The sequence below is a fragment of the Rutidosis leptorrhynchoides genome, chromosome 11 (genome assembly GCF_046630445.1).
Source record: "Rutidosis leptorrhynchoides isolate AG116_Rl617_1_P2 chromosome 11, CSIRO_AGI_Rlap_v1, whole genome shotgun sequence".
In the NCBI taxonomy this organism is placed as follows: Eukaryota; Viridiplantae; Streptophyta; class Magnoliopsida; order Asterales; family Asteraceae; genus Rutidosis; species Rutidosis leptorrhynchoides.
The window spans coordinates 345,054,868-345,126,956 of NC_092343.1; positions in this window are offsets into that span (position 1 = coordinate 345,054,868).

The window sequence follows — 72,089 nt, forward strand, 5'->3', positions numbered from 1 at the left end:
ATTATTATTATAAAAGGGGGGTTTTTTACCGTTTAATGACCGGTTTGTCGATTTTAAAACTTTAGTCGCAGTTAAAACCTAATGTAAAATATAAAATAAATACAAGACTTTAAATTAAAGCGTAAAGTAAATAACGATAATGAAATTGCGAATAATAAAAATGCGATAAAATTAAATTGCGATAAATTAAAAAGTACGATAATTAAAAGTGCGATAAAATGAAATAACAATAAATAAAAGTGCGATAATTAGAAGTGCAATTAAATATAAAATAAAGGAAATTAAATATGATATAAAAGAATTATGCTTATTTAAACTTCCGTAATCATGATGTTTGACGTGTTGATTTTAGTTTTATGCCCTTGGGTTAATTGTCCTTTGTCCTGGATTATTCAATATGTCCGTCTGGTTTTTGTCCATAACAGTCCATCAGTCATAAATATAAATTGCAAGTGTCCTTGTCAAATTATTATTATACCCGAAGATAAATATTCCAACTAATTGGGGATTCGAATTGTAACAAGGTTTTAATACTTTGTTTAATGAATACACCAGGTTATCGACTGCGTGTAAACCAAGGTTTTACTACTTTGTTAACAATTACACCAATTACCCTTGAATGTAATTTCACCCCTGTTTTAATTATTCTAGTGGCTATTAATCCATTCCCGTGTCCGGTTAAATGAACGATTATTCGTACATATAAATACCCCGCCCATCGTGTCCGATCGAGTTTATATGGTAATTTATAGGGACGCCCAATTGTAAATCTTTATATTAACATTAACAAACTTTCATTTAGTTAAACAAATATAAAGCCCATTAATAGCCCATAGTCTAGTTTCCACAAGTGTCGTTCTTTTGTCCAAACCCCAATTATGGTACAAAGCTCAATTACCCAATTTTAGTAATTAGCCCAACATCATGATTACTTCGTTTTAAACAAGCATAATAATAACTTAGCTACGAGACATTAATATAAAAAGGTTGAACATAACTTACAATGATTAAAAATAGCGTAGCGTTACACGGACAGAATTTCGACTTACACCCTTACAACATTCGCTAACATACCCTTATTATTAGACTTATAATTAAAATTAAAATATAAATTATAAATATAAATATATTACGTATATATTGAGAGAGATTGAGAAAATAATGTGTAAAATTCGATCAGAATTCGGTTGGCTTTATAGCCAGAAATGATTTTTGGGGCTCCGCGACTCGCGGCAAAAAGCCCTTAAAACTCCGCGAGTCGCGGAGAGGTATTTTCAATTTACTCCCTTGGAGTTTCTGGCTGCCGACAGTTTTAAATATATATATATAATATATATATAATTAATATAATTAATTATATATTATATTATATTTATATATATAGTTAACTTGTAATTTTTAGTCCGTTGCGTCGAGCGTTAAGAGTTGACTCTAGTCCCGGTTCCGGATTTTCGAACGTCCTTGCGTACAATTTAATATCTTGTACTTTGCGTTTTGAATCTTGTACTCTTGTGATTTCGAGACGTTTCTTATCAATAATTGGAACCTTTTTGATTGTCTTTTGTTCTTTTGAGCTTTTTGGTCGTTTGCGTCTTCAAATCGTCGAATCTGTCTTTTGTCTTCACCTTTTATTATTTAAACGAATATCACTTGTAAATAGAACAATTGCAACTAAAAGCTTGTCTTTCTTGAGGAATAATGCTATGAAATATATGTTCGTTTTTAGCATTATCAAATATTCCCACACTTGAGCGTTGCTTGTCCTCAAGCAATATTGTCTTGAAATACTAGAATCACTTCTTTATTCTTCACACTTTGTACATCAGTGATTTCTATACGGCGGTATAAACAATGGTAGTAACGATATGGTTTACAGTCCCACATGACTATAAAAATTTAGATCCATTAAGGAAATTGGATCTTTATGAAAACATTTGATCTTTTGAAAATTAAATCTAGTTTTTACCCTAGATAAGTTTTCCGGAATAACCCTTTACCGGTGTTTGCAAAATTTTTTTTTTTTTTTTTTTTGTGGGTTTGGTGGGTTTCAGATTTGAAAATTTTAGCTCAAAACTTGCGGTTTTGTGTCACCCACTTGCTAACCTTGTATTTGGAAAGCAACACGTCCAGTTTACTTGTTCCGTATATTACCTTTCGGCAAACTACCGTCCGGTTGTAAAGGAAAGCGTTGAACAAGCAACTGTTAAGGCAATGTCCCGTGACATGCTTTTGATTATGGTTTATAACGTGTCGGACGCAATTACTATCCTTGGTAGGAGCAATAGTAAAGCTCACCCTTATAATTTGTCGGTCTGGCACAAAGTCCTGTCTTTGACCATGCTATGCAACCACCGTTCTTACGGTTGACACCTGATTTGGTTCAGGTGACCTAATGAATTCCAGGTGAATTCCTAGGATTTTACGTTCAATGGTAATGAACGCATTGAAAATAGGGTTTTCAGAAAACAAATCGGTTTATAATTTTGATCAAAATATTTTCTCGTTCAAGCTCGAGTTTAGATATCATTGAATTCCATGAGTTTGTAATTCTCAATCTTTAAGGTCAATCTCTAGGATTGAGTAATATCAGTCTTAAAAGCTGATTTTTAATCTTTAAGGAGATTATCCTTTCTGGGGATCTGATTTATTAGTCTTATCCAGCTAATTTGCACGGTGCCTCCCCATTGTACGAGATAAATCCTTCTCATGGTTAGGATAAATCTGACCACTTGACGACCCTGTTTAATGCTGAGGTCCGTGGATTTCCTGCTGATTTTAGTGATGACTTTTCTAGATTTTTCGTCAACCTACAGCTGGTCTGAACGACAACTTCATGACCTAAATCAAGAAGCGCGTGTCTTTTTCGGAAGACTTTACTTCCTTTTAATGATGGAATTGATTCATCGTGTAGATCCATCTCTTCTTTTCTTTCATTGGGTAAAACAGTTTAGTTTAGTTCAAAGCAAAAGTATTTTCAGTTATTTGTTACAAATATATGTGGCATATGTTTAAAATAACTTGGTAAATTTTCCCACACTTGGCTTTTTATTTTTCTTTTTATCGTCCTCTATTCCATTTTAAATGAATTTTGACGTTTTAGTTTGTTTCTCAATTTATGTCCTTTCCGAGGTAACAATAATTTCGGTGTTAAAACCTAGTTTTATCGTTCATAAATATGTATAAACATGATTTGAATTCATTTAATTAAAAATTTTGAAAAATTTTACTAGAATTGGGTAGTCAGTATATAAGACTAGGGCTGTTCTTTTTTATCAGAGAGCACTAGATTCTAATACAACTACTGCTTTACTAGTATTTTTAATGGTAACCAAGTGTTTAAAGTAAAAGTTTTAAAATCCGAAAGAATTTAACCCCTTCCCACACTTAAGATCTTGCAATGCCCTCATTTGCAAGAAATCAGTAACAATTTAAATTATTGAGGGTGATTTGTGTGAAAATGATTAAATTTTTACCAAAGTTTCCAAATATATTGGCGTTTGTTTGCTGAATGATAAATGGTGCACGTCATTTGTTCATTCCGTCTTGTTGTTATTTCACATATATTTTGCATCATTGTCGTCAAAATTACTTGCTTTTGCTGAACTTAATGCCAGTCTTTGAAAATGCGTTGTTTTACCCTGTTGTGTACATAAGATAAACCGCAAACATATATACATATTTTTGAAGTTTGGTATATTACCCCACATTCAAAAATTATTAAAATCTAAGAATAAAAGTTAGATAAATATAAAAATGATTACAATATTAACAAAAAATATTAAACATATCAATAATTACAAATTACAAAATAAAAAAAAATAATAAGTAAACTAAGGATGATATTGGTACCAATAGGGGTTCCACGCATAACCATAAGTGCTATAGAATGCTTCGGCAGGGTCATACGTAGGATATGGTGGCTGCATCTCTATCGACCAAGGAGGGAAGACGGGCTTCGGTGTAGGAATATAGTTTCTACCTATATGTTGGCAATGCGCTATGATCTGGTTCTGATGAACTTGCCAATCTTCAAATGCTCTCTGTCTAGCATTTTCGTATTCCTGAGAAGCTATAAACCTATGCATTTCTTGCCCCCCTCCTACATTACCTTGTTCCTGGTTTCTCTCTACCTGTGGATGTCTACCATTGTATCGTACTGCGGCGTTATTTCGCCGCTTCAACACTTTCGCACCATGGTATACATTTAAACCTATAGTGTCGCGGGGTTCTGGCTCTTCTACTAATAATCCCCCCCGACTTATATCCACACCGAGATATTCACCAATCAAAGTAATAAAAATACCACCTCCTATTATGCTATGTGGACGCATCCCTCGAACCATAGCTGATAAATAATAACCCACACAATATGGTATACTTACAGCGCTGTGTGGGTCTCGAATACACATATGGTAAAACAAATCTTGTTCATTTACCTTTTCTTTGTTTTTACCCCTTTGTGTAATCGAATTAGCTAAAAATCTATGTATTACTCTTAATTCGGCTCTATCTATATCCAAATAAGAGTAGTTTCCCCCTTTAAAACGGTGATGGCTTGTCATTTGACTCCACACACCGTGTGTATCAAAATTCTCATCTATTTTCCTACCGTTTAGTATCAATCCTCTACAATCGGCAGACGCTAATTCCTCAGGCGTATATATACGTAAAGCCTGAGCCATGTCCAGTAAAGACATGTGGCGCATCGAACCGCCTAACAAAAATCTAACAAAAGAACGATCGGTTAAACTAGTTACCCGATCATTCAACTCTATACTACATAACAACTCTTCACACCATACTTTATATACAGGTCTGCGTATGGTGAATAAACTTATCCAGTCATTAAAATAAGAATTACCATACCTCTGTACCAGTAATTCCCTAATTGGCCCGGCCAATTCTACAGCTTCCAAGGGTCCCCATTCTATTACCCTTGGTACCTCAACAACCTTTGAGTGAAGAGTATGCAAACCCCGTTGATATTTTGGATAATCTATCCAAAGTCTGTCAAATCGCAGGTTCGGGTGCAACTGTTCCAAGTGCATATCTGAAAAGGTCATGACTGGATGAGGTACATCCTGCTTGTAGTAGTTATCTACCTCCTGTTGTTCCAAGTTCTCAGCAGGAGCATGACGGGCTTGGGATGAAGATTCACCCCTTTCATTCTGCAAAACACATCAAACACAAATTTTGTGCATCCAAATATGCATTAGTGTCAGCAAAATCATCAATCAAAATAATTACAATGACATTATCAATTTATATCAAACTTAAGCTTATTTTCACATTTTTATCAAATCTACACTTTTTCAAATAAGCATATACGAAAATTTTCGCCAAGTTCATAAGCATTCAACTCAAATAACATGTCAAAATAATCATTACTAGCAAATAAACAAGTCTCAAATGGCATTATCTTTCAAAAATCAAGTTCATGAATTTTGGACTTGAAAAAGTCCACTTTAATTCTCAAAATCATGTTTAGGCTCAAAGTTTGGATCATTTAACTACCTAGACATGTTACACTACTCATTTTAGCAACAATTCATGACAAAAATCGGCCATAACCTGTTTATATCAAAAAGCCCCAAATTTGCTCAAGAACACAAACCCTAGATTCTAAAGATTTTGAAGTTTTTGGCTTCAAATCATGTTAACAAGCATCAATCTAGGTTATACATGCATAATATACTAACAATTTAACACTAATTACACTAAAAATTAACAAAATTCAAATTATGAAAATATGCTCAAGAACACACTAAAATTCGGATTTAAAGGTGATTTGGGGTGTAATTGTACCTGTTTTCTTGAGTAGTTCCTAGATATCATCCTTCTCAACATGATTGTAGTGAAAAATTTGAAGATTAACGGTGAAAAATTGAGTTTTTGGGATGATTTTTGTGGGTTTTCTCGGGTTTTTTCGCAGCTATTTCGGGTGTTTATGTGTGTGTGTGAGTGATCAGTTCGTGTGCAGCTGTTTTATTTTTTTCTGTAATTTGGTCCCTCCGCGAGTCGCGGAGGTTTTCACTTAAAACTCCGCGAGTCGCGGAGTTATTTTTTTTTTTTTTTTTTTTTTTTTTTTTTTTTTTTTTTTTTTTTTTATATAATCTTTAACTTATAAAACAATTAAGAAATTAATTTTAAAATTTTGTTTCCCTTGTTATTTAGGACGAGGTCGTTTCGGATTGATGTCCTAGTCCGTTCCTCGACAAAATTTTAAAATTTGTCTTTTTGTAGCGATTGTTTTAAAAGCTAAGATTTTTGGGTTTTTTCAATGTTTTTGGCATACTTTAAATCAATAAGATTAAAAATAATGATAATAAAAGTTCTCGTCCCTCCCTCGGGTAAAGCAATTTCGGTTCAAAGACCTAGTCTTCAACTTACGACGAATTTTAAAAATCATATTTTTAACTTAATGAGATAAAGTAAATTTTTGTTTTTAAATTCACACAACTTAAATAATAAATTCAAAATTAAAAAAATTAAAAATTAAAAATTCACACCAAACTCAAAATTTAAAATGCATAAAATTAAAAATTAATATTTTAAAAATTAAAAATTCACACTAAACTTAATTTAAAAATTTATAAATTCATACCAAACTTATATTAATTTTTCAAATATTTACAATTTTAAAAATATTGTTTATATAAAGTTTACAATATTAATTTAAGGTTTAAATATTAATTTTAAAAACATGGTAAAAATAAAATTAAAAATCTTTTTGTCTTTTTATCCCTCTGTAATCAATCAAATATTATCAAAAATATGCGTCCCTCTTTTCGGTAAAGTAATTTCGGTTCCAAGACCTAATTTAACTCATGACGAATTTTTGAAATATTTTGGTTTGATTGATTAAAGATATTTATACCTTAAGAATAAACGTTAAATTTCGCAGTGATGTAATAAATTTTTGAACGATATCAATAATTTCGGTCGCCAAACCTAATTTTATTCAATACCAATTTAATACTTTTTAGCGAACAAATTAGCGTTTATTATCAAAAGGTTAAAAATAAAAATAAAAATAAAAACTTTACAGACATACCTGTGAAATAGATTTCTTAGTTATATGATCTATTATATTCATAAGATAGTCGGTTTAATTGGTTTTCCATGGCTGCATAGGCGTAACCTCGAGCATTCATTGTCTTTTCTTCTAAACATATGAACGGTCCGTCTCTGCATAAAGTAACAAATTCGGTATTTGAATAGGTTTGATTATTTGAACATTTACCTCCATGTGACCATTTTCCGCATTTGTGACATTTTTCTAGGTGTCGTGCTCTTCTTTTCGCTGCGGATTTTGATTTTCCTTTACCAAATTGTAACTTATTATCTTCGCATCTGGATCCTTTTCTAACTCCGTCCATTCTTTCTCTGATTACTGATACTAATTCACTCGGTAGTATGTCATTATTTCTTTTAGTGATCAAAGCGTGTAGCATTAGACCATGGTTTAGTTCACAGGCAGTCTTCATTACGTAAAAACCTAAAAAAAATAAAAATTCAGAATGGGGGGAGAAGACTAGTTCTTTAGGGTCTGCTAGGGAAAGACCATACGTGTTCCATTTTCGAGAACTACACGAAAACAGGTAATCTAACTCTAACAGAAATACATATTATCCTTTAAAGACTTGATTCTCCCCACAATTAGTTAGCTGTGGTGTCGAAATTGTGATTAACTTCGTTGTCGACTTCCATCGGACCATGTATGTAATGTTTAACTCTGTGACCATTAACTTTAAATTCAATCCCATTTGAATTTATTAATTCTATCGTTCCGTATGGGAAAACTCTTTTGACTATGAATGGTCCAGACCATCTTGATTTCAATTTTCCAGGAAATAGCTTGAATCGTGAATTGAAAAGAAGAACTCTGTCTCCTTCTTTGAATTCTTTTGATCTTCTGATTCTTTTATCATGCCATTTCTTCGTTCTTTCTTTATAGATTAACGAATTTTCGTATGCTTCATGTCTTAATTCTTCTAATTCGTTTAGTTGACTTAATCGTAGACGTCCGGCTTCATGTAAATCAAGATTACATGTCTTCAAAGCCCAAAATGCTTTGTGTTCAATTTCTACTGGAAGATGACATGCTTTTCCATACACAAGTCTAAAAGGTGTGGTTCCAATTGGAGTTTTGTAGGCTGTTCTAAAAGCCCAGAGTGCATCCTCCAATTTAATGGACCATTCCTTCGGATTTGATCCTACGGTTTTCTCAAGAATACGTTTTAAAGCTCGGTTAGTATTTTCAACTTGTCCACTTGTTTGTGGATGATATGCGGTGGAGATTTTATGAGTTACTCCATATCTTTTAAGAACTTTCTCAAGTTGATTATTACAGAAATGAGTACCCCGATCACTTATTAAAGCTTTCGGTGTTCCAAACCTTGCAAAAAGACGTTTTAAAAAGTTTACTACAACTCGTGCATCGTTAGTTGGGAGAGCTTGTGCTTCCGCCCATTTAGATACATAGTCAATGGCTACGAGTATATATAGATTATTATGAGATTTTGGAAATGGACCCATAAAGTCAATACCCCAAATGTCAAATACTTCACATACTTGGATGACATTTTGTGGCATTTCATCACGTTGACTTATTTTTCCGGCCCTTTGACATGCATCACAGGATTTGCAAAGAAGGTGTGCGTCTTTGTAAATTGTAGGCCAATAGAATCCAGCTTCATAAACTTTTCTTGCTGTTAGTTGAGGCCCATAATGCCCTCCTGTTGGTCCTGTGTGACAATGGTTTAAAATTTTACTAGCTTCATCTCCAAATACGCATCGGCGTATTATTCCATCGGGACAACTTTTAAACAGATGTGGATCTTCCCAGAAATAGTGTTTTATATCACTGAAGAATTTCTTTCGTCTTTGGTACGATAATCCTTTTTCAAGGAATCCACAAACTAAGTAGTTTGCATAGTCTGCAAACCATGGGATTTCTTTATAATCTATCTTCAATAGATATTCATCAGGAAAGTTGTCTTGTATGGCCGATTCATTCAGAACTTCTAATTCGGGATTTTCAAGACGAGAAAGATGATCAGCGGCGAGATTTTCTGCTCCTTTTTTATCTCGGATTTCAATATCAAACTCTTGTAAGAGTAAGATCCAACGGATTAATCTTGGTTTAGCATCTTGTTTTGAAAATAGGTATCTAAGAGCAGAATGGTCGGTATAGACCACCGTTTTTGCTAGAACGAGATATGATCGAAATTTGTCAAAAGCAAAGACAATAGCAAGGAGTTCTTTTTCAGTAGTTGTATAGTTCGTTTGTGCTCCTTGTAATGTCTTACTAGCATAATATATAGGTTGAAATCGTTTTTCAATCCTTTGTCCTAAAACGGCTCCCATTGCAAAATCACTTGCATCGCACATTAGTTCAAATGGTAGATTCCAATTTGGTGTTATCATGATCGGCGCATTAGTGAGTTTTTCTTTAAGAATATTAAAAGATTTGATACATTCATCTGAAAAGATGAATGGCGCATCCTTTTCTAGGAGTTTATTCATAGGAGTGGCAATTTTAGAAAAATCTTTTATGAAACGTCGGTAAAAACCGGCATGCCCTAGAAAACTCCTAACTCCTCTAACATTGGTGGGATGTGGAAGTTTAGCAATTACATCTACTTTAGCTCTATCCACTTCAATTCCTTCTTTTGAAATTTTATGTCCAAGAACGATGCCTTCTTTAACCATGAAATGGCATTTCTCCCAATTAAGTACTAGATTTGATTTTTCGCATCTAATTAGCATTCGTTCCAGATTAACTAGACATGATTTAAATGTATCACCGAAGACTGAAAAGTCATCCATGAATACTTCCATGCATTCTTCTATCATGTCATGAAAAATCGCCATCATACACCTTTGAAAGGTTGCAGGGGCGTTACAAAGTCCAAATGGCATTCTTTTGTAAGCAAAAGTACCATAAGGGCACGTGAATGTGGTTTTCTCTTGATCTTCGGGTGCTATTGGAATTTGAAAATATCCGGAAAATCCATCTAGGAAACAATAGTAACTATTTCCGGCTAATCTTTCCAACATTTGATCTATGAAAGGTAAGGGAAAGTGATCTTTTCTGGTGGCGTCATTTAATTTTCTATAATCAATACATACACGCCATCCTGTTACAGTCCTAGTAGGAATAAGCTCATTTTTCTCATTTGTGATAACAGTCATGCCACCCTTCTTAGGCACGCATTGAACTGGGCTTACCCATGGACTATCAGAGATTGGATATATCAAACCTGCATCTAGCAGTTTAATAATCTCTTTCTTAACTACATCTTGCATATTAGGATTTAGTCTTCGTTGGCGTTGCACATACGTTTTATGACCTTCTTCCATAAGGATTTTATGTGTGCAATACGAAGGACTTATTCCTTTAATATCATGAATCTTCCATGCAATGGCTGGTTTATGAGCTTTCAACACAGAAATGAGCTGTGATTTCTCATTTTCAGTAAGAGAAGACGATATTATTACAGGTAATTCAGATTCACCATGTAAATAAGCGTATTCCAAATGGTTTGGAAGTGGCTTTAACTCTAATTTCGGAGGTTCTTCTATTGATGATTTATATCGATATCTGTCTTCTTCTTTTAGCATTTGAATTTCTTCTGTTGTTGGTTCATATCCATTAGCTATAAGTGTAGCTAACATTTCAGCTTCATCAATTGGTTCATTACCTTCTCCTAAAGAACATTCTCCTGTTCCTTGTAATTCTGGAAATTCTTCTAATAATTCTGCATGTGCATCTATAGTTTGAATATAATAACATGTATCATCTGCAGATTGTGGTTGTTGCATTGCTCTATCAACTGAAAAGGTAACACTCTCATCCTCTATACTTAGGGTCAGTTTCTTACCGAACACGTCTATCATTGCTTTAGCCGTGTTTAAGAATGGTCTTCCTAATATGAGAGGAACTTGAGAATCTTCTTCCATGTCTAAAACAACAAAATCTACTGGAAATACTAAAGTACCAACTTTAACTAGCATGTTCTCTATTATCCCTCTAGGATATTTTATTGATCTATCGGCTAGTTGTATGCTTATTCTGGTTGGTTTCAATTCTCCAAGGTCTAGTTTAGCGTATAGTGAATACGGCATTAGATTTATACTAGCACCTAAATCAGCCAATGCTTCTATTGAACTAAGACTACCCAGAAAACATGGAATTGTGAAACTTCCTGGATCAGATAGTTTTTCTGGTATCTTATTCAACAGCACTGCTGAACAATTAGCATTCATAGTAACAGCCGAGAGTTCTTCCATTTTCTTTCTATTCGTGATTAGATCTTTCAAGAATTTAGCATATCTTGGCATTCCTGAAATCACATCAATGAAAGGAAGATTTACATTTATCTGTTTAAACATATCCAAGAATTTGGATTGCTCGGCTTCAAGTTTTTCTTTCTTCATTTTACTCGGGTAAGGAAGTGGTGGTTGATATGGTTTAACATAAGGTTTATCCTTAACTGTGTTATCTTCATTAACCTTTTCAACTACCGGTTCTTTTTCCTTATTTTGATCAGGTTGTGGTTCTTGTGGAGTAGGAATAGTTTCATCAGAAGTTACAGGTATTTCAGGTGGTTTAAGTGTTGTACCACTTCTTGTGGTAATAGCTTTAGCTGTTTCGTTCCGGGGGTTAGCATTTGTATCACTAGGTAGACTTCCCGGTTTTCTTTCACCTATTAACCTTGCTAGGTTACTTACTTCTTGTTCTAGATTTTGAATAGAAGCTTGTTGATTTCTAAATGCTTGAGCATTTTGTTCATTTGTTTGTTTTTGAGATGTGAAAAACTGCGTTTGAGTTTCAACTAGCTTCGTCATCATATCTTCTAAATTTGGCTTTTTATCATCGGTTTGTTGTGGTGGTTTGTTTTGAAAATTCGGTCTTTGCTGATTGTAAGTATTATTGGATACTTGTTGATTGCTAGGACCTTGTTGGTTGTTGTATGGAATATTTCGGTTATAGTTCTGGTTTTGATTGTAAATCGGTCTTGGCGGTTGATAATTATTCTGATAATTATTTCCAGGCCTTTGGTTTATGTATGAAATATTCTCTCTTTGTTCCATTGTTAATTCAATGCTGAGACAATCTTTTGTCAAATGTGGTCCTCCACACTGCTCACAACTAATTCGTATTGAGTGAATATCCTTAGTCATCTTTTCCATTCGTCTCTCCACAGCATCTATCTTTGCGGAAATGGAATCTAAGTCATGGCTAGAATCGGCTCTAGCTGCTTTAGATGATCTAATGATATCTTTTTCTTGGTGCCACTCATGTGAGTGGGAAGCAGTGTTATCAATAATTTTGTAAGCATCAGTTTCGGTTTTCTTCATAATCGAACCACCAGCTGCTATATCTATGTCTTTTCTTGTAGTGATGTCGCATCCTCGGTAGAATATTTGTACTATTTGACAGGTGTCTAAACCATGTTGCGGACATCCTCGTAATAACTTTCCATATCTTGTCCACGCCTCATATAGAGTTTCATTTGGCTTCTGTGTGAACGTAACAATTTCTGCTTGAAGTCTTACGGCTTTAGATGCAGGAAAAAATTGTTTAAGAAATTTATCAATTAAAACGTCCCATGTATCGATCGCCCCTTCAGGTAACGATTCCAACCAATCTTTGGCTTCTCCCTTTAAAGTCCAGGGAAATAACATGAGATATATCTGTTCATCCTCCACTTCTCGTATTTTAAATAGTGTGCAGATCCTATTAAAGGTACGTAGATGTTCATTTGGATCTTCCTTCGGCGCACCACTAAATTGGCATTGATTAGTCACCATGTGTAGAATTTGTCCTTTGATTTCATAATCTGGCGCATTAATGTCTGGATGAGTAATTGCGTGACCTTGGCCAGTGCGTTTAGCTCTCATTCGGTCTTCCATACTTAAAGGTTCCAGATTCTCCATAATTGAATTTGTTGAATCGGTATCACTAGATGCTTCAGATTTAATAGTTCGTTCCTCAACAATCTCTGTTTGAATGATTGGTGGTTCCGGAGGAAAGTTTAATGGTTCAGGATCTATGAACCGTTCCTGAATATTTTCTGGATTCTCAATTGTGAGGTTGGGTTCAAAAAATGGATTATCGGTATTTTGAACTGAAGTACTTGGTCGACTGGATGACGATTCTAAAGAAAAATCAACGGCGGTTATATTTGTTAAACGATGTCTTGATCGAGTTACAGGTGGTGAACGTACAAAAGGTGATGAACGTCTTGCTCGGTGCATTCACAGAATATCCTATTAGTTTTTAAAAGGAAAGAAAAATTATAATAAGTTATCCAATCAATAGACTTTTCTGATTTTGCCCACGTTTCGAATAGCCAAAAGATGCAGCAGAGGGGCAGGATTCGTTTGGTCTCAATATAATTGAGGACTGTTTGGCTCCAATAACCCGGTCCACGTACAAATCCAACTATTACTACGAACCAGAAAATTTTGATGTCTATCAATTTAACCACTTAAAATAAGTTTTCGTAATTTTAAGATATTTAGAGAAGAAGTAGAAAAAAAATTCTAAGTCCTAAAAACTAGAATGGCGAGAAATAAGAAAGAAATAGATTGCGCGTCGAAAAATGTCGAAAAAGAAAAATGGTTGAAAAATAAAAGGTGACGGAAAAATAAAAGAAACTTATAAAAACTTAAAAATACTTAACTAATTTAACCTTATTACTACAACTAACTTAAAATTATAATCGCAAATTGAAATTATTAATTGGAATGATAATTGATACATAGTAAAAGGTCTAAAAATATTAAAGCTTACAAGGAAAAACTAAATCCCAAATGGAAATAACTTAAAAAGAAACTAAAACTTAAAAAGACGTCGCAAAATTCTAAAGCACCTAAATCTTAATCTAAAGAAAAAGCACTTAAGGAATTCTACGGCAAAGTCTAAAAATCTAGGAGTAAAAATAACTATAGTAAAAACTAAGTTTAAAATTAATTATGAGCTAAAAAATACAAATATTACGCTACAACGATTAAAAAGGTACAAAATATAAAAATATATAAAAAGTTGTAAAAAGTACAATTTTTATAAAAATATTATTTTTATATTATTTATTTAATAAAACTACAAATAATACAATTTTAATAAAACTAATTAAACAAAATACATAAATATAAAGTAAAAAGTAAAAATAAAACTAAAATTAATAATAATAATAATAATTAAGTAATTAATAATAATAATAATAAATTAAAACCCGTGATTAGGGTTTTGTCCGTGTGTCAGAAACCCTCCGCGAGTCGCGGCAAATAAAGAGAAAAACCCCGCGAGTCGCGGGGATTCAGAATTCAGTTGACAGATTGTACTTTTTTACGCGTTTTTCTTTATTTTTTTTTTTATTTTGTTTTCTGTTTTTTTGTTTTTAATTTAAATAAACGATTTTTAATAAAATTTATATTTTTATAAATTAAAATAAAGATAAAGAAACTTATAAAACTTAAATATTTAACAAAATCCTAAAAATACTTATATTTTTGTTTTTCTTTTTATATTTTTGAATGATTAAAACGTAATTTTTACAAAAACGACTTTTAATAAAAGTAAATAAAAATCTTTTTTTTTTTTTTTTTTTTATTAGCGTTGCGCTTCCGGTTTTTAAGATAGTCCCCGGCAGCGGCGCCAAAAATACTTGATGTCAAAGCAGAGGGGTATAAAATACTATTAAATTTTAGCAGAAAATACTATTAAATACGATACAATTTTACACAAGATATTTATTTATTTATAGAATGGATATACTTAAACCTTGCTACAACACTTATAGGCAGTGTACCTAATCGTACAGTAGTGTAGTTTTTAGTAAGTCCGGTTCGTTCCACAGGGAAATCTTTAAACAAAGCTCAACGCTATATTAATTTACTTTTATAAAAATACAAATATATATATAGGTAATATTATTATTATAAAAGGGGGGTTTTTTACCGTTTAATGACCGGTTTGTCGATTTTAAAACTTTAGTCGCAGTTAAAACCTAATGTAAAATATAAAATAAATACAAGACTTTAAATTAAAGCGTAAAGTAAATAACGATAATGAAATTGCGAATAATAAAAATGCGATAAAATTAAATTGCGATAAATTAAAAAGTACGATAATTAAAAGTGCGATAAAATGAAATAACAATAAATAAAAGTGCGATAATTAGAAGTGCAATTAAATATAAAATAAAGGAAATTAAATATGATATAAAAGAATTATGCTTATTTAAACTTCCGTAATCATGATGTTTGACGTGTTGATTTTAGTTTTATGCCCTTGGGTTAATTGTCCTTTGTCCTGGATTATTCAATATGTCCGTCTGGTTTTTGTCCATAACAGTCCATCAGTCATAAATATAAATTGCAAGTGTCCTTGTCAAATTATTATTATACCCGAAGATAAATATTCCAACTAATTGGGGATTCGAATTGTAACAAGGTTTTAATACTTTGTTTAATGAATACACCAGGTTATCGACTGCGTGTAAACCAAGGTTTTACTACTTTGTTAACAATTACACCAATTACCCTTGAATGTAATTTCACCCCTGTTTTAATTATTCTAGTGGCTATTAATCCATTCCCGTGTCCGGTTAAATGAACGATTATTCGTACATATAAATACCCCGCCCATCGTGTCCGATCGAGTTTATATGGTAATTTATAGGGACGCCCAATTGTAAATCTTTATATTAACATTAACAAACTTTCATTTAGTTAAACAAATATAAAGCCCATTAATAGCCCATAGTCTAGTTTCCACAAGTGTCGTTCTTTTGTCCAAACCCCAATTATGGTACAAAGCTCAATTACCCAATTTTAGTAATTAGCCCAACATCATGATTACTTCGTTTTAAACAAGCATAATAATAACTTAGCTACGAGACATTAATATAAAAAGGTTGAACATAACTTACAATGATTAAAAATAGCGTAGCGTTACACGGACAGAATTTCGACTTACACCCTTACAACATTCGCTAACATACCCTTATTATTAGACTTATAATTAAAATTAAAATATAAATTATAAATATAAATATATTACGTATATATTGAGAGAGATTGAGAAAATAATGTGTAAAATTCGATCAGAATTCGGTTGGCTTTATAGCCAGAAATGATTTTTGGGGCTCCGCGACTCGCGGCAAAAAGCCCTTAAAACTCCGCGAGTCGCGGAGAGGTATTTTCAATTTACTCCCTTGGAGTTTCTGGCTGCCGACAGTTTTAAATATATATATATAATATATATATAATTAATATAATTAATTATATATTATATTATATTTATATATATAGTTAACTTGTAATTTTTAGTCCGTTGCGTCGAGCGTTAAGAGTTGACTCTAGTCCCGGTTCCGGATTTTCGAACGTCCTTGCGTACAATTTAATATCTTGTACTTTGCGTTTTGAATCTTGTACTCTTGTGATTTCGAGACGTTTCTTATCAATAATTGGAACCTTTTTGATTGTCTTTTGTTCTTTTGAGCTTTTTGGTCGTTTGCGTCTTCAAATCGTCGAATCTGTCTTTTGTCTTCACCTTTTATTATTTAAACGAATATCACTTGTAAATAGAACAATTGCAACTAAAAGCTTGTCTTTCTTGAGGAATAATGCTATGAAATATATGTTCGTTTTTAGCATTATCAGTATCCAATCTATCACCTAAAGAAAAGGTGAAGCTAGTTGAAATTGTGGATATTACACAGGAATCCGACCAATGGCTTAAAGAGAAAGTCACAGATATGCAAGTTGATTATGGACCAAGAGAAATTGACGATGAAGTTAATCACAATTTTGACACCACAGCTACCTAAGTGTGGGGAGATTCAAATGTTCTAAAAAGAAAATGCTATCTAGAGTTAGTTGTTCTGTTCTCGTGTAGTTCCGAGATTGGAATCCGAGTGATCTTTTCCACTAGCAGACACTAAAGAACTAGTTTTCTCCCTCCATTCTGAATTTTTGTTTTGTAGGTTTTATATAAAATTAATATGTTTTTTTTTTAAATTTAAGTTTTGTGTGAATTTTAAAAACAAAATTTACTTTAATTCATTAAGTTGAAAAAAATGATTTCTAAAATTCGTCGTGAGTTGAAGACTAGGTCATTAAGCCGAAATTACTTTACCCGAGGGCGGGGCGACAAATTTTGTTATCATTATTTTTAATTTTATTGATTTAAAGTATGCCAAAAATATTATACTTTATAAATTTTTGAAAAGTGGGGTTATAAACCAAACTTCAAATATATATATATATATATATATATATATATATATATATATATATATATATATATATATATATATATATATATATATATATATATATATATATATATATGTTTGTATTTTATCTTATGTACAAAACAGGGTAAAGCAACGCACTTTCAAAGACTGTCATTAAAGTTCAGCAAAAGGTACTAATTTTGACGACAAGACGCAAAACAACAAATATGATATAACAAATGAAGGAATGAACGATGAGGCGCCATCTATCATTCGACGAGCTTTGTAATTACAAACTCGGTATTTTTAATCACTTTTCTACGCTAATCACCCTCATGAATTTAAATTATAGTCTGATTTCATGCAAATGAGGGCATTGCATGATCTTAAGTGTGGGGAAGGGTTATAAATTCTCTCAGGTTTATACTTGGTTTATTTGCCAAATTTTGTGAAAATTTGAAAAATTTTCAATTAAATGAAGTCAAAATCATGTTTATACATATTTATGAACGGTGAAAACTAGGTGATAATACCGAAATTATCGTTACCTCGGAAAGGACATAAATTGAGAAACAACCTAAAATGCTTGAATTCATTTAAAATGGAATAAAGGAGAATAAAAAGGAAAAGAAAGAAACTAAGTGTGGGGAGAATGTACCAAGTTATTCAATTAAAAACTATCTATCACATATCTTTGTACAAGATTATTGCAGGTACTTTTGCTTTGGACGATACTAATCAGTTTTACCCGGTTTACTGTAATACATTTGAAAGAAAGATGGATCTACACGATGAATCAATTCCATCATTAAAAGGAAGTAAAGTCTTCCGAAAAAGACACGCGCTTCTTGATTTAGGTCATGAAGTTGTCGTCCAGACCAGCTGTAGGTTGACGAAAAATCTAGAAAAGTCATCACTAAAATCAGCAGGAAATCCACGGACCTCAGCATCAAACAGGGTCGCCAAGTGGTCAGATTTATCCTAACCATGAGAAGGATTTATCTCGTACAATGGGGAGGCACCGTGCAAATTAGCTTGATAAGACTAATGAATCAGATCCCCAGAAAAGGATAATCTCCTTAAAGATTAAAAATCAGCTTTTAAGACTGATAATACTCAATCCTAGAGATTGACCTTAAAGATTGAGAATTCAAACTCATGGAATTCGATGATATCTAAACTCGAGCATGAACGAGAAAATATTTTGATCAAAAATACAAACCGATTTGTTTTCTGAAAAACCATTTTCAATGCGTTCATTACCATTGAACGTAAAATCCTAAGAAATTCACCTGGAATTCATTAGGTCACCTGAACTAAATCGGGTGTCAACCGTAAGAACGGTGGTTGCATAGCATGGTCGGAGACAGGACCTTGTGCCAGACCGAAAAATTATAGGATGATCTTTACTATCGCTCCTACCAAGGATAGTTCTAGCATCCGACACGTTAATAAGACCATAATCATCTGCATGTCACGGGACATTGCCTTAACAGTTTCTTGTTCATCGCTTTCCTTTACAACCGGACGGTAGTTTGCCGAAAGGTAATATACGGAACAAGTAAACTGGATGTGTGCTTTCCGATACCGGGATAGCAGTGGATTACACGAACCTAAATGTTTTTAGCCAAAATATTGATCCACAAATATATTTTGCAACACCAATGGTGGATCAAATCAGAAAACTTATCTAGGGTAAAAGCTAGATTGAATTTTCAAAAGATCAAATGTTTTCATAAAGATCCTATTTCCTAAAGGATCTAAATTTTTATAGTCATGTGGGACTGTAAACCACCTTTCAAATGTGCACTTTGCTTTGGAAACCGAAAGTAAATCGGCTATTTGATTGCAAGTGTCGTTGACCTAAACCCAAGGCAACTGTGGATGACATACCCACCTTTAACCATATCGTTACTATCATTGTTTATACCGCCATATCAAAATCACTGATGTATAAAGTGTGAAGAATAAAGAAGTGATTTGTATGTTTTTATTTCAAGACTATATTGCTTGAAGACAAGCAACGCTCAAGTGTGGGGATATTGATAAGGCTAAAAAGGAACATATATTTCATAGCATTATCCCCCAAGAAAGACAAGATTTTAGTTGCAATTGTTCCATTTTCAAGTAATATTCGTTTATTTTAAATAAGTGCGAAGACAAAAGGCGAAAACGACGATTTGAAGACAAAAAGGTCCAAAAAGCTAAAAAGTACAAGATACAATTAAAAAGGTTCAAATTATTGATGAAGAACGTCTAAAAATGACAAGAGTACAAGTTACAAAACGCAAAGTACAAGATATTAAATTGTACGCAAGGACGTTCGAAAATCCGGAACCGGGACATGAGTCAACTCTCAACGCTCGACGCAACGGTGTAAAAATTACGAGTCAACTATGCACAAGAATAAAATATAATATTTAAATAATTCATAATAAGAATAATATTAAATAATAAAAAGTTGTTAATTGAGCATAGTTCAGGGGTCATAAATGAAAATTCAAATTTATAATTTGCCTATAAAAGGCTATGTAATTCGATCGATATAGGGAGACCTTTTTTCTATCATTTTTCTATCGATCCATCTATCTATTATCAATATCAATTATCAATATCTATATTCTATATCTCTATCATAATGTTAACTTAATAAGATATAACAATAATCTTAATTTTAATTTTAAATTATGATAATAATAAGATTTATGATAGAGATCGTTTGAGTGTGTAAGTCGAAATTCTGTCCGTGTAACGCTACGCTATTTTTAATCATTGTAAGTTATGTTCAACCTTTTTACATTAATGTCTCGTAGCTAAGTTATTATTATGCTTATTTAAAACGAAGTAATCATGATGTTGGGCTAATTACTAAAATTGGGTAATTGGGCTTTGTACCATAATTGGGGTTTGGACAAAAGAACGACACTTGTGGAAATTAGACTATGGGCTATTAATGGGCTTTATATTTGTTTAACTAAATGATAGTTTGTTAATGTTAATATACAGATTTACAATTGGGCGTCCCTATAAATTACCATATACACTCAATCGGACACGATGGGCGGGGTATTTATATGTACGAATAATCGTTCATCTAACCGGACACGGGAATGGATTAATAGCCACTAGAATAATTAAAACAGGGGTGAAATTATGTACAAGGACACTTGGTATAATTGATAACAAAATATTAAAACCTTGGGTTACACTCAGTCGACATCCTGGTGTAATTACTAAACAAAGTATTAAAATCTTGTTACAGTTTAAGTCCCCAATTAGTTGGAATATTTAACTTCGGGTATAAGAATAATTTGACGAGGACACTCGCAATTTATATTTATGACTGATGGACTGTTATGGACAAAAACCAGACGGACATATTAAATAATCCAGGACAAAGGACAATTAACCCATGGGCATAAAACTAAAATCAACACGTCAAACATCATGATTACGGAAGTTTAAATAAGCATAATTCTTTTATTTCATATTTAATTTCCTTTATTTTATATTTAATTGCACTTCTAATTATCGCATTTTTATTGTTATTGTTGCACTTTTAATTATCGTACTTTTTAATTATCGCAAGTTTATTTTATCGCACTTTTATTATTCGCAATTTCATTATCGTTATTTACTTTATGCTTTAATTTAAGTCTTGTATTTATTTTTAATATTTTACATTTGGTTTTAACTGCGACTAAAGTTTTAAAATCGACAAACCGGTCATTAAACGGTAAAAATCCCCCTTTATAATAATAATATTACTTAAATATATATATTTGTATTTTTACAATTATTGTGTGTAAAAAAATATAGTGTTATACTTCACGAGCTCCCTGTGGAACGAACCAGACTTACTAAAAACTATACTATAATACGATTAGGTACACTGCCTATAAGTGTTGTAGCAAGGTTTAAGTATATCCACTCGATAAATAAATAAATAACTTGTGTAAAATTGTAGCATATTTAATAGTATTTCGCACTAAAAATAATACTATTTTGTATACACCCCCTACGACATCAGTTTAATAAACGTATGAAATCATCTTAATGAAAAATGTCGAGTTACTTAACTTGTCGATATCCAACATCTAAGTTATTTACACTCCACGTTCTTACTTATAGATCACTTTACCATTTTCCGAATATTGTCAAAAAGAATAGATTTCTTAAATCACAGTGGACCTCATAACATTGGCCCGTAATCATATCATAATGTATCTGATAATTCAATCATTTGATATTATCTCTTAATTCTGTCGATAAATATATCGAAACAAATACGTTCATGTAAAGTATCATATATATCAAATACTTTGTTAATGTTTTCAGTTATTATATATTATATATACATATCTATATACACATAATTGTTCGTGAATCGTCAAACACGGTAAAAGGGTAATTGATTACATGAATGTAGTTCCAAACTTTTTGAGATTCAACATTACAAATTCTGCTTATCGTGTCGGAAACATATAAAGGTTAGGTTTAAATTTGGTCGGAAATTTCCGGGTCGTCACAGTACCTACCCGTTAAAGAAATTTCGTCCCGAAATTTGATCGAGGTCGTCATGGCTAACTTTAAAAATGTTTTCATGACGAATATGAGTTGATAAATAGAGTTTTATCATCATTGAGTAATATAGATAAAACAATTTGATTACGCGAAGAGTATAAGTGAAGCTATCGCAAGAGAGTGAAATGAGTAAACGTATATTCATTTTAACCGATGATGTAGTTATGATTGATTTCCGGAATTCATGGAATTTAAAGAAAATCTTTGCAATAAGATTTGGTTCTTTGGCGATTAAGGAAATCAGGATCTTATTTGATTAAATGCGATAATCTGTCTCGATTTCTCTGTCTGATATTTTACTATAAATCCGCCCCTTCGTTTCTTTATTTCCACAGCTCACACCTTCTAGTCTTTCTCCCCAATTCATACTTTAAAGCATTCGTTAATATGCTTCATCCAGTATTGATTCTTGATATACTCTTAACTTTCATATCTGTCATTCTTCTTTTTCATCTACCACCGGAGGAAGTTATTTTCTTCTACCATTACCTTGGGGTTATTGTGTTTTTCATCCTCCCGTGTCTTTATATTGCTATACGCATTGATATACATGGTTTGTAATTTCGGGGTTGTTATCGGGCTTTATACTCTCCATTATATTTCGGAGCTTCATGCTTTCGTTTTCTCTTCCCGACCTTAAGTCAAGCGGATAATGGTCCAGAATTTGTAGATATGAATTTTTGGATGAACATAGTTAATGTTCCAAGAAGAAAATCGTAATGGCACGATCTCGATTTGGCAAATTACCAGAATATCCTAAAATATAGAGCTATCAAGATGATATGTTCTTAATATGTTTGGAAATTGGGTAGAATGTAAGAGTCGTGTAAATAGTACATGATGACGGTATGTTCTGTGAATCATCACGTTCCATTAGAAACTCAGTATGACTTACTGTAATATAATCACATTGATCAAGTGTCATTATATTATACTAACTCATGCTTCAGTTCCCAATACTACTTCAAAAACATTCCTATTTTAAATTCGAATTTTTTTTCTTCAGAATTTAGAAACTAACACAGTTTCTTTTTATATTGTAACGCAGATATTGCGAATAGATAGAAGATTTTGGATAAGAATAGTTGTGAAAATATCTTCAGGAATATCGAAGATATTTATAATAAAAGATACGATAATATCTTAGAATTCTTAACATAGATGGATGATGAAGAAGATTTGTCTGTGAAGGTTTAGAATAAGAAGTAAGGTGTTTGCTAACTATTTCAGTAGACTCTGAATCATTTGGATCCTTTGAAGGCAGGTTTAGTCTTTGTGATTTGTCCACAGCCTCCTTCATGGTCTGCTCAATCCGTTTTCCAGTTTCAAACCTTCTCTTTTTCTCAGCTTTACCACCATACTATTCTTTATCATTACAGTTTTTGCTGCTTCATCAGCATTTTTCCAATTTTGGAGAACTAGTTCATAGTTTGGGATGTTTTTCAGAAAATTCACATTCGAAGTATGTAAGTCTAGGAGATAGACGTTATATGTATACATATAACTTTTGACGTAAAATTGTCGCGAAATTCAAAATACTGATTGCTAATTCCCAGTAGTTGGTGTGATAATTATTGTTACAGGATGTAGGTGAGTACATGATGGGGTTTTAATGAATAAGTATAGTGGCTTTTCGGAGAGGCTTAAGTCAAAGGTTAATGAAGTTTTTAATAAGTTTACTGCTAATGTGGCGAGATATGAAAGGTTCCCCGGTAACAATGATGAAGGGGTAATTGTTATAATAAGGTTTATTCGTATAAACAAATGAAGGTGATTTGTTGAAGCTATGACAAAACTGTCTATTTTGGAAAGAGATTGAAAAATTATATTTGGTAATAAATATCAAAGGATATGACACGGATACGTGTTAAACTATAACTTTGGTTTCGAGAGCTTTTCAGGTGTATGGCAGTGGGTAATGTGTGGTTGGATTATCATCTCGCATGTCTTTAATAATTTCGAAGTGTTTGAACACATATTGTAATTGTTAATATACATACGATGTTCTAAGATTTTGAATGATACAAATATTTTTGTGAGTTCCATGAATAGAAATGAGGTTCTAGGACAGTTTTGAAGTCAAAGTATAGTTTTGAAAGATGTAGAAATATAAGAGTGATGATTTCGGTTATATCTTGAATCGAATTCTGAGATTTCAAAATCAGAATATGTAATTAGATTTTGAATGAGTATGGTTGTTTTGATTTCTATAAAAGAATGTATATTGTTGTGAAAGTAGGGAGTATAATGGATGATTTGTTGAATCAGATTCGAAGAATGTAACATATTAATTGTGAATTTATATATCTCTCGGGTATTACCTACCCGTTAAAAAAAATTTCACAATTATTATTTTGTACAAAAGAATTTTATTACAGTCTTTATGGAAATATATATGTGTATATTTCTTCAGATATAATATAGATTTAATGAGTTAATATTAAATTAAACTCATTTGATTTATGGTTAAGGCTAGCATAGATAATTTTTAAACTTTAGAAGTTACATAATCGTCGTAGAATATTTTCCCAATGAAGTTATGAATCTGTACTTCATCGTTGTGGTATTCCTTGGTATCTACATGGCGTATGACGTCGATGCTCGTGGGACAGATTGTGAAGTTGAGGTTTGCGATGCGGTTGTTGTTGGTGGTGGTAATGGTACTGTTGATGTTGTTGATGGTGGTACTGGTTATGCTGCTGGTGCTGCTGCTGGTGTTTGTAACCTTTGCACCATATTCTCCAAAGCCACTACCCGAGCGCGAAGCTCGTTGACTTCTTCTATTACACCGGGGTGATTGTCGGTTCGGACGAGCGGATAAATAAGATCTAGAATTTGGTGTAGTATATAATCATGACGAGATAGTCTGGAAATGAGAGAGAAAATGGTGTTTCGGACAGGTTCGCCGATAAGTGCTTCAGGTTCATTGCCAAGAGGGCAATGTGGTGGATGGAAAGGATCGCCTTCTTCTTGTCTCCAATGATTAAGGAGGCTACGAACCCATCCCCAATTCATCCAGAATAGATGATGGCTGATTGGTTGATCCATTCCAGTCACACTGCTTTCGGAGCTTGAGTGGGATTCCATTTCGAAATCCGAGGAACTTGAACTGATGACGAATTCCATTTCGTACGATTTGATAAAGGATTTTTTTGATACGAAATAATTTTCCGGCTATCGGGTGGTATTCTAACTACATAGAATATCTATATATATATATAGATCAAAAGATTTCATAGATTACGGAGGAATTTACGGAATATGTCAGGAAAAGTTTACGGTAATAGATACGACATTATATGATTTAGCAGATACGCTAAGATATGAATTTTGTCTATACACTATTCATGCAATCAATGCAGCAAGACGTGTCTAGACTAAGAATGATAAGCAGGTAATTTCCTAAGGATGGTAAGTAGATGATTTCCGACTAAAAATGATAAACAAAACTTTTGACATGCAGACACGGTCGAAGTCCAGACTCACCAATGCATCTTAACAACTATCCGTTAGACACACTAATGCAAGACCTGGTTCGCTAAGACCACCGCTCTGATACCAACTGAAAGGATCCGTTCATATACATTATAAACGATTCACAATAGTTGATTACATCGCGAGGTATTTGACCTCTATATGATACGTTTTACAAACATTGCATTCGTTTTTAAAAGACAAACTTTCTTTACATCAAAAATTGATGGCATGCATACCATTTCATATTACATCCAACTATAATTAACTTAATATTAATCTTGATGAACTCAACGACTCGAATGCAACGTCTTTCAAAGTATGTCATGAATGACTCCAGGTAATATCCTTAAAATGAGCTAATGCACAGCGAAAGATTTCTTTAATACCTGAGAATAAACATGCTTAAAAGTGTCAACCAAAAGGTTGGTGAGTTCATAGGTTTATCATATCAATCATTTCAATATATTAATAGACCACAAGATTTCCGTTTATAAATATATGTACACTCGCAAGTGTATAAAAGTATTCTATAAGTTGTAGGCACCCGGTAACAAGCCTTAACGTTCATGTTTTACCCTCTGAAGTACACCAGATCAGGTGTGTTTAATATAACCTCGAAGTACTAAAGCATCCCATAGTCAGGATGGGGTTTGTCAGGCCCAATAGATCTATCTTTAGGATTCGCGCCTACCGTACATAGACAAGTAGTTTAATGTTACCAAGCTAAGGGTATATTTCTGGTTTAAACCCATGTAGAATTAGTTTTAGTACTTGTGTCTATTTCGTAAAACATTTATAAAACAGCGCATGTATTCTCAGCCCAAAAATATATATTGCAAAAGCAATTAAAAAGGGAGCAAATGAAACTCACAATACTGTATTTCGTAGCAATTATGTATATGACGGCACTGAACAAGTGCAGGGTTTGTCTCGGATTCATGAACCTATATTAAGTATATATATATTTATATGTTGGTCAATATCTGTCTAACAATTTAGGTCAGGTCATAGTGTATCACAATCCTAATGCTCGAGACCGACATGCAAAAGTCAACAAAAGTCAACTTGACCCAAAATGACTTCCAAAATCTATACATGTTTATTATATAACTTATATATAGTCATTTTATATATTTAAATATATTTATCAGATCTTATTATACTAAATAATACAAGTCATTTATTAATAAATAAAAATTTATATTTAAATTCATATATGATAAAAATATACTTTTATATATCTCAAGTAATAAAATTTATAAAATTCACTTAATATCATAAAAATATAGTGGTATGTATTATTAATGTAATTATATTACGTGTGGTAAAAATATCTTTGTACGCATATTTATTTGATTAAATAATATTGATAATAAAAATAATAAAATGATAGTTTCAATAAAAATATTAATTTTTAGTAATAAAAATAATTTTAGTAATAACATCAACTGATAACAATTATAATAATCGTTTTAATAATAATATTAAAATTAATAATAATTCAGTTGACCATATCTTTTAATCCGTTCATCGAACCCACACGATTTCTAAATGAAAAGTTATTAATTTTTCTTTAGCTTTTCAATGACATGCATATCATATACCTTATCTCAGTAGCATATGTATCAAATTCGTGATTTATCATAAACTATTTAACGACGAAACTAAGCATACAAACATGCATAATCATATATACTCGAGCACTAGTCAGGGATACACTATTAATATATAAAAGATAAGATATTGTCATAACCCGTCCTTAACCATAAGAACGTGTTAGATAACGTATGATTTCATTGCGAGGTATTGACCTCTATATGCGACATTTTTAAAAAGGAAAACTGCATATATTATACATTACAAACCAAACCATTATTTTTGTTACAAGCTTTAGACAATAAAAAGATGATTATCGTTTAACGATAATCTTTGACTTACAAACTTTACAAATGATAATAACAACACGATTTCTAGCATATTTTACAACACACGTCCTCGGATATGCAGTTTTATTTTTGACACAAATATGAGTACGCATGATCCTGCTTAGATTCAACATAATGCAGCGGAAGCTTTAATTATCACCTGAGAATAAACATGTTTAAAAACGTCAACATAAAGTTGGTGAGATATAGGTTTAGTGCGCAGCAATATATATATATAGACCACAAGATTTCGTATATAAACATTTCAATAAAAATATTCTAAGTGGTTGAGCACTTGGTAACCATACTTAACATTTTCACGTCGCATATTCCCTTTAATATGAAATCTTACTACACCGTACCAAGTGTAGTCACAAAACGAAGTACTGTGCAACCGTTGAATACTGGTCGTCCAGTCCGATTGGGGTTGTCAGGCCCGATAGATCTATCAACAGGATTCGCGTTTACATTACCGCTGTAAATATTAGTTACCAAGCTACAGGGAAGTATGCCAGTGGTACAACTCAACGTAGAATATATTTTTCAGTTACTTGTGTCCATAATGTAAAACATAAAATACATGTATTCTCATCCCGAAATATTTAGAGTTTAAAAGTGGGACTATATACTCACTCTTGTCTTGATGATATATATATTTTGACTCGGTCTTCCGGTTGATATCACGAACCTATCCATATATAATATATCAATATGTTTTCATTTTAAAACAAACGTTATATATATATATACTTGTTATACTTTTAATATTTTGAATATTTCCTTAGTCCGTAGTTAGCATTCCGATGTTAGTAATTCAATTTTTAATGGTTCATTTTTAGATGTTTAATATACCCGCAATAAACAAAACCCCCAACGAAATAAATAAAACCCCATCGTATATGTATTGGTCGAGATTAATCTTGACCCATGGTACCGGTGTTGTCAAATGACGTGTTGCGTACATAAAGTACCGGTGTTGTCAAATGACGTGTTGCGTACAAACATGGGATCTTATGATTAATCTTCTCGTATTGTTTACGGGTGATCCTGAACCATATAAAATTGAATTATAAGTACATATATATAAAATATCATGTTAACTTAGAAATATGTGATTTATATCATTTTTTTCCAATTGATCCCGTAGTTGAAATGATCTAGGATAACCAATTTTGTTTCGGTCATAGTTTCTTCGTTACAAATCCGTTTTCGTTGATTCAAATTGCCATCTTCTTGGATCGAGTTCTTCTTTAAGACTATGAACTGTAAATACCTTGGTTTGTATTCAAAATCATACGGCATAAGTGAAACATTAGTGAAACATATGAAGTTAAACATTTTTGTTACAACAAAATCATTTAATGACCATTTTTCTAAAAATACTTATACTTTGAAAAACCAAGTTTTACCTTGTTAAATTAGTATATACATAAGTTATATTACAGGTCTTGAAGTATTTTAAAAGTTAAGTTAGAAGGATCTATTTAGTTTGCAAACAAGTTTGAAAACATTCAAACTATGTTCTTGTTGTTAAACTTTTGTACCACAAAATAAGATAGCTATATATATATGAATTGAATAAGGTTATGAACATAGATTCTACCTCAAGTTCCTTGGATAAGTTTGCTGTAAAAGAGGAGTAAGAAGCTAGAATCAAAAGGGTGATAGAAGTGGATGAAAGATTGGTAGTAAGTTGGTGTTCTTGGAGGGTTTTCTTGAAGTGTTTTTGTATGGTTTTCTTATGGTGTTTTAGTATGGTTTTTGAAGCTAGATCTTCTTGGAAACATTGCTGAATTGATTAAGGGTTTTAAGGCTATGGAAGAGTGTGTGTTTTGCTAGAAAAATGAGAGTAATACTTGAATCAAAATGAGGATCCCATGACCTCCTTAAAAACGTGATTATGAGGGGGACATGGACAAATTTTCAAGTTGTAATCTTGTGTAATTAGTCAATAAGCTTCCAAATTCAATTACCTTATACCAAGGGCAGTATAAAGGGCTGGTTAGGTGGTGATTTGACATGTATATACCAATAGTAAATACGTATAGAAGCTAGGTATGATACGAGTACAAATACTCTAGGTATACGTATAGAAATTTTGTGAAAAATGGAATGAGGATTCAAATATAGCTATCTTTTGTGAATACACTTATATGATTTTATGTATTTAAGTCTTTAAAAGTGATTAAATACATTACTTATACAATATATGTATAAACATTATAAGTCTTAAGTATTTATGTCAATTAACGTTACGTATTGTTATCATTTTGAAAACTTAAATTAGTAGTTTCAAAATACACATATAACTTGTTGTTATTAATATAAAATGAGGTATTAAAACATTCTTTAATCATGTTAAATATGTATATATACATATATATACACAAACGTATAATTATCATATATTGTATAGTTCGTGATATCATCGGTCAAACTAGACGGTCAAACGTTGTGTAAAATTCTTTTCGGAAATATAAGTCTCGACAATTTGGATTGCTTATCATGTTGGCAAGGTTTAATTTATGTAAATATTAATCTTATAAATATAGTATGATCGAAAAAGTGCGGGTCGTTACATTACCTCCCCGTTAAATAAATTTCGTCCCGAAATTTTAAAATTGTACCTATTTTGCGTCATCGAGAAACAAGTGTGGATACTTTTGTTTCATCTGATCCTCCCGTTCCCACGTAAACTCGGGACCTCTTCGAGCATTCCAACGAACCTTAACAATCGGTATATTGCTCTGTTTGAGCTGTTTAACTTCACGGTCCATGATTTCAATTGGTTCTTCGACGAATTGTAGTTTCTCGTCGACATGGATTTCTTCAAGAGGAATGGTGAGGTCTTCCTTTGTAAGACACTTCTTCAGGTTTGAGACGTGAAAGGTATTATGTACTCCAGCGAGTTGTTGTGGTAACTCGAGTCGATAAGCTACCGGTCCAATGCGTTCAATGATCTTAAACGGGCCTACGTACCTTGGGTTCAGTTTACCCCTTTTTCCAAAACGTATCACACCTTTCCAAGGTGACACCTTTAGCATAACCATGTCCCCGACCTGAAACTCTAATGGTTTCCTTCGGACATCGGCGTAGCTCTTTTGGCGACTGCGGGCTGTTTTCAATCTCTCCTTGATTTGTACTATCTTTTCAGTAGTTTCATGTATGATCTCGGGACCAGTTAATTGTCGATCTCCTACTTCATTCCAACAGATAGGAGATCTACACTTCCTTCCGTACAATGCTTCGAATGGCGCAGCTCCAATGCTCGCATGATAACTATTGTTATACGAGAATTCTGCTAACGGTAGATATTTATCCCATCCGTTTCCAAAATCGATCACACATGCCCTGAGCATGTCTTCAAGAGTCTGAATTGTTCTTTCACTCTGCCCGTCGGTCTGCGGATGATATGCGGTACTCATATCCAAACGAGTTCCTAGTGCCTCCTGTAGTGATTGCCAGAATTTTGAGGTAAATCTACTATCACGATCGGATATAATGGAAATAGGTATTCCATGCCTTGAAACAACTTCCTTTATATATAATCGTAATAGTTTCTCCATTCTATCCGTTTCCTTTATAGGTAAGAAATGTGCAGACTTGGTGAGACGATCAACAATCACCCAAATGGTGTCTTATCCCCAGGCAGTCTTTGGTAACTTCGTGATGAAATCCATGGTAATACCATCCCATTTCCATTCTGGAATTTCTGGTTGTTGAAGTAACCCTGACGGCTTCTGGTGTTCTGCTTTAACCTTGGAACAAGTTAAACACTCCCCAACATATGTTGCAACGTCTGTTTTTAAATTAGGCCACCAATAATGCGTCTTAAGATCTTGGTACATCTTTCCAACTCCAGGATGTATCGAATATCTTGTCTTATGTGCCTCGTTCAATATCAACTTCCTTAATCCACCCAACTTCGGTACCCAAATACGATTTGCAAAATATCGAATTCCATCTTCCCGCATAACGAGTTGCTTCTCATACTTCTTCATTATTTCATTTCCTATATTTTCTTTAGTAAGTGCTTCTCGTTGAACTTCTTTGATTTGTGAGTTGAGATTCATGCGAATTTTTATGTTCATCGCTCGTACTCGAATTGGTTCTCGTTCCTTTCTGCTTAGAGCATCGGCCACCACGTTCGCCTTCCCGGGATGATAACGAATTTCACAATCATAGTCGTTTATCAGCTCGACCCACCTACGTTGCCTCATGTTCAGCTGTTTTTGATCGAAAATATGTTGAAGGCTTTTATGATCAGTAAACACAGTGAATTTAACCCCATACAAGTAGTGTCTCCACATCTTCAATGCAAACACGACTGCTCCCAATTCTAGATCATGCGTCGTATAATTCTGCTCGTGAATCTTCAATTGTCGGGATGCAAATGCAATAACTTTCTTCCGTTGCATAAGAACACAACCAAAACCTTGTCGCGAAGCGTCACAATATATTTCAAAATCATCGTTCCCTTCAGGTAACGATAAAATAGGCGCCGTAGTTAACTTCTTCTTCAGTAATTGAAATGCGTTCTCCTGCTCCGAGGTCCATTCGTATTTCTTCCCTTTTTGCGTTAATGCTGTCAACGGCTTAGCTATTCGGGAAAAATCTTGAATAAACCTTCTATAATAACCGGCTAAACCCAAAAATTGACGTATCTGCGTTGGTGTCTTAGGAGTCTCCCATTTTTCAATAGCTTCAGTTTTTGCTGGATCAACCTAAATTCCTTCGCTATTAACAACGTGACCAAGAAATTGCACTTCTTTCAACCAGAAAGCACACTTAGAAAATTTAGCATAAAGTTGTTCTTTTCTCAACAACTCCAGTATCAACCTTAAATGCTCTTCATGCTCTTGCTCACTCTTGGAATAGATAAGAATATCATCAATGAAAACGATAACAAACTTATCTAAATACGGACTACAAACTCGATTCATGAGGTCCATGAATACAGCTGGCGCATTCGTCAATCCAAACGGCATAACCAAAAATTCGTAATGACCATAACGTGTCCGAAAAGCAGTTTTCGGAATGTCCTCTTCTTTGACGCGTAGTTGATGATAGCCCGATCTTAAGTCGATTTTTGAATAAACACATGATCCTTGCAATTGATCAAATAAGTCATCAATTCTCGGTAGTGGATACCGATTCTTGATAGTTAACTTATTTAGTTCACGATAGTCTATACACATCCTAAAAGATCCATCTTTCTTCTTAACAAACAAAATTGGAGCTCCCCACGGTGAAGTACTCGGTCGTATGAATCCACGGTCCAGTAATTCTTTTAACTGACTTTGAAGTTCTTTTAACTCGGACGGTGCAAGTCTATATGGAGCACGAGCCACTGGTGCAGCTCCTGGTACTAAATCTATTTGAAATTCTACCGATCTAAATGGAGGTAATCCCGGCAATTCTTCCGGAAAAACTTCAGGAAAATCTCTTGCCACAGGCACATCGTTGATGCACTTTTCTTTCTTTTCGACTTTATTAACATGTGCTAAAATAGCGTAACATCCCTTTTCTAAACACTTCTTGGCTTTCAAACAGTTAATGAGTTTTAGCTTTGAATTACCCTTCTCTCCATAAATCATCACCGGTATTTTATCCTTACCAGGAATACGAATTGCCTTCTTAGCACAAACAACTTCCGCTCCTATTTTGGACATCCAGTCCATGCCGACTATTACATCAAAACCTCCTAATTCTACGGGTATTAAGTCGATTTTAAACGTTTCTCCGGCTAGATTTATTTCACAACCACGACAAATTTTATCGGCTTTAATTAGTTTACCATTAGCTAACTCAATCAAGTACTTAGCATCTAGAGGTAATGATGAACAATTCAATTTAGTGTAAAAATTTCTACACACATAACTTCTATCGGCGCCAGTATCAAATAAAATAGATGCTGATAAGTTATTAATGGTAAACGTACCCGTAACAAGCTCCGGGTCTTCTCGTGCCTCTCTAGCATTAATAACAAACGCTCTTCCACGTGCAGGTCCGCCATTCTGATTCGGGCACTGACTCTTATAGTGACCTTGTTTTCCACAACCAAAACAAGTAATTTTAGCCAAAGCAGTTCTATTTGCGTTGGTGGCAGGAGTCTTGTTGCCATTTGTAACGAGAGCCTTACAATCTTCCGCAAGATGACCTTGTCGATTACACTTGGTGCATAACACACTACAGTAACCAAAGTGATGTTTGTGGCAACGGTTGCATAAAGGACTTTGTCCTTTATAACCAAAACCTGAACCACTACTCGCACCTTTTGTGGTTTCTTGTTTCTTATAAGGTTGTTGTTGGTTACCTCGATCATAACTTCCATTCCACTTTTTCTTGTTTCCCAATACCTTCACCTCAGTATTGAATGCTTTCTTGTCCAAAATGACCTGATCCATTAGCTCGTTCGCCATGGTTATAGCTTCATGAATTGTCTTAGGTTTCGATGCTGTAACATTTGCCTTGACCTTTTTGGGCAAACCAGCTTTGTACATTTCAATCTTCCGTTCTTCGGTTGGAACCAATTCAGGACATAGCAAAACTAATTCCATGAATCGCTGGTTGTAGTTGGTGATTTCAGTACCAACCACCTTCAAACTTCGTAACTCATCTTCTAACTTAATAACCTCATTCCTTGGACAATACTCGGTGATTATCATTGCTTTGAATTCTTCCCATGGAGTATCATAAGCTACATCTCCTCCTACCGCCTTCACATAATTCTTCCACCATGTGAGTGCACTATCTTGTAAAGTGCACGATGCAAACTTGGTCATGTCTTTTTCATCACAACCACTGATTTTGAAAACCGTCTCCATCTTTTCTATCCATCGGGTTAAACCGATTGGTCCTTCCGTTCCACTGAATGATGATGGCTTGCAAGCTTGGAACGTCTTGTAGGAGCATCCTACACGAGGATTTGGATTAACTGCAGCAGCTCTTGCAGCCTCAACCCATAACATTCTGTCGTTCACTCGCTGGTTGATGAGTTCCTCGAGTTCTTGTTCCGTCATTCGATTCAATCGTGCCATTTCCTAATGAAAGAAAATAATTATTCACATGGAATATTATAGATGTAGTGTGTATTTATAGTACATTTATAGCTTGTTAATAATATGAACCAGGTATTATTATAAAAGCCTTTTCTTCTTATTAGCGTTTTATAATTATATCTTGGGTAGTACCTACCCGTTAATGTTCATACTTAATAGCTTAGTACAGAATCAATTACTACAATCTAAATAATACTTAACCATGGAAAATTATTGCATTTCATACTTCAATATTTTACATATGCTTATCTTACATCGAGCATTAAGCAAACCACACTATTAATATTATACAAAACATTATTCGGTTCCATGGTTTGACACAGCAACGCATCGTTTGATCTATTTTCTAGGACGTTTAGACACAAAGATTTGCTTAACGCTTATCCTAACTGTCTGCCTATATTTTGGCTGTGGGACTGAAGAACTGGATGCCGGGACAGAACGAATAGGAATAGCGGGGATAGGGGTGGTAGTGTTGAGTGGAATTGGTGCCACATCATTCTCATTAAACTCGGGATTTGGATTTTCTAATTCATTAGCCTTTCGTTTCTTTCCTAGTTCGAACTCGTCTTTTGTAATTTCCTGTATTTCTTCCTCGGGTTCACTTTCCTCCTCGGGTTCACTTTCCTCCTCGGGTTCACTTTCCTCCTCGGGTTCACTTTCCGGGTTCTCTATAGTTGGTTCATCCGGAATTTGTGAGTCTTCCCCAAGGATATCATTTTCGTCATCGGACAGATTAATGACTGGAACGCCATCTGAAGATTCTGATTCGGAGTCGTTGATTGTGATAACAATTTTTGAGCTCGACATCTATCACACAACAACTAACCCATTAGTACTTATATAATATTTACATATAAATTTTAACCAACAGTGATAAGCAATGGTTTTTTTTTTTTAAATCAGACCCGGTCAAAGTCCAGACTTTACTAATGTATCCTAACGACTTATCAGTTAGACACACTAATGCAAACCTGGTTCGCTAAGACCACCGCTCTGATACCACATGTCATAACCCGTCCTTAACCATAAGAACGTGTTAGATAACGTATGATTTCATTGCGAGGTATTGACCTCTATATGCGACATTTTTAAAAAGGAAAACTGCATATATTATACATTACAAACCAAACCATTATTTTTGTTACAAGCTTTAGACAATAAAAAGATGATTATCGTTTAACGATAATCTTCGACTTACAAACTTTACAAATGATAATAACAACACGATTTCTAGCATATTTTACAACACACGTCCTCGGATATGCAGTTTTATTTTTGACACAAATATGAGTACGCATGATCCTGCTTAGATTCAACATAATGCAGCGGAAGCTTTAATTATCACCTGAGAATAAACATGTTTAAAAACGTCAACATAAAGTTGGTGAGATATAGGTTTAGTGCGCAGCAATATATATATATAGACCACAAGATTTCGTATATAAACATTTCAATAAAAATATTCTAAGTGGTTGAGCACTTGGTAACCATACTTAACATTTTCACGTCGCATATTCCCTTTAATATGAAATCTTACTACACCGTACCAAGTGTAGTCACAAAACGAAGTACTGTGCAACCGTTGAATACTGGTCGTCCAGTCCGATTGGGGTTGTCAGGCCCGATAGATCTATCAACAGGATTCGCGTTTACATTACCGCTGTAAATATTAGTTACCAAGCTACAGGGAAGTATGCCAGTGGTACAACTCAACGTAGAATATATTTTTCAGTTACTTGTGTCCATAATGTAAAACATAAAATACATGTATTCTCATCCCGAAATATTTAGAGTTTAAAAGTGGGACTATATACTCACTCTTGTCTTGATGATATATATATTTTGACTCGGTCTTCCGGTTGATATCACGAACCTATCCATATATAATATATCAATATGTTTTCATTTTAAAACAAACGTTATATATATATATACTTGTTATACTTTTAATATTTTGAATATTTCCTTAGTCCGTAGTTAGCATTCCGATGTTAGTAATTCAATTTTTAATGGTTCATTTTTAGATGTTTAATATACCCGCAATAAACAAAACCCCCAACGAAATAAATAAAACCCCATCGTATATGTATTGGTCGAGATTAATCTTGACCCATGGTACCGGTGTTGTCAAATGACGTGTTGCGTACATAAAGTACCGGTGTTGTCAAATGACGTGTTGCGTACAAACATGGGATCGTATGATTAATCTTCTCGTATTGTTTACGGGTGATCCTGAACCATATAAAATTGAATTATAAGTACATATATATAAAATATCATGTTAACTTAGAAATATGTGATTTATATCATTTTTTTCCAATTGATCCCGTAGTTGAAATGATCTAGGATAACCAATTTTGTTTCGGTCATAGTTTCTTCGTTACAAATCCGTTTTCGTTGATTCAAATTGCCATCTTCTTGGATCGAGTTCTTCTTTAAGACTATGAACTGTAAATACCTTGGTTTGTATTCAAAATCATACGGCATAAGTGAAACATTAGTGAAACATATGAAGTTAAATATTTTTGTTACAACAAAATCATTTAATGACCATTTTTCTAAAAATACTTATACTTTGAAAAACCAAGTTTTACCTTGTTAAATTAGTATATACATAAGTTATATTACAGGTCTTGAAGTATTTTAAAAGTTAAGTTAGAAGGATCTATTTAGTTTGCAAACAAGTTTGAAAACATTCAAACTATGTTCTTGTTGTTAAACTTTTGTACCACAAAATAAGATAGCTATATATATATGAATTGAATAAGGTTATGAACATAGATTCTACCTCAAGTTCCTTGGATAAGTTTGCTGTAAAAGAGGAGTAAGAAGCTAGAATCAAAAGGGTGATAGAAGTGGATGAAAGATTGGTAGTAAGTTGGTGTTCTTGGAGGGTTTTCTTGAAGTGTTTTTGTATGGTTTTCTTATGGTGTTTTAGTATGGTTTTTGAAGCTAGATCTTCTTGGAAACTTTGCTGAATTGATTAAGGGTTTTAAGGCTATGGAAGAGTGTGTGTTTTGCTAGAAAAATGAGAGTAATACTTGAATCAAAATGAGGATCCCATGACCTCCTTAAAAACGTGATTATGAGGGGGACATGGACAAATTTTCAAGTTGTAATCTTGTGTAATTAGTCAATAAGCTTCCAAATTCAATTACCTTATACCAAGGGCAGTATAAAGGGCTGGTTAGGTGGTGATTTGACATGTATATACCAATAGTAAATACGTATAGAAGCTAGGTATGATACGAGTACAAATACTCTAGGTATACGTATAGAAATTTTGTGAAAAATGGAATGAGGATTCAAATATAGCTATCTTTTGTGAATACACTTATATGATTTTATGTATTTAAGTCTTTAAAAGTGATTAAATACATTACTTATACAATATATGTATAAACATTATAAGTCTTAAGTATTTATGTCAATTAACGTTACGTATTGTTATCATTTTGAAAACTTAAATTAGTAGTTTCAAAATACACATATAACTTGTTGTTATTAATATAAAATGAGGTATTAAAACATTCTTTAATCATGTTAAATATGTATATATACATATATATACACAAACGTATAATTATCATATATTGTATAGTTCGTGATATCATCGGTCAAACTAGACGGTCAAACGTTGTGTAAAATTCTTTTCGGAAATATAAGTCTCGACAATTTGGATTGCTTATCATGTTGGCAAGGTTTAATTTATGTAAATATTAATCTTATAAATATAGTATGATCGAAAAAGTGCGGGTCGTTACAGATATGAATGCTCACGTATCAATATTGTGATTCAATATTGCAGGAAAGTACGTAGACGCAACGAAAATGATAAAAGTTAGGTTGACCTCACGAGCAATACCCTCGAACAATATCCATAACCTCCATAGCTATAACCCATAATTTCCTTAGCTCTATCCCGTTTGAAAACTTATTTTGAAATCGTCTGAATATAACTCCGTCGTAGTATTTTATGTATACTAATAATATCTTGAAATAATAGTAAGTAAATATATATATGTAATTCGATTGAGAGAGTTTAGAGAAATATATTTTCAAGTTTCTATGAAATAATAAAACCTATTGAATTCTATTTATAATAGATTTTTAAATTATTAAAGTGAATTATTAAAGTATGAATTATTAAAGTGAATTATTAAAGTGAATTATTAAAGTTAAAGTAAAGTAAAAGTAAAGTAAAAGTAAAGTAAAGGTAAAGTTAAAGTATAGTAAAAGTATAAAACTATGTACGTATAATACACGTATAAATATATTTAATATTAATTTAAATCGTTATATCATAAAACATTTTAGAAAAGTAGAATTATATATATTCATAATAGGTTTCAAGTTTTTAAATTACAGTCTGTTGGTGAAGCATGGGATAAAATCCAAAGGTTTAATAAACGTATGAAATCATCTTAATGAAAAATGTCGAGTTACTTAACTTGTCGATATCCAACATCTAAGTTATTTACACTCCACGTTCTTACTTATAGATCACTTTACCATTTTCCGAATATTGTCAAAAAGAATAGATTTCTTAAATCACAGTGGACCTCATAACATTGGCCCGTAATCATATCATAATGTATCTGATAATTCAATCATTTGATATTATCTCTTAATTCTGTCGATAAATATATCGAAACAAATACGTTCATGTAAAGTATCATATATATCAAATACTTTGTTAATGTTTTCAGTTATTATATATTATATATACATATCTATATACACATAATTGTTCATGAATCGTCAAACACGGTCAAAGGGTAATTGATTACATGAATGTAGTTCCAAACTTTTTGAGATTCAACATTACAAATTCTACTTATCGTGTCGGAAACATATAAAGGTTAGGTTTAAATTTGGTCGGAAATTTCCGGGTCGTCACAATATTGATTATAAATGTTCCATATTAATTGATTTCGTGCGAGGTTTTGACCTCTATATGAGACGTTTTTCAAAGACTGCATTCATTTTTAAAACAACCATAACCTTTATTTTATCAATAAAGGTTTTAAAAACATTACGTAGATTATCAAATAATGATAATCTAAAATATATTGTTTACACACGACCATTACATAATGGTTTACAATAGAAATATATTACATCGACATATGTTTCTTTAATGCAGTTTTTACACAATATCATACAAACATGGACTCCAAATCTTGTCCTTATTTTAGTATGTAATAGCGGAAGCTCTTAGTATTCACCTGAGAATAAACATGCTTTAAACGTCAACAAAAATGTTGGTGAGTTATAGGTTTAACCTATATATCAAATCGTAACAATAGACCACAAGATTTCATATTTCAATACACATCCCACACATAGAGATAAAAATCATTCATATGGTGAACACCTGGTAACCGACATTAACAAGATGCATATATAAGAATATCCCCATCATTCTGGGACACCCTTCGGATATGATATAAATTTCGAAGTACTAAAGCATCCGGTACTTTGGATGGGGTTTGTTAGTCCCAATAGATCTATCTTTAAGATTCGCGTCAATTAGGGTGTCTGTTCCCTAATTCTTAGATTACCAGACTTAATAAAAAGGGGCATATTCGATTTCGATAATTCAACCATAGAATGTAGTTTCACGTACTTGTGTCTATTTTGTAAATCATTTATAAAACCTGCATGTATTCTCATCCCAAAAATATTAGATTTTAAAAGTGGGACTATAACTCACTTTCACAGATATTTCCTTCCTCGGAAATAAGACTTGGCCACGGGTCGATTCACGTACCTATACAAATATGTACATATATATCAAAGTATGATCAAAATATAATTACAACCATTTTTATTATGTTTTAAAGATTTGAGTGTAATAAGTCAGCTGTCCTCGTTAGTAACCTACAACTAGTTGTCCACAGTTAGATGTACAAAAATAAATCGATTTATATTATCTTGAATCAATCCACGACCCAGTGTATACACATCTCAGGCTAGATCACAACTCAAACTATATATATTTTTGGAATCAACCTCAACCCTGTATAGCTAACTCCAACATTACTGCATATAGAGTGTCTATGGTTGTTCCAAATAATATATATAATGGGTCGATATGATATGTCAAAACATTTGCATACGTGTCTATGGTATCCCAAGATTACATAATATATTAGAATACATGTATAATACAATATAAGTTAGCTAGGATATGATTAATATAGATTTGTTACCAATTTCCCGTAGCTAAAAAGATAAAAAATATCCAATCTTGTTTTACCCATAACTTCTTCATTTTAAAATCCGTTTTGAGTGAATCCAATTGCTATGGTTTCATATTGAATTTAAGTTTATGAATCTATACAGAAAAAGTATAAGTTTATAGTCGGAGTTACAGGTTACAAGTCATTTTTGTAAAGGTAGTTATTTCAGTCGAAAGAACGACGTCTAGATGACCATTTTGGAAAACATACTTCCACTTTGAGTTTAATCATGATTTTTGGATATATTTTCATGTTCATAAGAAAAATCATTTTCCCAGAAGAAAAACTTTTAAATCAAAATTTATCATAGTTTTTAATTAACTAACCCAAAACAGCCCGCGGTGTTACTACAACGGCGTATATTCGGTTTTACGGTATTTTTCGTGTTTTTTAGTTTTAAATCATTAAGTTAGCATATCATATATATATAGAAAATGTGTTTAGTTGATTTTAAAAATCAAGTTAGAAGGATTAACTTTTGTTTGCGAACAAGTTTAGAATTAACTAAACTATGTTCTAGTGATTTCAAGTTTAAACCTTCGAATAAAGTAGTTTTATATATATGAATCGAATGATGTTATGAATATCATTACTACCTCAGGTTTTATGGATAAACCTTCTGGAAATGAGAAAAATAGATCTAGCTTCAAGGGATCCTTGGATGGCTTGAAAGTTCTTGAAGCAGAATCATGACACGAAAACAAGTTCAAGTAAGATTTCCACTCGAAATAAGATTGTTATAGTTATAGATATTGAATCAAAGTTTGAATATGAGTATTACCTTGTATTAGAAAGATATCTTACTGTAAATAAGAAAGATTTCTTGAATTTGGATGATCACTTTACAAGATTGGATGTAAGCTAGCAAACTTGGAAGTATTCTTGATTTTATGAAACTAGAACTTATAGAATTTATGAAGAACACTTAGAACTTGATGATAGAACTTGAGAGAGATCACTTAGATGAATAAAATTGAAGAATGAAAGTGTTTGTAGGTGTTTTTGGTCGTTGGTATATGGATTAGATATAAAGGATGTGTAATTTTGTTTTCATGTAAATAAGTCATGAATGATTACTCATATTTTTGTAATTTTTTGAGATATTTCATGCTAGTTGCCAAATGTTGGTTCCCACATGTGTTAGGTGACTCAAATGGGCTGCTAGGAGCTAATCATTGGAGTGTATATACTAATAGTACATACATCTAAAAACTGTGTATTGTACGAGTATGAATACGGGTGCATACGAGTAGAATTGTTGATGAAACTGAACGAGGATGTAATTGTAAGCATTTTTGTTAAGTAGAAGTATTTTTATAAGTGTCTTGAAGTCTTTCAAAAGTGTATGAATACATATTAAAACACTACATGTATATACATTTTAACTGAGTCGTTAAGTCATCGTTAGTCGTTACATGTAAATGTTGATTTGAAACCTTTAAGTTAACGATCATGTTAAATGTTGTTAACCAAATGTTTATTATATCTAATGAGATGTTAAATTATTACATTATAATGAATTTATGATATATTAATATATCTTAGTATGATATATATACAGTTAAATGTTGTTACAACGATAATCGTTACATATATGTCTCGTTTCGAAATCCTTAAGTTAGTAGTCTTGTTTTTACATATGTAGTTCATTGTTAATATACATAATGACATGTTTACTTATCATTTATCATGATTAAACATAGTGTAACAATATCTTATTATGATTCATATGTACCTAGTAAGACGTTGTTATAACGATAATCGTTATATATATCGTTTTCGAGTTTCTTAATTTAATAGTCTCATTTTTATGTATATAACTCATTGTTAAAATATATAATGAGATACTTACTTATAATAAAATCATGTTAACTATATATATAACCATATATATGTCATCGTATAGTTTTTACAAGTTTTAACGTTCGTGAATCACCGGTCAACTTGGGTGGTTAATTGTCTATATGAAACGTATTTCAATTAATCAAGTCTTAACAAGTTTGATTGCTTAACATGTTGGAAACACTTAATCATGTAAATATCAATTTCATTTAATATATATAAACATGGAAAAATTCGGGTCACTACAACAAATTAGCATTATGAACAAATATAACAGTTATAAGCAAAGACATGTGCATTATCAAGAAAGAGCAGAATGGACATACTTCTTCTGCGTTTCTGTTTTTGGCTCCCCTCTGTACTTTTTGCCCTCTTAGAGCCTATGCTTTTCTTTCTTGTCTTTTGGGTCGGAGGGGGAGTGGGGTTTGTTTCACCCGTGATTCAACCGAGCCTGATATCCTGCTGCTCGGCAGTGGTTGTGTCATCCGCTGTCTGCTCAGTGTCTGTTTATTCAGAAGCGGACTCACTATCAGAGCGGCTAACAACGATTCCTTCCCCCTTTTCAGCAGCAGTAGCATCAGCAGCAGCTTTAGCCTCAGCTGCAGCTCTCTCTGCCTCTAGCTCTTCAGCAGTTTTGTCACGAGCAGTGACCTCCACTTCATCATTAAGGTTAACTGATAAAAGAGCAGAACGAACCTGCATCACGGAGTTGGCTGCAAAAATTAAACATGAACAGCAATATAAGCAAACATGACAAACAATAGACACGCATTTATATATAATAGGATGATCATATCACATCCTACCCTGGTTTTTCTCACGGAGTACTGGCACAGAATTGCTCGGCCATTCTTGACTCACTTTGCACAGAACAAGAATTCCCTCATACCTCTCGTATGATCTGGGCGGAAGGCGGAGATCTTTCAAGTTATTTACTATCTGCTGCTCTGTGGCAGAAATCTTAACACCCTTTCCTACACCAGCATCAATAGCACCCCATTCCCGGACAACGGAGTACTCCTCCGGAATAACAGTCTCATCAACAAAGAAAAATGGACTTTTCCAGGCCTTCAAATTTGATACTCTATTTGTACCAACAAAATGAGTATTTCGTTTACTGTCAATAGTAAGCCAGCAGTCACTAATTGTGCGAATTCTAAACAAGGAGATAAAAACTTTAATGCGAGGCTTTATATTAGTAGCATTGCACTACATTTCAAAAAGGATGATTTTTTGAAGGCCATGGGGATGCATTTGACTAAGACAGGCCTTATAATATCTAAGAAGGCGAAGGAGAAAGTTAGTAAGGGGGACACGGAGGTTGCCGTGGGTAATTTGTAAGGCGTATAAAGTAATTTTTCCATCAGGAGGGTTGTCAGCAGTTTGTTTGTTGGTGGGAAGAACAGGGTTGTATTGATTAAGATGGCGGAAGGCAATCTTTAAACCATCTAAGTATTCACTTATCAATGATGAAGCCATCGTGCTAACTTCTGGAATGTCAGCGGTATTTGACGAAGAAGGCTTTGCGTGTTCTTGGCCAGTACTCAGAGTAGAAGCCATGATAATATAGTAAAAAGATATCAACAAGAAGAAAATAGCAGAAGGATGAAGTATAACTGACCTTGGAAAGATGCTAAACCTTAAAAAGTTGAAAATTGAAGAATGCGATGAAGATTTGGGGAGGAATGTGCTTTTCAGATCTTAGCAAAGGTAAAAAAGTGAAGGTAAAAGGGTTATGACGGTTTATATAGGAGTTCATCGATGCAATTTTTATGGCCACGATTGAGACACGTGTACGGGCGAGTTTAAATGTGAAGTACAAAATAACCATTTTTACAGCTGGAGGAACGTGGAGGATCTCAACCGTGCAAAATTAATCATAACAGCGTCAGTAAAATTCGTCTGCATTTAATGCCTGTAATGTTTTCCCCGATGCAAATGGGCAATGAGCAGGCTAGTTTGGCATGCGTTATCAAAAGTTTAATAACTTAAACATTTTTTAAATGCTTAAGTCATTAAACTGGGAGGACTTAATGGTGTATCCTATTGTATACACGCATAAAAGGCATAATGGTTACATAAAATTATCATCAGAAGCACTGAGAACAAGAGTTTTATGAGACTGTCCGCCCAGCGTTCTCCACTGTACAGGCTGCTCCGTCATGCGTAAGCCCTGAAAGCCGCCTAGCGCGTAAGCCCTGGCCGGAGAACGCCACCTTCAGCATAAATTTCGGATCACGAATAACAAAACGTATCATCATCTGACACGTGTCCCCGAGCAATATGGTGGATCTGACACTATAAATAGACCCCTTGGGTCGTCATTTTACACAGTTCAGATATTCTGACAACTTTGAGAGCTGAGACTTCACTTCTCTCTCTCTACTTTCTCTCACTAGAAGTCATCCGGCTAGCACTTTATGCTCTACGGACGACAGATTGATTAAGCCACCCCACAAGTTTCTATACTTGTGAACCGGGTCTGCAGGGATTATTTCCCAAGGGTAAACATCAATTGGCAACACTCCGCCCTCCTAAAGCCAGGTTACTTCTAGTATTGTGTTGACACACTAAGCCTTACCTCATAAGGAAATAGGTGTTAACAATATTGAACTTAAGTTTATGAATCTATACAGAAAAAGTATAAGTTTATAGTTGGAAATACAGGTTACAAGTTGTTTTTTTAAAGGTAGTCATTTCAGTCGAAAGAACGACGTCTAGATGACCATTTTGGAAAACATACTTCCACTTTGAGTTTAACCATGATTTTTGGATATAGTTTCATGTTCATAAGAAAAATCATTTTCCCAGAAGAACAACTTTTAAATTAAAGTTTATCATTGTTTTTAATTAGCTAACCAAAACAACCCGCGGTGTTACTACGACGGCGTATATCCAGTTTTACGGTATTTTTCTTGTTTTCAGGTTTTAAATCATTAAGTTAGCATATCATATACATATAGAACATGTGTCTAGTTGATTTTAAAAGTCAATTTAGAAGGATTAACTTTTGTTTGTGAACAAGTTTAGAATTAATTAAACTATGTTCTAGTGATTTCAAGTTTAAACCTTCGAATAAGGTAGTTTTATATATATGAATCGAATGATGTTATGAACATTATTACTACCTCAGGTTTTGTGGATAAACCTACTAGAAATGAGAAAAATAGATCTAGCTTCGAAGGATCCTTGGATGGCTTGAAAGTTCTTGAAGCAGAATCATGACACGAAAACAAGTTCAAGTAAGATTTCCACTCGAAATAAGATTGTTATAGTTATAGAAATTGAATCAAAGTTTGAATATGAGCATTACCTTGTATTAGAAAGATATATTACTATAAATAAGAAAGATTTCTCGAGGTTGGATGATCACTTTACAAGATTGGAAGTAAGCTAGCAAACTTGGAAGTATTCTTGATTTTATGAAACTAGAACTTATAGAATTTATGAAGAACACTTAGAACTTGAAGATAGAACTTGATAGAGATTAATTAGATGAAGAAAATTGAAGAATGGAAGTGTTTGTAGGTGTTTTTGGTCGTTGGTATATAGGTTAGATATAAAGGATGTGTAATTTTGTTTACATGTAAATAAGTCATGAATGATTACTAATATTTGTATAATTTTATGAGATATTTCATGCTAGTTGCCAAATGATGGTTCCCACATGTGTTAGGTGACTTACATGGGCTGTTAAGAGCTGATCATTGGAGTGTATATACCAATAGTACAAACATCTAAAAGCTGTGTATTGTACGAGTACGAATACGGGTGCATACTAGTAGAATTGTTGATGAAACTGAACGAGGATGTAATTGTAAGCATTTTTGTTAAGTAGAAGTATTTTGATAAGTGTCTTGAAGTCTTTCAAAAGTGTATGAATACATATTAAAACACTACATGTATATACATTTTAACTGAGTCGTTAAGTCATCGTTAGTCGTTACATGTAAGTGTTGTTTTGAAACCTTTAGGTTAACGATCTTGTTAAGTGTGGTTAACCCATTGTTTATTATATCAAATGAGATGTTAAATTATTACATTAACATGATATTATGATGTATTAATATACCTTAATATGATATATATACAATTAAATGTCATTACATATATGCCTCGTTTCGAAATCATTAAGTTAGTAGTCATGTTTTTACATATGTAGTTCATTGTTAATATACTTAATGATATGTTTACTTATCATAATACCATGTTAACTATATATATATCCATAATATGACATCATATAGTTTTTACAAGTTTTAACGTTCGTGAATCACCGGTCAACTTGGGTGGTCAATTGTCTATATAAAACCTATTTCAATTAATCAAGTCTTAACAAGTTTGATTGATTAACATGTTGGAAACACTTAATCGTATAAATATCAATTTCATTTAATATATATAAACATGGAAAAGTTCGGGTCACTACAGTACCTACCCGTTAAATAAATTTCGTCCCGAAATTTTAAGAAGTTGGAGGTGTTGACGTATGTTCTGGAAATAAGTGCGGGTATTTCTTTTTCATCTGATCTTCTCGTTCCCAGGTGAACTCAGGTCCTCTACGAGCATTCCATTTAACCTTAACAATTGGTATCTTGTTTTTCTTAAGTCTTTTAACCTCACGATCCATTATTTTGACGGGTTCTTCGATGAATTGAAGTTTTTCGTTGATTTGGATTTCGTCTAACGGAATAGTGAGATCTTCTTTAGCAAAACATTTCTTCAAATTCGAGACGTGGAAAGTGTTATGTACAGCCGCGAGTTGTTGAGGTAACTCAAGTCGGTAAGCTACTGGTCCGACACGATCAATAACCTTGAATGGTCCAATATACCTTGGATTTAATTTCCCTCGTTTACCAAATCGAACAACGCCTTTCCAAGGTGCAAATTTAAGCATGACCATTTCTCCAATTTCAAATTCTATATCTTTTCTTTTAATGTCAGTGTAACTCTTTTGTCGACTTTGGGCGGTTTTCAACCGTTGTTGAATTTGGATGATCTTCTCAGTAGTTTCTTGTATTATCTCCGGACCCGTAATCTGTCTATCCCCCACTTCACTCCAACAAATTGGAGACCTGCACTTTATACCATAAAGTGCTTCAAACGGCGCCATCTCAATGCTTGAATGGTAGCCGTTGTTGTAAGAAAATTATGCTAACTGTAGGTGTCGATCCCAACTGTTTCCGAAATCAATAACACATGCTCATAGCATGTCTTCAAGTGTTTGTATCGTCCTTTCGCTCTACCCATTAGTTTGTGGATGATAGGCTGTACTCATGTCTAGACGATTTCCTAATGCTTGATGTAATGTCTGCCAGAATCTTGAAATAAATCTGCCATCCTTATCAGAGATAATAGAGATTGGTATTCCATGTCTGGAGACGACTTCCTTCAAATACAGTCGTGCTAACTTCTCCATCTTGTCATCTTCTCTTATTGGCAGGAAGTGTGCTGATTTGGTGAGATGATCAACTATTACCCAAATAGTATCAAAACCACTTGCAGTCCTTGGCAATTTAGTGATGAAATCCATGGTAATGTTTTCCCATTTCCATTATGGGATTTCGCGTTGTTGAAGTAGACCTGATGGTTTCTGATGCTCAGCTTTGACCTTAGAACACGTCAAACATTCCCCTACGTATTTAGCAACATAGGCTTTCATACCTGGCCACCAAAAATGTTTCTTGAGATCTTTGTACATCTTCCCCGTTCTAGGATGTATTGAGTATTTGGTTTTATGAGCTTCTTTAAGTACCATTTCTCTCATATCTCCAAATTTTGGTACCCAAATCCTTTCAGCCCTATACCAGGTTCCGTCTTCCTGAATATTAAGATGCTTCTCCGATCCTTTGGGTATTTCATCCTTTATATTTCCCTCTTTTAAAACTCCTTGTTGCGCCTCCTTTATTTGAGTAGTAAGGTTAGTGTGAATCATTATATTCATAGCTTTTACTTGAATAGGTTCTCTGTCCTTTCTGCTCAAGGCGTCGACTACCACATTTGCCTTTCATGGGTGGTAACGAATCTCAAAGTCGTAATCATTCAGCAATTCAATCCACCTGCGCTACCTCATGTTCAGTTGTTTCTGATTAAATATGTGTTGAAGACTTTTGTGGTCGGTATATATAATACTTTTGACCCCATATAAGTAGTGCCTCCAAGTCTTTAATGCAAAAACAACCGCGCCTAATTCCAAATCATGCGTCGTATAATTCTACTCGTGAATCTTCAATTGTCTAGACGCATAAGCAATTACCTTCGTTCGTTGCATTAATACACAACCGAGACCTTGCTTTGAGGCGTCACAATATATCACAAAATCATCATTCTCTTCAGGTAATGACAATATAGGTGTCGTAGTTAACTTTTTCTTCAACAATTGAAACGCTTTTTTTTGTTCGTCCTTCCATTCAAATTTCTTCCCTTTATGCGTTAATGCAGTCAAGGATTTTGCTATTTTGGAAAAATCTTGGATGAACCTTCTGTAGTAACCAGCTAGTCCTAAAAATTGGCGTATGTGTTTCAGAGTTTTCGGGGTTTCCCACTTTTCAATGGTTTCAATCTTTGCTGGATCCACCTGAATACCTTCTTTATTCACTATATGACCGATGAATTGAACTTCTTCTAACCAAAATGCACACTTTGAAAACTTAGCGTACAGTTTTTCTTTTCTTAGCAACTCTAGCACTTTTCTCAAATGTTCTTCGTGCTCTTAATCATTCTTCGAGTAAATAAGTATGTCATCAATGAATACAATGACAAACTTGTCAAGATATGGCCCACACACTCGGTTCATGAGGTCCATGAACACAGCTGGTGCGTTAGTCAATCCAAACGGCATAACCATAAACTCGTAATGACCGTAACGCGTCCTAAAAGTAGTCTTCGGAATGTCATCCTCCTTCACCCACATTTGGTGATACCCAGAACGTAAATCAATCTTCGAATAAACCGACGAGCCTTATAGTTGATCAAATAAATCGTCGTTTCTCGGTAATGGGTAACGGTTCTTGATGGTAAGTTTGTTCAACTCTCGGTAGTCGATACACAACCTGAATGTACCATCTTTCTTCTTAACAAACAGAATACGAGCTCCCCATGGTGATGTACTTGGTCGAATGAAACCACACTCTAAAAGTTCCTATAATTGACTTTGTAATTCTTTCATTTCGCTGGGTGCGAGTCTGTATGGAGCACGAGCTATTGGTGCAGCTCCTGGTACAAGGTCTATTTGAAATTCAATGGATCGATGTGGGGGTAATCCCGATAATTCTTTCGAAAATACATCGGGAAATTCTTTTGTGACGGGAACATCACTGATGTTCTTTTCTTCAGGTTTAACTTCCTTGATGTGTGCTAGAATGACGTAACAACCTTTTCTTATTAGTTTCTGTGCCTTCAAACTACTAATAAGATTTAATTTTGCGTTGTTCTTTTCTCCGTACACCATTAAAGGTTTTTCTTTTTCACGCACAATGCGAATCGCATTTTTGTAACAAACGACCTCTGCTCTCACCTTTTTCAACCATTCCATACCAATTATTACATCAAAACTCCCTAACTCGACTGGTATTAAATCAATTTTAAACGTTTCATCCCCCAGTTTAATTTCTCTATCCCGACATATATTATCTGCTGAAATTAATTTACCGTTTGCTAATTCGAGTAAAAATTTACTATCCAAAGGCGTCAATGGGAAATTTAATTTAGCACAAAAATCTCTACTCATATAGCTTCTATCCGCACCCGAATAAAATAAAACATAAGCAGATTTATTATCAATAAGAAACGTACCCGTAACAAGCTCCGTATCTTCTTGCGCTTCTGCCGTATTAATATTGAAAACTCTTCCGCGGTGCTGCCCATTAGTATTCCCCTGATTCAGGCAATTACTTCTAATGTGGCCCGTTTTTTCACATCCATAACAAACAAATGCGGCATTACCTGTTTCGCCACTATTTGTTCCTTAGTTCTGTTAAACTTTGGTCCGTAGACCTTACACTTTTTCGCACCATCACCAGTTCTTTTACACTTGGTGCAAAATGTCATGCAGAACCCATTCTGATGGTACTCTTCACACCTTTGGCATTTTTGGTTTTTGTTGCCGTTGTTGTTATTGAGGTTGTTGTTGAGATTGTTATTGTTGTTGGAACGGTTGTTGTAGTTGATGAGATAGTTTTTGCGATTGTGGTTGTAATTGTTGTTCTTGTTGTTCTGGTGACTCTTGTCACCGTTTTTCTCCCACTTCCTCTTGAGTTGTTTCGTGTTGGCTTCTTCGACCGCCTGCTCTTTAATTCTTCCCTCAATCTGATTTATGAGTTTATGAGCCATTCGACTTGCCTTTTGTATGGAAGCGGCTCGTGTGAACTCACATCTTCTTGAATCCTTACTGGTAACCCTTTTACAAACGCGTCGATCTTCTCTTCTTCATCTTCGAATGCTCCCGGATACAATAGGCACAACTCTGTGAATCGTCGTTCATATGTGGTAATGTCGAACCCTTGTGTTCGTAACTCCCTAAGTTCTACCTTGAGTTTATTGACTTCGTTTCTAGGACGGTACTACTCGTTCATCAATTGCTTGAATGCCGACCACGGTAGTGCGTAAGCAGCATTTTGTCCTACCTGTTCAAGATAGGTGTTCCACCACGTTAACGCAGTACTGGTGAAGGTATGCGTAGCATACTTAACTTTGTCCTCTTCAGTACACTTACTTATGGTAAACACCGATTCGACTTTCTCGGTCCACTATTTCAATCCAATTGGTCCTTCGGTTCCATCAAATTCCAAAGGTTTGCAGGCAGTGAATTATTTGTAGGAGCATCTGACACGATTTCTTGTGGAATTAATTCCACTGCTAGATCCAGAGTTATTGTTATTTTGCATCGCAGCCTGTACTGCGGCTATGTTTGCTGCAAGGAAAACACGGAAGTCTTCCTCGCTCATGTTCAAATTCTGACGAGTCGCCGGTGCCATTTCCTTCAAAATAGCCAACTGAATCGAGTTAATCATACAGAATATTAAGAGTAGTCAATAGTATTTCGTAGCATAATATGAACTCATTTATAAAAGCTTTTTCTTTATATTAGCGTTTTATAAGTTTAAATTCGGGTACTACCTACCCGTTAAGTTCATACTTAGTAGCCAATATACAATTCAACTACTACAATTCCATAAGAAAAACTGATTATAACAATATATCACATATAAATATTCTTCAAACTTACAACTTCACTATACTACATATAACATGAAATATAGTACATTTTGATACAGGACAGTTTTGAAGAAAAATCTAGTTAATACGCAAGTTGTTCAGCAAAGGAAATTGTGACGACCCGAGAATTTCCGACCAAATTTAAACTTAATCTTTATATTATTCCGACATGATAAGAAAAGTTTGTAATGTTGAATCTCGAAAATTTTGAAATTATATTCATGTAGTTAATTTAACCTTTGACTATTCCCGACGATTCACGAACATAGATGTATAAATAAATATGTAATTATATATATATGAAATATATACATATGAAAAATTGTAATATATATAAATATATATATATATATATATATATATATATATATATATATATATATATATATATATATATATATATATATATATATATATATATATATATATATATATATATATATATATATATTAAATATTAAAGATTCAATATATTATATAATTGGTAAGTATTATATAATAAATGGTAATATATTATATCTAACTTACAAGTTGAATATAATTATTATATTAATACTATTATCAGTATCAATATTATTATTAAGCAATATTATCAACAATATTAAATAGATTGTTATTATTATAAATAGTATCCATATTGTAATGTATAAATATTAAAAATTAATTGTGTGATTACTTAATTAAATATAATATCAAATGTAATTACAAGTTAAAAGCATAAATGTTATATTAATAATGATATTATCATTTTCATTATAAATATTAAAATAACATTAACATTTGTACTATTATTTTGATATAAGATATATATATAAATATATGAAGTTTAATGCATTTAATTTGTTAAAATATTTATGTTATCATTCTTAATAACATTATTATTAATAAATTTTCGATCTTAGTTATTAAGAAGATTACAATTATTATTATTATTATTATTATTATTATTATTATTATTATTATTATTATTATTATTATTATTATTATTATTATTATTATTATTATTATTATTATTATTATTATTATTATTATTATTATTATTTTTATTTTTAGTTATTTTAGTATTCAATAGTATTATTATTTATTATTATTATTGTTATAAAACCAATACCATTTACTAATATTAAAAATATCATTATTATGATAAGTATTATTATTATTAGGATAATTATTATAAAATATATTATTCTTATGTTAATATTATTAATAATATTCAGTATAATTATTATTATTAATAAAATTATTATTATTATTATAGTTAATATATGTACAATTATATAAAAAAAATAGAAATATCTAAATATATATACCGAATTATGTATAAAAATATATTTTAGGAATCAATGTGGAATCTGTATTATATTTAAATACATATTATACAGTTACATATAAATACAGTTATATTTATATAAATACTGATTCATACGTTTTTTTTAATTAAGAATCATATCTAATTATATAAAACTAATTACAGAATGTAAGCAGATATAAATCGCTATCCTCACTGTTTAATCTGTCTGATTGATTCTTGAATATGTCGACATCCAAAACACTAAATAACAGAAACAGGATTTAATTCGTTAGCAATCTGAATCAATCTTTATGGTTTTATTATTTTTATTATTTGTTTGATTGAGAAAAATTGAACACCCACGACTTTATATATACAATCGATCAAATTCTGTTAGAATGGAATCAGTCCACTTCCTTTTCACTATCAATATCTATTACTAATCTTAATTAATCCAAATTTTCGAATAAAAACCCAGAAACAAAACTGAAACTGTCAAAGGCTCTGCTTCAGGTTCTTTTTTTTGAAAACTTCGATTTTGAATAAATTTACAAAATTTATAATTACAGTTCTGTTAGGAATCGTCTTTGTAAACTATCTGCAAAATCTTATATGTCAATTCTTCAAAACAAGAACGAATTCCTGAGTCAAAGTATCGATTAAACAAAGTCAACTCAAATGTTCATCACAAAATTCGCAATAGTTTTGATGATTTTTGTTAAATTATTGATACATACAGTTTCTATAAAGGATTCTGAACCTATTTCATTTAGGAAGTTTGTCCTAAAACATTCTCAAAGTCACAATTGAGTTTTAAAATTTGAAACCTCATCGTGAGTTACAGCAGGTTACTGTGATGAATTTTTTTGTTGTTGTTAATTTAATTTAATTAATTTGAATGATTTCTGTGTCTACCTAAATTTCTAAAACTAATAAACAAATTAATTAAAGTGGGATGGTAGCATCTGGTCGATTACCTCATGAGGAAGAAGATAATTCAGGAAAACAGAAAATCATGATAAATATAATTAATTTGTAATTTAAGACAGAAAGATAGACGCAGAGGGACAGTTTAGGAGTGGTGCGGGTTAACGAGAGGTCACGGGTTCGAATCTCACTTGGGACAATTCTTTTTAAGATGACTTTTGAAAGGGTATACCTATTTCATTATTATTATTATTAATATTAATATTATTATTATTATTATTATTATTATTATTATTATTATTATTATTGTTAGTGTTGTTATTATTGTTATTATTAGTGTTATAAAGATTATTATTATCATTTGCATAAGTATTAAAATTATTACTATTATTATTAGTATTGCTAATACAAGAAGTAAATATAAATTATTAATACGATTATAATTATAATGATGATTTATATTGTTATTACTAAAATTAATATCATTACTAATATGTGTGTTATTATTATTAACATGTTTAGGATTAGTATTATCATTATTAACGATATCATTATTATTATTAGTATTATCATTATTAATAAAGGTAGTATTATTAGTAACTCATTAATATAAAAACTATCATTTTTAACAAATAAATATTTTGATACAAAATATATTTAGTACATATACTATAACGATATTAACATCTCATATAATTACATATTAACATTATATAGATAAATATATATTTTTATCATGTATAAACCCTAAAATAAATTGTTATATTAGCCATATAATTATATAAACTAAATATAATAAAATTTATCTATAACTATATAACATATGAGATAACAAGTATATTATTAATAATAATAATATATATAAACTTGTTCGATTACGAATTATTAAACTTGTTCGATTACAATTATGTATATTAATAAATATACAAATGATATAGGTTCGTGAATCCGAGGCCAACCCTGCATTTGTTCAGTTGTTTAATGTCGTTATATGTATTTTTACTACAAAATACATTTGGTGAGTTTCATTACTCCCTTTTTAAATGCTTTCGTAATATATATTTTTGGGACTGAGAATACATGCGCTGTTTTTTATAACTGTTTTACGAAATAGACACAAGTAATTGAAACTACATTATATGGTTGAATGATCGAAATCGAATATGCCTCTTTTTATTAAGTCTGGTAATCTAAGAATTAGGGAACAGACACCCTAATTGACGCGAACTCTAAAGATAGATCTATCGGGCCCAACAAGCCCCATCCAAAGTACCGGATGCTTTAGTACTTCGAAATTTATATCTTGTCCAAAGGAGGATCCCGGAATGATGGGGATATTCTTATATGCATCTAGTTAATGTCGGTTACCAGGTGTTCAATCCATATGAATGATATTTTTGTCTCTATATATGGGACGTATGTTTATGAGAAATGGAAATATGAAATCTTGTGGTCTATTAAAATTATGAAGTAATTATTTATGATAAACTAATGAACTCACCAACCTTTTAGTTGACACTTTAAAGCATGTTTATTCTCAGGTATGAAAGAAGTCTTCCGTTGTGCGAATTGCTCATTCAAAAGATATTACTTGGAGTCATTCATGACATATTTTAAAGGACGTTGCATTCGAGTCGTTGAGTTCATCAAGATTATTATTAAGTCAATTATAGTTTGATATATTATAAAATGATGCATGCCATCAACTTTCGATGTAATAAAAGATTGTCTTTTCAAAAACGAATGCAATGTTTGTAAAATGTATCATATAGAGGTCAAGTACCTCACGATGTAATCAGCTGTTGTGAATCGTTTATAATCGATATGGATTTCGTCCAGATGGATTAGGACGGGTCTTCACAGTTGGTATCAGAGTGGAGGTCTTAGCGAACCAGGTCTTGCATTAGTGTGTCTAGCTGTTAGTTGTTAGGATACGTTAGTGAGGCTGGACTTCGACCGTGTCTGCATGTCAAAAGTTTTGCTTATCATTTCTAGTCGGAAATCAACTGCTTATCATCCTTAAAGTCTAGAAACGTCTTACTGCATTTAATGCATCGATAGTGTATAGACAAAATTCATATCTTAGCGTATCTATTACTGTAGACTTTACGTAACAGCTTTCGTAAATTCATCCGTAACTTATGGGATTTTAGTATTATATATGCATATGTAAATTATGTATTGCAGGGTACTAATCTACATCCTATAATCTATTTCTTATCGAAAATCCTTCATCTGATCGTACGAGATGAATCCCTCAACCAGTTCAAGTTCGTCGGATGCCGATAACTATTCCGATATGGATTATCACTCAAGCTCCGAAAGCAGTGTTACCGAAGTGGATCAACCGATTAACCATCATCTATTCTGGATGAATTGGGGCTGGGTTCGTGGCCTCCTCAATCATTGGAGACAAGAAGAAGGTGATCCTTTTCATCCACCACATTACCCTCTTGGCGAAGAACCTGAAGCACTTACCGGCGAACCTGTCTGAAACACCATTTTCTCTCTCATTTCCAGAGTATCTCGTCATGATTATATACTATATCAAATTCTAGATCATATTTATCCGCTCGTCCGAATCGAAAATCACCCCGGTATAATAGAAGAAGTCAACGAGCTTCGCGCTCGTGTAGTAGCATTGGAGAATATAGTGCAAAGGTTACAAACACCCGCAGCAGCACCAGCAGCATAACCAGTACCACCATTATCAACGCCAACAGTACCATTACCACCCAACAACAACAACCACATCGCAAATCTCAACTTCACAATCTGTCACACGAACATCAACGTCATACGCACCATAGATACCAAGGAGTACCAGCAATAAGGAACGATGAAGTATTAATTTATAACTTCATTGAAAAAAATATTCTGCGAAGAATATGTGGTTTCAAAAAGTTTTAGAGATTATTTATTCTAGCTCAAACCGAAAATCAAATGAGTTTAATATCATATTAACTCATTAAATTCATAATTACATCTGAAGAAAATATATATGTATATATATTTTCATAATGATTGTAATTGAAAAATTCTTTCGTACAAACTGTTAATGATGAAAATATTTTAACAGGTAGGTAATACCCGAGGAATATTTAGATTTCACATTAATAAGTTACACTGTACATTCTTCGAATCTGATTCAACAGTCATTTACTATCCTACTTACATCCACAAGATATACGTATCCGTTCACCGCAGAGTAACCATTTTCATTCAATTTCATATTTGGATTTTGATCTATCAGAATCCGACAAGTGGCATAATGAAGAAAACATTGGACAAAATAAAATTTGTTAGAAACAAACAAATTAACTATGAGAAATTCTGTTAAGAATCCACGCTAACAAAATCCTAACTAACTGTTCCTAGCTAACTGATTACATTTTATTTATCGCAGTTTATTTATCGCAATTTAATTATCGCAATTTTATTTATCGTCATTTAATTTCTGTTATTTACTTTACGCATTTTATTTATCGTCATTTAATTTCTGTATTTATTTTACGCACTTAAAATATCGGGACACGTATACAAGGTTTTGACATATCATATCGACGCATCTATATATATTATTTGGAATAATCATAGACGCTCTATATGCAGTAATGATCGAGTTCTCTATACAGGGTTGAGGTTGATTCTATAATAATATATATACTTTGAGTTGTGATTGAGTTTGAGACATGTACACGAGTCACGATACGTATTAATTAATTTGAATATTATATAATAAATTATACATGAATTATTGGGCTGTTAATTGTGGACTATCGACTGTGAACTATCAACATTGGACAATTAAAATAAATTAAAATATTGATTATAACATATGAAACTAAACAACTCTTCAAGTTTGCCACTTGATTTCATCTTAAACCTCATTTGTATCTCGACGATTACAATCTGCGTTCAAATCTTCCATGATTCCTGAAAACACCTCAATAGAGAGGATTAACCAACCGCACTTCATCTACGGAAGAAAAGATTGATGCATATAGTTATGCATCTGAAAACACTCAGAACTTGAGTAAACGTTTAACCCGTAGCTATGCTAATTCCTTTAGTGTTGTTATTGCCGAAACTAACTTTGCAATTCCTTTCCAAAATAGCAAATTTTGTCACAGCTCTACTAAGTCAACTTCGACTTTTCGTTTGAAACAACTTTATTATAACCTTGATTTATATGTGTGCTCTTTTATTGTTACCGGGTGTAACACCCCAGCTTAACATGACCACAATATTGTCCGCTTTGCCCGCAGGCGCACGGCTTTTTCTTGGCGACCACACACGAGAAGCACTTTCCCAGGAGGTCACCCATCCTGGTAGTGCTCTCGCCCGAGCACGCTTAACCACAATGTACTCGCACTTCTACTCAGCCTGTGATCCCAAAACGCGTTGTGTCATTTAAGCGTGAGTATTACTTTATAATCCCATGATCACTCATGTTCGTGGGCGATGTGGGATTTGCCTAGGGTGTTACATTCACCCCCCCTTAGGGACTCATCGTCCTCGATGAGGTTTGCCCCACTACCCCCAACGACACATGAGTGGCTCTGATACCATTCTGTAACACCCCAGCTTAACATGACCACAATATTGTCCGCTTTGCCCACAGGCGCACGGCTTTTTCTTGGCGACCACACACGAGAAGCACTTTCCCAGGAGGTCACCCATCCTGGTAGTGCTCTCGCCCGAGCACGCTTAACCACAATGTACTCGCACTTCTACTCAGCCTGTGATCCCAAAACGCGTTGTGTCATTTAAGCGTGAGTATTACTTTATAATCCCATGATCACTCATGTTCGTGGGCGATGTGGGATTTGCCTAGGGTGTTACACCGGGGAACCTTTTATTATATTCCACCATATTACCAGCAAATGTACCAGCAACCTCGTTGCTCCTTGGCTTAAATCTCTCCGACAAATCACTATATTTATCTATTGAAGTCTCATCATGTACTCATCCGTATCTTGGAACAAGAATTGCCTTACCAATTACCGGAAATCAGCAAATCTGTATTGTGAATCACGCAACAATTCCACATCAGCAGTTATATGTATCCATATAACATTTATCTCTTAGAACTATGATCTTCCATTCTGAAATTCTAAAAAACACCCAGTCTGCAAATTAATGCTCTGAATTTTGAAAAGTTGAATGAAGCAATAAAAACTGTATATGACCTCAACAGCTAAAACTTGATGATAAAGAATGGATTATTGGAAACACTCAATAGAAAATTTAGTACCGAAAAGCGGATTATGCGAAACTATGAAGGAAACCGTTGATAAATCACAAAGAATAAGTTTGACTTCAAAGAATCCAAATAATTCATTGCTTGCTGAAGTTTTTAGCAAATATCTTGCTCCTTACTCTAGATCCTTGCGGACAATAGTCTCCATCATCCTCTGATCTTAGATATTCAAATATATTATCGTATCTTTCATTATAAATATCCTCCATATTTCTGAAGATATTTCCATAACTATTCTTATCTGAAATCATTAATCTCATCATGCTATCAGTGTTACATCATATAGAAACTGTTAGTTTCTATACGCTGTAAACTTTCGAGCTTAAAATATGAATATTATTGAAGTAATGTTGGGAGCTGATGCATGAGTTAGTCTAATATAATGACACTTGATCAATGTGATTATATTACAGTAAGTCATGCTGAGTTTCTAATGAAATGTGATGATTCACAGAATCATAACGTCATCATGTGCCATGTTACATAACTCTTTCATTCTACTTAACTTCTGAACATATCAAGAAAATGTATTCTTGATAGTTCTATCTTCTGTAATTCTGATAAATTTGAAAATCAAATCGTGCTAATACATTACTTCTTATTTAGAACATGATGTTTATCCGAAATTCCATACTTACGAGTTCTGAACCGTTACTCACTCTACTAGAGGTCAAGAGGATAATCAAAAGGCAAAGAGCTCCAAAATATAAGAGAAAATATAAAGCCCAATAACAACCCATAAATTACAAACCGTGTATATCAATGTTTATCGCAACATAAAGACACGGGAGAATTAAAAACACTATAACCCCAAGGGCGAAGTAGAAGAAAGCAGATTCCTCTGGTGGAAGTTGGAAAAGGAGAATGATTGTTACGATAGTAAGGATGAGGATAAGGATCAGAACTGGATTAAGCATTTTTCACAATCGTTTGGATGTATGAATTAAGGAAGAAAGTATAAGAATGGTGAGAATGATAAAACGAAAGAGGTAAATTTATAATGGAAATACCCGATAGAGCAATCGAGGCAGATGACCGCATTTAATTAAAGAGATCTTATTTTCCTTAATCGCTGACGAATCAAATCTTATATAGACAACGAAGATTTTCTTTTAAATCCTTTTAATTCCGGAACTCAACCAAGACAACGTCAAAAGTTAAGATACATCTTATTTTCTAAATTCAACCCTGGTTACGTCAAAAGTCAAGACGAACCTTATTTTCCTAAATTCAACCAAGGCAATGTCAAAAGTTATGACGCGCCTTAAATTCCATCATGTCTACATCAAAAGTTAAATCCCTATTTCAATCTTTTGCGCTAGCTTCATTCATACGCTTCGAATAATCGAATTGTTTTATCCATATTACTCAATGATGATAATACTCCAATTATCAGCTCGTATGTGTCATGAAAATATTTTTATTGTTAGCCATGACCACCTCACACAAATTTTGGGACGAAATTTCTTTAACGGGTAGGTACTGTGACGACCCGGGAATTTCCAACCAAATTTAAACTTAATCTTTATATTATTCCGACATGATAAGCAAAGTATGTAATGTTGAATCTCGAAAATTTTTAAATTATATTCATGTAGTTAATTTAACCTTTGACTATTCCAGAAAGATTCACGAACATAGATGTATAAATAAATATGTAATTATATATATATATATATATATATATATATATATATATATATATATATATATGAAATCTATACATATGAAAAATTGTAATATATATATATATATATATATATATATATATATATATATATATATATATATATATATATATATATATATATATATATATATATATATATATTAAATATTAAAGATTCAATAAATTATATAATTGGTAAGTATTATATAATAAATGGTAATATATTATATCTAACTTACAAGTTGAATATAATTATTATATTAATACTATTATCAATATCAATATTATTATTAAGCAATATTATCAACAATATTAAATAGATTGTTATTATTATAAATAGTATCCATATTGTAATGTATAAATATTAAAAATTAATTGTATGATTACTTAATTAAATATAATATCAAATGTAATTACAAGTTAAAAGCATAAATGTTATATTAATAATGATATTATCATTTTCATTATAACTATTAAAAGTAACATTAACATTTGTACTATTAATTTTGATAAAAAATATATATATAAATATATGAAGTTTAATGCATTTAATTTGTTAAAATATTTATGTTATCATTCTTAATAACATTATTATTAATAAATTTTCGATCTTAATTATTAAGAAGATTACTACTACTATTATTATTATTATTATTATTATTATTATTATTATTATTATTATTATTATTATTATTATTATTATTATTATTATTATTATTATTATTATTATTATTTTTAGTTATTTTAGTATTCACTAGTATTATTATTTATTATTATTATTGTTATAAAAACAATACCATTTACTAATATTAAAAATATCATTATTATGATAAGTATTATTATTATTAGGATAATTATTATAAAATCTATTATTCTTATGTTAATATTATTAATAATATTCAGTATAATTATTATTATTAATAAAATTATTATTATTATTATAGTTAATATATGTACAATTATATAAAAAAAATAGAAATATCTAAATATATATACCGAATTATGTATAAAAATATATTTTAGGAATCAATGTAGAATCTGTATTATATTTAAATACATATTATACAGTTACATATAAATACAGTTATATTTATATAAATACTGATTCATACGTTTTTTTAATTAAGAATCATATCTAATTATATAAAACTAATTACAGAATGTAAGCAGATATAAATCGCTATCCTCACTGTTTAATCTTTCCGATTGATTCTTGAATATGTCGACATACAAAACACTAAATAACAGAAACATGATTTAATTCGTTAGCAATCTGAATCAATCTTTATGGTTTTATTATTTTTATTATTTATTTGATTGAGAAAAATTGAACACCCATGACTTTATATATACAATCGATCAAATTCTGTTAGAATGGAATTAGTCCACTTCCTTTTCACTATCAATATCTATTACTAATCTTAATTAATCCAAATTTTCGAATAAAAACCCAGAAACAAAACTGAAACTGTCAAAGGCTCTGCTTCAGGTTTTTTTTTTTTGAAAACTTCGATTTTGAATAAATTTACAAAATTTATAATTACAGTTATGTTAGGAATCATCTTTATAAACTATCTGCAAAATCTTATATGTCAATTCTTCAAAACAAGAACGAATTCCTGAGTCAAAGTATCGATTAAACAAAGTCAACTCAAATGTTCATCACAAAATTCGCAATAGTTTTGATGATTTTTGTTAAATTATTGATACAGACAGTTTCTATAAAGGATTCTGAACCTATTTCATTTAGGAAGTATGTCCTAAAACGTTCTCAAAGTCACAATTGAGTTTTAAAATTTGAAACCTCATCGTGAGTTACAGCAGGTTGCTGTGATGAATTTTTTTGTTGTTGTTAATTTAATTTAATTAATTTGAATGATTTCTGTGTCTACCTAAATTTCTAAAACTAATAAACAAATTAATTAAAGTGGGATGGTAGCATCTGGTCGATTACCTCATGAGGAAGAAGATAATTCAGGAAAACAGAAAATCATGATAAATATAATTAATTTGTAATTTAAGACAGAAAGATAGACGCAGAGGGACGGTTTAGGAGTGGTGCGGGTTAACGAGAGGTCACGGGTTCGAATCTCACTTGGGACAATTCTTTTTAAGATGACTTTTGAAAGGGTATACCTATTTCATTATTATTATTATTAATATTATTATTATTATTATTATTATTATTATTATTTTTAGTGTTGTTATTATTGTTATTATTAGTGTTATAAAGATTATTATTATCATTTGCATAAGTATTAAAATTATTACTATTATTATTAGTATTGCTAATACAAGAAGTAAATATAAATTATTAATACGATTATAATTATAATGATGATTTATATTGTTATTACTAAAATTAATATCATTACTAATATGTGTGTTATTATTATTAACATGTTTAGGATTAGTATTATCATTATTAACGATATCATTATTATTATTAGTATTATCATTATTAATAAAGGTATTATTATTAGTAACTCATTAATATAAAAACTATCATTTTTAACAAATAAATATTTTGATACAAAATATATTTAGTACATATACTATAACGATATTAACATCTCATATAATTACATATTAACATTATATAGATAAATATATATTTTTATCATGTATAAACCCTAAAATAAATTGTTATATTAGCCATATAATTATATAAACTAAATATAATAAAATTTATCTATAACTATATAACATATGAGATAATAAGTATATTATTAATAATAATAATATATATAAACTTGTTCGATTACGAATTATTAAACTTGTTCGATTACAATTATGTATATTAATAAATATACAAATGATATAGGTTCGTGAATCCGAGGCCAACCCTGCATTTGTTCAGTTGTTTAATGTCGTTATATGTATTTTTACTATAAAATACATTAGGTGAGTTTCATTACTCCCTTTTTAAATGCTTTCGTAATATATATTTTTGGGACTGAGAATACATGCACTGTTTTTTATAACTGTTTTACGAAATAGACACAAGTAATTGAAACTACATTATATGGTTGAATGATCGAAATTGAATATGCCCCTTTTTATTAAGTCTGGTAATCTAAGAATTAGGGAACAGACACCCTAATTGACGCGAACTCTAAAGATAGATCTATCGGGCCCAACAAGCCCCATCCAAAGTACCGGATGCTTTAGTACTTCGAAATTTATATCATGTCCGAAGGAGGATCCCGGAATGATGGGGATATTCTTATATGCATCTAGTTAATGTCGGTTACCAGGTGTTCAATCCATATGAATGATATTTTTGTCTCTATGTATGGGACGTATGTTTATGAGAAATGGAAATATGAAATCTTGTGGTCTATTAAAATTATGAAGTAATTATTTATGATAAACTAATGAACTCACCAACCTTTTGGTTGACACTTTAAAGCATGTTTATTCTCAGGTATGAAAGAAGTCTTCCGTTGTGCGAATTGCTCATTTTAAAGATATTACTTGGAGTCATTCATGACATATTTTAAAGGACATTGCATTCGAGTCGTTGAGTTCATCAAGATTATTATTAAGTCAATTATAGTTTGATATATTATAAAATGATGCATGCCGTCAACTTCTGATGTAATGAAAGATTGTCTTTTCAAAAACAAATGCAATGTTTGTAAAATGTATCATATAGAGATCAAGTACCTCACGATGTAATCAGCTGTTTTGAATCGTTTATAATCGATATGGACTTCGTCCAGATGGATTAGGACGGGTCTTCACAGTTGGTATCAGAGCGGAGGTCTTAGCGAACCAGGTCTTGCATTAGTGTGTCTAGCTGTTAGTTATTAGGATACATTAGTGAGGCTGGACTTCGACCGTGTCTGCATGTCAAAAGTTTTGCTTATCATTTCTAGTCGGAAATCAACTGCTTATCATCCTTAAAGTCTAGACACGTCTTACTGCATTTAATGCATCGATAGTGTATAGACAAAATTCATATCTTAGCGTATCTATTACTGTAGACTTTACGTAACAGCTTTCGTAAATTCATCCGTAACTTATGGGATTTTAGTATTATATATGCATATGTAAATTATGTATTGCAGGGTACTAATCTACATCCTATAATCTATTTCTTATCGAAAATCCTTCATCTGATCGTACGAGATGAATCCCTCAACCAGTTCAAGTTCGTCGGATGCCGATAACTATTTCGATATGGATTATCACTCAAGCTCCGAAAGCAGTGTTACCAAAATGGATCAACCGATTAGCCATCATCTATTCTGGATGAATTGGGGCTGGGTTCGTGGCCTCCTCAATCATTGGAAACAAGAAGAAGGTGATCTTTTTCATCTACCACATTACCCTCTTGGCGAAGAACCTGAAGCACTTACCGGCGAACATGTCCGAAACACCATTTTCTCTCTCATTTCCAGAGTATCTCGTCATGATTATATACTATATCAAATTCTAGATCATATTTATCCGCTCGTCCGAACCGACAATCACCCCGGTATAATAGAAGACGTCAACGAGCTTCGCGCTCGTGTAGTAGCATTGGAGAATATAGTGCAAAGGTTACAAACACCCGCAGCAGCACCAGCAGCACAACCAGTACCAACATTATAAACGCCAACAGTACCATTACCACCCAACAACAACAACCACATCGCAAATCTCAACTTCACAATCTGTCACACGAACATCAACGTCATACGCACCATAGATACCAAGGAGTACTAGCAATAATGAACGATGAAGTATTAATTTATAACTTCATTGAAAAAAATATTCTGCGAAGAATATGTGGTTTCTAAAAGTTTTAGAGATTATTTATTCTAGCTTAAACCGAAAATCAAATGAGTTTAATATCATATTAACTCATTAAATTCATAATTACATCTGAAGAAAATATATATGTATATATATTTTCATAATGATTGTAATTGAAAAATTCTTTCGTACAAACTGTTAATGATGAAAATATTTTAACGGGTAGGTAATACCCGAGGAATATTTAGATTTCACATTAATAAGTTACACTGTACATTCTTCGAATCTGATTCAACAGTCATTTACTATCCTACTTACATCCACAAGATATACGTATCCGTTCACCGCAGAGTAACCATTTTCATTCAATTTCATATTTGGATTTTGATCTATCAGAATCCGACAAGTGGCATAATGAAGAAAACATTGGACAAAATAAAATTTGTTAGAAACAAACAAATTAATTATGAGAAATTCTGTTAAGAATCCACGCTAACAAAATCCTAACTAACTGTTCCTAGATAACTGATTACATTTTATTTATCGCAGTTTATTTATCGCAATTTAATTATCGCAATTTTATTTATCGTCATTTAATTTCTGTTATTTACTTTACGCATTTTATTTATCGTCATTTAATTTCTGTATTTATTTTACGCACTTCAAATATCGGGACACGTATACAAAGTTTTGACATATCATATCGACGCATCTATATATATTATTTGGAATAATCATAGACGCTCTATATGCAGTAATGATCGAGTTCTCTATACAGGGTTGAGGTTGATTCTATAATAATATATATACTTTGAGTTGTGATTGAGTCTGAGACATGTACACGGGTCACGATACATATTAATTAATTCGAATATTATATAATAAATTATACATGAATTATTGGGTTGTTAATTGTGGACTATCGACTGTGAACTATCAACATTGGACAATTAAAATAAATTAAAATATTGATTATAACATATGAAACTAAACAACTCTTCAAGTTTGCCACTTGATTTCATCTTAAACCTCATTTGTATCCTGACGATTACAATCTGCGTTCAAATCTTCCATGATTCCTGAAAACACCTCAATCGAGAGGATTAACCAACCGCACTTCATCTACGGAAGAAAAGATTGATGCATATAGTTATGCATCTGAAAACACTCAGAACTTGAGTAAACGTTTAACCCGTAGCTATGCTAATTCCTTTAGTGTTGTTATTGCCGAAACTAACTTTGCAATTCCTTTCCAAAATAGCAAATTTTGTCACAGCTCCAGCAAGTCAACTTCGACTTTTCGTTCGAAACAACTTTATTATAACCTTGAGTTATATGTGTGCTCTTTTATTGTTACCGGGGAACCTTTTATTATATTCCACCATATTACCAGCAAATGTACCAGCAACCTCGTTGCTCCTTGGCTTAAATCTCTCCGACAAATCACTATATTTATCTATTGAAGTCTCATCATGTACTCATCCGTATCTTGGAACAAGAATTGCCTTACCAATTACCGGAAATTAGCAAATCTGTATTGTGAATCACGCAACAATTCCACATCAGCAGTTATATGTATCCATATAACATTTATCTCTTAGAACTATGATCTTCCATTCTGAAATTCTAAAAAGCACCCAGTCTGCAAATTAATGCTCTGAATTTTGAAAAGTTGAATGAAGCAACAAAAACTGTATATGACCTCAACAGCCAAAAGTTGATGATAAAGAATGGATTATTGGAAACACTCAATAGAAAATTTAGTACCGAAAAGCGGATTATGCGAAACTATGAAGGAAACCGTTGATAAATCACAAAGAATAAGTCTGACTTCAAAGAATCCAAATAATTCATTGCCTGCTGAAGTCTTTAGCAAATATCTTGCTCCTTACTCTAGATCCTTGCGGACAATAGTCTCCATCATCCTCTGATCTTAGATATTCAAAGATATTATCGTATCTTTCATTATAAATATCCTCCATATTTCTGAAGATATTTTCATAACTATTCTTATCTGAAATCATTAATCTCTTCATGCTGTCAGTGTTACATCATATAGAAACTGTTAGTTTCTATACACTGTAAACTTTCGAGCTTAAAATATGAATATTATTGAAGTAATGTTGGGAGCTGATGCATGAGTTAGTCTAATATAATGACACTTGATCAATGTGATTATATTACAGTAAGTCATGCTGAGTTTCTAATGAAACGTGATGATTCACAGAATCATAACGTCATTATGTGCCATGTTACATAACTCTTTCATTCTACTTAACTTCTGAACATATCAAGAAAATGTATTCTTGATAGTTCTATCTTCTGTAATTCTGATAAATTTGAAAATCAAATCGTGCTAATACATTACTTCTTATTTAGAACATGATGTTTATCCGAAATTCCAAACTTACGAGTTCTAGACCGTTACTCACTCTACTAGAGGTCAAGAGGATAATCAAAAGGCAAAGAGCTCCAAAATATAAGAGAAAATATAAAGCCCAATAACAACCCATAAATTACAAACCGTGTATATCAATGTTTATCGCAACATAAAGACACGGGAGAATTAAAAACACTATAACCCCAAGGGCGAAGTAGAAGAAAGCAGATTCCTCTGGTGGAAGTTGGAAAAGGAGAATGATTGTTACGATAGTAAGGATGAGGATAAGGATCAGAACTGGATTAAGCATTTTTCACAATCGTTTGGATGTATGAATTAAGGAAGAAAGTATAAGAATGGTGAGAATGATAAAACGAAAGAGGTAAATTTATAATGGAAATACCCGACAGAGCAATCGAGCCAGATGACCGCATTTAATTAAAGAGATCTTATTTTCCTTAATCGCTGACGAATCAAATCTTATATAGACAACGAAGATTTTCTTTTAAATCCTTTGAATTCCGGAACTCAACCAAGACAACGTAAAAAGTTAAGATACATCTTATTTTCTAAATTCAACCCTGGTTACGTCAAAAGTTAAGACGAACCTTATTTTCCTAAATTCAACCAAGGCAATGTCAAAAGTTATGACGCGCCTTAAATTCCATCATGTCTACATCAAAAGTTAAATCCCTATTTCAATCTTTTGCGCTAGCTTCATTCATACGCTTCGAATAATCGAATTGTTTTATCCATATTACTCAATGATGATAATACTCCAATTATCAGCTTGTATGTGTCATGAAAATATTTTTATTGTTAGCCATGACCACCTCACACAAATTTTGGGACAAAATTTCTTTAACGGCTAGGTACTGTGACGACCCGGGAATTTCTGACCAAATTTAAACTTAATCTTTATATTATTCTGACATGATAAGCAAAGTATGTAATGTTGAATCTCGAAAATTTTGAAATTATATTCATGTAGTTAATTTAACCTTTGACTATTCCTGACGATTCACGAACATAGATGTATAAATAAATATGTAATTATATATATATATATATGAAATCTATACTTATGAAAAATTGTAATATATATATATATATATATATATATATATATATATATATATATATATATATATATATTAAATATTAAAGATTCAATAAATTATATAATTGGTAAGTATTATATAATAAATGGTAATATATTATATCTAACTTACAAGTTGAATATAATTATTATATTAATACTATTATCAATATCAATATTATTATTAAGCAATATTATCAACAATATTAAATAGATTGTTATTATTATAAATAGTATCCATATTGTAATGTATAAATATTAAAAATTAATTGTATGATTACTTAATTAAATATAATATCAAATGTAATTACAAGTTAAAAGCATAAATGTTATATTAATAATGATATTATTATTTTCATTATAACTATTAAAAGTAACATTAACATTTGTAATATTATTTTTGATATAAAATATATATATAAATATATGAAGTTTAATGCATTTAATTTGTTAAAATATTTATGTTATCATTCTTAATAACATTATTATTAATAAATTTTCGATCTTAGTTATTAAGAAGATTACTATTATTATTATTATTATTATTATTATTATTATTATTATTATTATTATTATTATTATTATTATTATTATTATTATTATTATTATTATTATTATTATTATTATTATTATTATTATTATTATTATTATTATTATTTTTATTTTTAGTTATTTTAGTATTCACTAGTATTATTATTTATTATTATTATTGTTATAAAAACCATACCATTTACTAATATTAAAAATATCATTATTATGATAAGTATTATTATTATTAGGATAATTATTATAAAATGTATTATTCTTATGTTAATATTATTAATAATATTCAGTATAATTATTATTATTAATAAAATTATTATTATTATTATAGTTAATATATGTACAATTATATAAAAAAATAGAAATATCTAAATATATATACCGAATTATGTATAAAAATATATTTTAGGAATCAATGTGGAATCTGTATTATATTTAAATACATAATATACAGTTACATATAAATACATTTATATTTATATAAATACTGATTCATACATTTTTTTAATTAAGAATCATATCTAATTATATAAAACTAATTACAGAATGTAAGCAGATATAAATCGCTATCCTCACTGTTTAATCTGTCTGATTGATTCTTGAATATGTCGACATCCAAAACACTAAATAACAGAAACAGGATTTAATTCGTTAGCAATCTGAATCAATCTTTATGGTTTTATTATTTTTATTATTTTTATTATTTGTCTGATTGAGAAAAATTGAACACCCACGACTTTATATATACAATCGATCAAATTCTGTTAGAATGGAATCAGTCCACTTCCTTTTCACTATCAATATCTATTACTAATCTTAATTAATCCAAATTTTCGAATAAAAACCCAGAAATAAAACTGAAACTGTCAAAGGCTCTGCTTCAGGTTCTTTTTTTTGAAAACTTCGATTTTGAATAAATTTACAAAATTTATAATTACAGTTCTGTTAGGAATCGTCTTTGTAAACTATCTGCAAAATCTTATATGTCAATTCTTCAAAACAAGAACGAATTCCTGAGTCAAAGTATCGATTAAACAAAGTCAACTCAAATGTTCATCACAAAATTCGCAATAGTTTTGATGATTTTTGTTAAATTATTGATACAGACAGTTTCTATAAAGGATTCTAAACCTATTTCATTTAGGAAGTTTGTCCTAAAACGTTCTCAAAGTCACAATTGAGTTTTAAAATTTGAAACCTCATCGTGAGTTACAGCAGGTTGCTGTGATGAATTTTTTTGTTGTTGTTAATTTAGTTTAATTAATTTGAATGATTTATGTGTCTACCTAAATTTCTAAAACTAATAAACAAATTAATTAAAGTGGGATGGTAGCATCTGGTCGATTACCTCATGAGGAAGAAGAGAATTCAGGAAAACAGAAAATCATGATAAATATAATTAATTTGTAATTTAAGACAGAAAGACAGAAGCAGAGGGACGGTTTAGGAGTGGTGCAGGTTAACGAGAGGTCACGGGTTCGAATCTCACTTGGGACAATTCTTTTTAAGATGACTTTTGAAAGGGTATACCTATTTCATTATTATTATTATTATTATTATTATTATTATTATTATTATTATTATTATTATTATTATTATTATTATTATTATTATTATTATTATTATTATTATTATTATTATTATTATTATTATTATTATTATTATTGTTAGTGTTGTTATTATTGTTATTATTAGTGTTATAAAGATTATTATTATCATTTGCATAAGTATTAAAATTATTACTATTATTATTAGTATTGCTAATACAAGAAGTAAATATAAATTATTAATGCGATTATAATTATAATGATGATTTATATTGTTATTACTAAAATTAATATCATTATTAATATGTGTGTTATTATTATTAACATGTTTAGGGTTAGTATTATCACTATTAACGTTATCATTATTATTATTAGTATTATCATTATTAATAAAGGTATTATTATTAGTAACTCTTTAATATAAAAACTATCATTTTTAACAAATAAATATTTTGATACAAAATATATTTAGTACATATACTATAACGATATTAACATTTCATATAATTACAAATTAACATTATATAGATAAATATATATTTTTATCATGTATAAACCCTAAAATAAATTGTTATATTAGCCATATAATTATATAAACTAAATATAATAAAATTTATCTATAACTATATAACATATGAGATAACAAGTATATTATTAATAATAATAATATATATAAACTTGTTCGATTACGAATTATTAAACTTGTTCGATTACAATTATGTATATTAATAAATATACAAATGATATAGGTTCGTGAATCCGAGGCCAACCCTGCATTTGTTCAGTTGTTTAATGTTGTTATATGTATTTTTACTACAAAATACATTAGGTGAGTTTCATTACTCCCTTTTTAAATGCTTTCGTAATATATATTTTTGGGACTGAGAATACATGCGCTGTTTTTTATAACTGTTTTACGAAATAGACACAAGTAATTAAAACTACATTATATGGTTGAATGATCGAAATCAAATATGCCCGTTTTTATTAAGTCTGGTAATCTAAGAATTAGGGAACAGACA